The sequence below is a fragment of the Dermacentor variabilis genome, chromosome 8 (assembly GCF_050947875.1).
Source record: "Dermacentor variabilis isolate Ectoservices chromosome 8, ASM5094787v1, whole genome shotgun sequence".
Classification (NCBI taxonomy): domain Eukaryota; kingdom Metazoa; phylum Arthropoda; class Arachnida; order Ixodida; family Ixodidae; genus Dermacentor; species Dermacentor variabilis.
The window spans coordinates 64,720,007-64,792,095 of record NC_134575.1 but is presented as its reverse complement, the minus strand read 5'-3'; the positions used below and the strand labels follow the sequence as shown (position 1 = coordinate 64,792,095).

At 45.0% G+C, this 72,089-nt stretch overlaps 2 protein-coding genes and 1 long non-coding RNA gene across 3 annotated transcripts in view; all 3 read right to left on the bottom strand.

Annotated features, from left to right (window-relative positions):
- LOC142590286 (uncharacterized) overlaps positions 1-5,296 on the bottom strand; it is an 8,366-nt gene extending 3,070 nt beyond the window's left edge. Inside the window, exons 1-2 of the long non-coding RNA XR_012830067.1 lie at positions 4,959-5,296; positions 3,318-3,454 (exon numbers count right to left, since the gene is read on the bottom strand). This is a non-coding gene — a long non-coding RNA (uncharacterized LOC142590286). The remainder of the gene's footprint in view (positions 1-3,317; positions 3,455-4,958) is intronic.
- Positions 5,297-37,766: 32,470 nt separating this feature from the next.
- LOC142591066 (uncharacterized) lies at positions 37,767-44,127 on the bottom strand. Its single transcript, XM_075703434.1, has 3 exons — positions 43,799-44,127; positions 41,586-41,801; positions 37,767-38,184 (listed from the first exon to the last, which is right to left on the bottom strand). Exons 1-3 carry the CDS (start codon positions 44,027-44,029, stop codon positions 37,990-37,992), a joined length of 642 nt encoding a protein of 213 aa, XP_075559549.1. The 5' UTR covers positions 44,030-44,127; the 3' UTR covers positions 37,767-37,989.
- A 2,927-nt stretch (positions 44,128-47,054) lies between these two features.
- On the bottom strand, positions 47,055-61,665 carry LOC142591421 (uncharacterized). The gene is made up of 6 exons (XM_075703749.1): positions 61,571-61,665; positions 59,906-60,509; positions 58,464-58,622; positions 49,880-50,064; positions 47,111-47,435; positions 47,055-47,063 (listed from the first exon to the last, which is right to left on the bottom strand). Exons 1-6 carry the CDS (start codon positions 61,663-61,665, stop codon positions 47,055-47,057), a joined length of 1,377 nt encoding a protein of 458 aa, XP_075559864.1.
- Between the last annotated feature and the right edge of the window lie 10,424 nt (positions 61,666-72,089).

The window sequence follows — 72,089 nt, the reverse complement described above, 5'->3', positions numbered from 1 at the left end:
AGATTGCGCTGAAATTTACGACAATAAGATTTATATAGCGTATAATATACGAAGCCACAAGAACGTCTGAATTCACAAGCGCGAATATCAGACAAATCCATGTGCTTCCCATCATTCCCATGGTGGTACGAATGCAGCGCCAGAGTTCCCTCTAGTAATTACTGTAAGAAACTCTATGGCAGAAATAACCGAAGTGCCTCGCATTTTGTTCTGGAGTAATAAACGAAGTTTTGCTGGTCCCATAAATCTTACTGGTCATTAATTCCAAGTTTTAGTGCAGTCACATGTCTAGTAGGCAATTGTGGTATTTTGCATAAACATTGCAAAGCCAACTGTGATGAATGTTCACTCTGGTAAATTGTTTATGATCGAGTAGCATAGACTACTGAAGCAACCCCTGGAAGGCAAGTGAATAAATTTTCTTATTGGCAGCCTTTAAACAGCATTCGAGCATATGACACATGCACCTCAGATATGCAGATATTTCCTTGACTCAGCAAGAAGCGATGCTTCATGTTCCACGAGGCTACTTCTATCAAAGCAGTATTGGTGCTCTCTAAAAAGAATTCCAATGCAGATGATCCAAATATTTTTCAGGGGCAACAGTTATACCTGAAATCATGCTAGATTAGTTTTTTTAAACACATGCTCAGACCATGTTAGAAGTGCTTCTTAATATCCTCCTATTTATTAGACTAGTCCTATATCTGTACACAAAGGCTACTAATTAGGTCCCATGCTATATCATCATCTTAACAAAAACTTCACTTAGTAATACACATGCTGTGATAAGATTTGAGACCACATTGGGATGCTGAACAAGGTGAATTCATTATTTTTAAAATGAAGTTCCTGTTCTTCCAAACGAGAAGAAAGGATACTGAGGGTCAAAATTTTTCTGAATCACAGCTGGAAGATGCCAGGGAAGGCACGTGGAAACTTATTTGTAATTTTCTATTTAAATGTAGAAATGATAAAGGGAAATGAGAATGGTAAAAAAAAACAACCAGGCATGGGGGGTGAACGAACCTGCAGCCTTTGCATTAGGCGTGCGATGCACTAACCACTATGCCACCGAGGCAGCATTCAACCGTCCACTATGGCCCCTCAGATTGTCGAAGCTCGAACACGGCCGTAGTACCACAGTGGTTAGTATATCACATGCGTAATGTGAAGGTTATGGGTCCGTTCCCCACCCACAGCTGGATATCTTTTAATCCACTTTCACTTACCTAGAATTTATCACTTCTATACTTCATATAAAAAACTTAAAACATGTTCCTGTATGCTTTCCTTGGCCTCATTATCTGCTGGCTTCTTCCAGTTCTGTTACTTCCAACACTTATACATATTCTAATCTGGTAAGTAAACAGTTTTGCATGATGCTGGAATGCAATATAATACATTATTGCGGGGCCGTTTTATGTAGAATGCCTTACATTGCCCAGGCAAGGTGTATTAATGTCAATCTGCAAAAAAAAAAAAAAAACAATTCCCACTCCAGGCAGAAATGCTGTGTACTGCTGTGTGCAACAGGGTTTAACGAAAACAACTTGTTCAGAAACAAAGCCACCAAACAACGAGGAAATACGAAAACTAGATGAAAATTTGTGCAGATGCATGTTAAAAATTTAGCACAGCAACAGATGAAGACATAATGAAGGAAGCGCGAGGATGGTTTATTTTGGACACACGAGGCAACATACTTGAAAGATGCATATGAGCTTACACGTGGAGAAATATTGTTTATGTAGCAGCTAAACTACGAACAGGCCTAGAACACACTGATACAAGGTGTCGAGCATGTAAATCTTATCATGCCCTTAAGTCAAAGAAACATGGCTGTTTCTCATGATTCGCTACACATGGCTGGCTCACACAACTTAGCCACTTCTATATATGCCTTGTAATTACCAGGTGGTCTGTATGACATGTTCAAGCTTTAAATATGTACAAGTGCCACGTAGCTGGACAGCACCAAGGTAATGTCGTTTGCCATCGTTTTGAGGAAGTGAAGCCAATTCTTGCATTTTTCCTAATTAGGTAATTAGTTATTAACTATTATTTAACTGCTCAAATATTTTATTCAAAGCAAAAGTGTCAGTTCCAAAATTGTAGAGCATCCTGAAAAATTCCCAATCCAGCTTTCTACTGCTCAATAGATGCAACAAAATTTTTTTTTCAAGCTTGAAAGAAGCCAGTGAACACATGCAAGAAGTGCCGTGCAACTAACCGCTCGTGCACCTGAACACCATTTGGCTCCTCCTTTCATGCTTGAAAAAAACTTTTTGAAAAGAATGTTTTAGAAATTGATTAATTATTGTTGACTATGTTTTAGGCAAAATGCATGAAATAGTGTGACTGCCACTTCCATTTTCGGCGACACGAATTGACTCCATTTTCATGTCCAAATCCAGCTATACATGGTGCGTGTTTTGAGCTGGTTCTGTAATTTAGGCTGGTTTTGACTAATTGAAGCTTCGCACCCTAATAATGGAGTCAGCCTAAAAAGAAATTGGTACATAAACGGTCGCTGTCAGTACTTCATACTCCTTTAACTTAGTGCAAAGTGCTTGTGAGCCAAGAAGTTGGTAGTTCTAAGCAGTATTTCTCATTTTGACCTGGTGTTATAGCCCACTTACAATGATGCCATGCTGCTCAGTCATGCTGGTCCCAGCTTCAATCTAGACCAAGGCAGCTGCCCTCCGATGAGGGTAAAATGCAATAACGCTTATGCACTTAGATTCAGGTGTACATTAAAGAAGTACAGGTTCCCAAAACTTTAGGTTTTGGAATGTAAAAGCCCATAATTTAATTTTAAAAGCTAAAGGTGCTTTATTAGGAGCAGGGGCATCATTTTGAGCTTTTACTGCACTGCCATGGCACCAAGAAGCTCCAAGTAAATAAAAACAGTTCCTTAGACAATGTACATATCTTGCAAACATTTACAAACACTTCTCCGCATGCACCTCTGTTGCTGTTATATTTAGATCCGTATGCTAAGGCGGGTTATGATGTTAGAACATGTTTCAAACTTTTTTTTTACCGCTTTAAAGTTGTTGGTTATTTTGCATCTCACTATGTGTCGAATGCACATTTCAGTGCATCAATTTCTTCAGAAAGTGCACTCCTCTTTATTTTTTGTGCATGCAAAAAGGGTTCAGAAGAACTGCTTTCTGAAGGTCTGTATAACAAGCAAAAAACGATTCTATGTAGGCTGCACAAAGAGAAAGGGTTGGTTTGTAAATATGTTATTTAGTTCTTAAAAAGAAAAGGCAGCTGTCAGTACTCTGTTCCAAAGTAAAAATTGCCCCTACCTGGCTCTGCTTCATTTTCCGATGTTGATGGTCCATTCGGGGGCAATCAACTGATAGGCTGCACTTTGGCGATGTCGGGTGCGCTGTCACCAGGCCCAAGGTCGATCGACATCCTCACGAAAAGTCGAGTCCAAACGCTATAAAAGAAATATCTCATCATTTTGCTATCAGTTTTGTCATCTTGCGTGTTTCACACACGGCCGTCAGTAAAATATTTCGTCACTTGGATACTGAAAAAAATTCAAGCGTTTTCTGGCAACCAAGCTGATGATGATGATGTGTGGTGTTTTACGGCGCAAGGGCCAGGTTTGGCCAGAGAGCGCCATGACAAGTGGTAATGTTGACGATGTATTATGGAAGATGCGACTTGGCTGTAAACTGGCCTAAAATTGTCGCTGTAGAGTGCGTAAAATCTACGTGCTATAAGATTATGGCGATGACTAATGACGAATACTATGAACATTAAAATCCATCGTGGAAGAATGATGCAAAATAGAAGATATATAGGATGGTAAAATTACTTGGAGCACTGCTGCCTCGCCAGAGCCCTTGAAACACAAGGGCCTAGAGGCATGTGCTATACGAAAGAGCTATCACAGCGGCATCCTCTGAAGAGAGGACGGCAGCCAAGCTGAATACACAGTAAATGGAGAACATTAAAGAGCAAATGCAGTTGTCACATTAGATTGATCAAGTACAGCAGAAATGGAAAATAAATGAGTGATACTGTGTCTGTTGGCTTTGAATGCAAGAAACGTAAAAACAGGAACTTGCAGCCACGCCACTTCGAATTTCCCGAGTTTGCTACACCTCACAAGTTTGGCATCGTCCGGTACTCGGGGATAGTAACCGCTTAAAATCAAGATGAACGAGCGTCGGCATAAATTAACAGGATACTTAACCGGGTAATATTGGCGCATAAAACAACTCACGTAGCGAAGCTACTGTCAATTACCCGATGACGCATCTGCGGGCGGTGCGGCTTGGGCGAACAATTCAAAAAGGAATGAGAGTTTCACTTGTTTCACGCCTACTAAGCTAAGACAGAATTTGAGTTTCTTATTAAACTATAGTAGATATTTACGCTCCGAATAAAACTCTGGAAATTTTGTTACGTCACATTGCATACGTATGAGTGAGGAAATTGCTTTTATTGTGTTCTGCCCAGACGGCATGCAGCAGCTACCACTCTCATGCAACAAAAGCATAAAAGTGGTACTCGTGACACCGAAAATAAACATATACAGCGCCAACGTTACGCCCCTTGGAGTTGGAACTAAGCACGATTAAGCCAGTTAGTTTTCTAGCTTTCATAACGCCATGAACACGACTAAACATCGAGCGAAACAACTCTCTGCTTTCGAAAATTATTACCGCTTCCATTTATATACCTATCGCTGCCACAAGCAAAAGTCAATGGGCTAGCTGTCCACAAGCCGCAGATTAGACTGACAGCAACATATTACGGTAACGTAAAACAATCTCCACGCTGACTTAGCAGCCGCGGTGTGCTCTAAGTGCCAAAGTTCTCGTTTGCCGCTCGAAATTCACACCATGATGACGGGCACTGCATCTTTCACATGAAATATTGTACGCTTTGCTCCGGAGCTCAATAGGAGGGCGAAACGCATTTGCACGTACCTCAAATCCGCATGCCGGAAACCCGTCGACGCTTCCGAGAACGGGGCGCACAGCCATACACCCGTACGGCGGCTAGACTTGGACGTGAGGCACTTCTATCAAACATTTCACATGCGACATGTTTCACACCGATTGCGCGAACACCACAAAATGACGCAGGCCGCATTGCGACACCGAGCAGATGTGAGCCACCGATGAGCTGTGTGCGCGGATTGCAGAGAACAAAACCATACAAAACGTTAGGCGCGAGAAGATGGCGGCTCTCGTTGCGGAGACGAAGCGGACGAAGCAATGACGCGCGAATAAATGTTGCCAACTGTTGGTTCCGCGTTATGCCGGCGGTGGTGGCTTTAGTGGCGTGCGTTGCGGCTGTCTAATTTTTTTTATTTCTTTTCCCCAAACAGTATAGCTAAGATCAGTTCTTTGTTTGAATTTTTAACTGTGTCGTTTGGCATTATCTTTGTCTTTTTATGCTATTAAGCGGCCAATTATGTCCTCTCAGGTTCGCGCGCGCCAGCTTCGCGCGCAAATCTCAGAGGCCATAAGACAGCTCGTTACTAAATGCCGTTATTGTCGTTGTTAACGTTTCATCATCCTTTCTTCAACTGAGATAGAGAGGTAGTGTCCCTTTTCCCGGGGTTGGGAGGGGGCGATCAAGACAGCATCGCTAAGCGGGGGGCGGGGGACAAGGTTGGTGTTGGTTCTTATCGCGAAATTCGCGAAACCTGCGATTTTTTTTTTTGTATAACGTAAGCATTTCTATATTTCCCCAACAAGAAAAACCATCCGTCCGTCAGTCCGTACCGCACGATATCCTTTAAAATAGAACCCGCAGCAGCGAGTGAATTCACCTTCGTGCTAGCTCTCGCTTCAACGCGACCGAAGCGGCGAGAACACTGCGCTCACGAAGCTTTCAGCTTATGCCGCACTATGCGCTTTTCGCAGATCACTTTCAAGATAGGTGTACGCGCGTCTGTTTTCAAAGCGAAGTAAACGGTGAGAACACAGCGCGTGAAGTTTTCAGCAGTGGGCACACTCTGTCCACAATGCAGTTCGCTTTCAAGATACGGTTCGCGCGGCCGTGCCACAAACAGCCGCCGCCGGAGAACGGTTGATAATGGTTCGTCGCGGATGAGGAGGGCTAAAGAGCGATAACGGCTCAAAACGAACGGAACGTCACCAGCGCGCCTGGCCCCGCCACCTGTAGTACTTTGCTTGCGCCGCCGACCAGAGCAGTTCGTGTCGCCGCAGCACTGTCGCTTATACTTGTCGGATCAAGCCTCATAACATTGATAACGACATGGACTGTGTGTAGATGAGGAAGAGTCACAATGCTTACGCACACTTAGACAAATCCGAGAGGAGTTCCTGTGTGGTTTTTTTTTTTTACCGGAAATGTGCAGTGAGCGGTAGGACCCAGAGTTGACAATGCCTGTAAGAGGGGTGCCAAGCTTTCTTTTTTTCTTTTTGTGAGAGTCTTGCCCAGCTCCCAAAGACCTGCTCATGCTAAGACTTGCTGATGGCTGTATGTGTTTTGTTTTATTGTCGCATGCCCTCGAACCACCACAATCCTACAGTGCAATGGCATTAGAGCAGTATTCACGTCCAAAGGGAAATGCAGCCGGTAATTGGGCTGCCTAAGGTTTGCGGCCCGGCGGCAGCTGCGCTCCCGTCCCCCGTTTCCGTTGACAAGTTAGGGGGAGGGGTCTAGAGCAATCTTACACCCCCCTCCCCACAGTGGCGTAACCAGCAAATTTTTTGGTGTGAGGGGGGGTCCCAATTGACCCCCCCCCCCAGCGGGGCCATTGCCATAGCAGCAAAAATTTTACTGTTAGTGAGCGGTACAAGTGCCCGGCGTGCCCCACTTGGCTACGCCGCTACTAGCCGCCCCCCCCCCCCCCCGCAATCGACGCAAATCGAGCTATCAGAACGTACATGACACGCATGCATGACATAACATAAATGACATGCCGCGAAGCTAGCATGGATGTCGTCACATCATCATCATCAGCTTATTTTGATGTCCATCGCAGGACGAAAGCTTCTCCAGCGATCTCCAATACCCCTGTCTTCTGCTAACTGGTTCCACGTGTCGTCAAGTTTCCCAATTCCATCACGTCCACCTTATTCTCTGCCGTCCTCGACTGTGCTTCCCTTCCCTTAGCACCCATTCTGCAACTCCAATAGACCAGCAGTTCTCTCCCTTACGCATTGCAATGTCTGCCCAGCACGACTTCTTCCTCTTAATGTCAACCAGAATATCAGCTGTCCCCGTTCGCTCTCTAATCCACATCGCTGTCTTCCAGTCTATTAACGTCATGGCTAATAATTTTTATTCCATCGCTCGTTGCGCGGTCCTCAACGTCTTCCCAAGCTTCTTTGGTAACTTCCAAGTTTCGGCCCCATACTTTAGTAACGGTAGAAAACAATGGTTAGCAGTAGGCTACCTGGTCATGATTTAGTAATGCCTGCCGTAAGCTCTCCAGCTAATTTTTTATTTTTGTTAATTTCCTTGATTAGAGGCCCCTGCGAGTAGTTAACCTCAATAAACGTATTTCTGCGCAGGTTCTAGAGGCTGACTGCCGACCATGACATTCGTTCTCTAGCCAGGCTGCGGAACATTACTTTTCTCTTGTGCATACTAACTCTCAATCAGACTCTTACACTTTCTTCGACAAGGTCCTCAAACGTTTGTTGCAAATAGTCTGCAGCGTTGCTAAGTATGCCAATGTCATCTACAAACCGTAAGTTGGTGAGCTATTTACCGTTAGCCCTCACTCCTAACCATTCCCAGTCTAACTGGTTGCACACCTTTAAGTATTCAGTAATAGCATTGTAAATATTTTGCCATTGATCATATGAAGCGTTTTGCAGATATCTGGCTATGCAAAGTCTGCGCGTTAGTGTCATCCGTTCGATATCAACATTCGTGGGAAACTTCATTTTTGACCACTGTTCGGAGCCAGTGCGCTGCTGCCTAGATGCCCCGATCTTATCATTCCAGCTACCTGATTCAAGCGCAGGTAGCGCGCGTTTCATGTATAGCCAATATCAACGCCTTAACTGGCAATGTTCATTTATCATATACTGTAAGCTTGTTCACTTACTCCCTTATAATTAGGGTGTAAATTAGATAGACTGGGGTGTTCCAAGGGTGTTTTCTTGTTGAACACCCTTTTCCGTTAAAAAAGGGCGTTTCAGGGGTGTTTACAAGGGTGAAAAGATTAATACACCCGCATTACACCCATAAGGGTGTGAAAATTTTAAGAGTGTATGCTTTCAGTATATATTGACGTTGACACACAGTAAAAATTTATTAGTCCACACCGTGTCTCCTCTCGTCAACTTACGGTTTTTAGCGCTGTTTCATTAGAGGTAATGAAAACAGAGGGGTGGCGTTGAAAATCCGACTGCAAGAGTCTCCTCGTATATGATCGAGAGCTCTAGTCTCCTAGCCCCTTGATCGGCTGCATGGACGCCAGCACTATTTTCGCGGATTTCTGCTGCTGACATCTATCTATTCTTAACAGAATCGGGCGCTCAGGCTCTCAAGCAGAGATACCAGGGCTGTTCCGAGAAGGATGGCCTATCCTAGAAGAAATGAAGAAGGCTGTGTGGGATGTACCGTACACAGCCTCCTTCAATTGTACCCCGGGCAAAGTACTTGACCTTGTGGAAGCGGGATATGGACTCCAGGTACATATGTGGTGCTGGCGTCTTTTTTCTGACAGGTTCTCTAGTAGTTGACGGCATTAATAGTAAACCAACACCATAATCTCGTCTTATGCAAGCTTACTTGTCACGACCACGAAACAGCTGCTTCTTTCGAGGTATTTTCGATGTGTCAAATTTTTTCTTGAGATGGCCCTATAAGCTTGGATTGGTAGAAATACATCCGTGGGCTAGTAAATTGTCTCCATAGCCAAAATACGTACAATTTGCCATCATTGCCAGCTGCTTGATGCGTTGGCCAGTTCCGAATCGAATAGTCGCTGTTCCAAATAAGAATTACTCCCCTCCCCATCATCGATTTGAATAAGAGTTGCAACTTTAGAGCCATTCCGTTGTATTATTAAGCAAAGAAGGTGGTCCACAAACACTTCTCGTATCGACGCTAACAACGGCTCTTGGGTTTGCCGTTCCCTGAGCAAACGTCCAATACTACAAATTCTTAACTGACCTTCTGTCTAAAATCCAGCCTCATGGAATGCTCTTTTTCTCTGCCAAAATAGTTCCGTGTTAGTTTTATTCCATCTCGCTCCACGAGATTGTTATCATCAAAATTTAAATTAAATTTAGCTCTTTTAGATGTCAAAATCATGACATAAGTTTGAAGCGCGCTGTTTATACTGGAGCACCTCCGCATAATTTGTACCCCCTGGGGCTTTTTAACATGCACCCAATTCTCGATACTCGCACGTTTTTTTTTTTTCATTTCACCCTCAAATCCGCACAGGATTTGACGCCGCGCCATCGGGCATATCAGTGCAATGCCAAAGCCATTACACCCAACGGCAAGTCATTAGTTAGATAGCTTAGCAGCGAAACGCCATAGCCAGTGCGCCATCTCGGCAGGTTATCAGTGAATGCAGAAAAAAAAAAGCTCGGGTTTGTTATTATATTTCTTCTATGGTGCGAGAACGCGCTCGCAAAATTATATAAGGTATTACACTGGAACGCAGTGGTATGGTATAGTACTAGCACTTGCCAAAATGTGGGCCGGTCGCACATCAGTTTGTCAGCGTCCTATTACGCGACTGCGGCGCGTGGAAAATATTTCTCATTGCCATAAGGGCGTCTGACAGCTTCCATGACGCCAACGTGCAGGTCAAAGAACCTTGCGCGGTCTAAATGAGTTCGGAGCTCTGCACAACTGTGTCCCTTAGAGCGCATTGTTGTCCATATTGGGCAGGACCATTGAACCCGCTATTTTTACCACCGCAGCCAAGCTGCATTGTAGTTTAGAGGGCAGATGTTGCCTTTACAAACTGTTCACAGTTTACTCCGTTTTTTTGCCTGCCTACCATCCAGAGCTATGAAGAGTTTATACTCGCTCTTTTCGTGGGAACATGGTTAACTCACGTGTTTGTGCTTTCTTCTGCGTGTATGCTTACTTGGAGATTTTGCTGACTATACCGCTCAGCTCCTTTATCCGCATTTCTTTTTTATTTCTTTTCCGTTAATATTTTTTTGCAGTTTCGAACCCCCCTTGTGCACCGTCATCAGGGTTACCAGCTGTTCATCGACACTGTGGGAAATGAGTGGAAGTTGCCCCTGGGGGGGGGGGAGCAGATTTGGTCGCGAGTTCAGCCATGGGGGGCAAAATGCGTAAGCACTCGTGTACTTCGACTTATATGCCTTTAAGAGAATTCGAGGTGGGAAAAACTAATTCGGAGTCCCTCATTACGGCGTTTCCCTCATTCATAGCGTGATTTCGGCACTAAAAACAAGGAGTTATGTTCAAATAAACAAAACGCGAGTATATCAATGTGCTTTTTACAATATAGCTCACATCTGATCTCGACTGAACAATTTGTTTTTATTTTGTTTTTCCTGGAAAGTACAGCAAGAAAAGGAAGACAAAAATATATGTCACTTTTACAGCAGTGCAAAATGATAAGCGAAATTCCGCGCCTTTGACTTCAACATTAGTGCCATAGAAGAAATGACGACTGTCCTTCACACACTGCTTTACTCGCATTGTAATTGTGAGCTCTTACTGAGCACCAATAGACGTTAGTGCTTTAATCTCATCTGACTTTAGCTGGATAGCGCACGTAGAAGTCCTGCCGATCATTAAGTGATTTCTCTTTAATTGAACGTCCCACAATTCCAACTGAAACGAAGCATTTATTATACACCGCAGTAATCAGACCAATGCCATGTGAACGTTTTGTAGCTTTACTTAAGAAAAGACAGTATTTCTATCATTTAGGGCGTACATCACCAAAGCAATGGGGTTGATCTTTTATTAAGATGAAAAAGTGGGCCAGTTGGTATTGCAACAAGGTTATAGCGCTTGAACCTATGTGTCTCCTTTGTGCATATGCCTTAGTCGGCGCTGCTATGACCTTATCTTTTGTTTCTAATCGCTCTACAATTCACCTACCGAGAATGGCTCGATACTGGCTGCGCATTTTTGAGATACATCGTTGCAACTTATCTTCATCAGTTGCAGAGAGGGTACTTCAAGAGGAATACTGTAGCCACCGATGATGCAAAAGTACAAGGTCGAAGTGCGCTAGAACCGTGATTTCGTGTTGAAAGAATATATTTGTAAGAGCGCTATATTTCACTTTGATTATTCCCCCCCCCCCGCCCAAATGATTCGGGAAATGATCATGCTCTGTAAATTATCCTTGTACAGCGAACAACAAAAAGAAAGCATACAGAACGAGGATCTAACTGTCTTTGTGAGCGTAAAGAGCCAAGGTTATACGTAGACGAGACAAGTGAGGAGGCCAAGCGCCAGTCCTTGCCGCTTGCGCTTGTCCATGTCACTAGTCTCGTCCCCGTTTATCCTTTGCCCGGTGCATTCATTCTTATAGATCACCAACTTAACCAGTAAGCCACCTTGACAGGTATTTTGCCGCTGATCCTAAGAAAGTTATGAGAATTTTAAATGTGCACCGGTTCAATTGTGCGTTTCTTTCTTTCTTCCTGTTCTTTTTTTTACTTTTGTCTTCTCGCTTGTATATCATGTGCGTTGTTATGTACACGAATATAATCTTGTATTATATCTAGACTCCTGTAATGAGCCTGCAACTGGAACTGAGAGTATATCTAAATAAATAAATAAATAAATAAATAAATAAATAAATAAATAAATAAATAAATAAATGAAGAACCAAAGAACCAAATGGTTGTATTGAGCTACGCGACCGCAAGTTAATATGAGCGTACCTGAAGCACAAATGCTTGCGAACCATCCCCAGTGACATTGTGCTTCCTCGTGAAGGACACTGGAACATCTACGCCATAATCTAGTGACAGCTCCATCATCCGGGTCAACGGGTACTCTTTGCTGTCTTCCACCATGTTGCGAAATTCCAGGTTGAAGTACGATAGGAACAGCTGTACGTCTTCCACGCCCTCTTTTCGCTGCATTGCGTAGTGAAAGCACGACTGGAGCAGTTGGTTGCTGTCTTGTGGCTGCTTCTTGCTTTGCGATTTGACGGCCTCAGCATTGGCTACGGCCTTGATACCTTCGGTGCTTGTGAGTTTTCCATTGAGGGCAGGTACCTAGGGAACAATTACTGCTGTAAATATTCATAACTCCGCAAAGCCAAAAACGTCCTTCCTGACACTAGCTAGAATTAAGGTGCTGAACATCGCGAAGTGGTATGACACATTGCTCGAAAACTATTACGCTCAGCTTTGAACAAGAAATTATTCGTTAACGCGTTCACTTCATCTGACTTCCTTAGCCCGTGGTATTGGGCTAGTTAGTTTCACCTGCTAAAGGCAGCAGTTCGAGAAGGACAACGAACATACTAACGTAAAACGTGATCCCGGTACAGATGAACAAACAACTGTATTGATCAAAATCAGATAAACTATACTTATACACCGTATGCTCTCGCCTGTACATTGTATTGTGTTCCGATATGTCGTCGCCTGTTAACAAATAAAGCGGATTCGTTTCTTTAGCGCTGAGCAAGTGTATATACGTCGTGACGTTTCTTTTCCTTCTTGCTCAGCTATTTTACTACTTATTGGACACCAATTTGTACGTTATGCGGTGTCAAAGTAACCGTTATCTGGCAGGGGCTGTTCCTTAATAAACAAGAAAAATCTCAAATGTGCTTCCAAAGAAACATCCTTACTACAATACAGTCGCAGGTATACAGCAAAAAACATAATTTCTTGAGGTGAAGCTGAAAGATTAGGGTGCTTTGGCGGCAGTGAAACGAAAATATATAGTAGAGCAGACAATAATGTTATAACAACAATTTATCTTCAGTACGGAGTAATTATTCCTCCGAGAGAGGTTACAGTATTATGAATGACGCTTTTCCGTCCAAATACACTTATGTGCATCCGCAGTAGTTACTCTTATACAATGTTTTCTATTTTTCTACAGAAATTCTATAGACAATGTGCCATCTCGTTCACGATATACGTGCAGACAGTCTGCAAACCTTTTGCCGCCCTCTGTCAGCTTCCTGCAACCAACCCAAAGACATTTTTCTGCAGAAAGTCGACAGAACTTTTAGCCACAGGACACAGATGTGCGGAAAATTCTGTGGCAGTACACTGAGAAAAATATGCCAAGACGGTAGAAATTATTTTCTCCTGCAGCCAATTTCCATCCCTGTAGCTGAGTTATATTCGTGACACTGGAGCAAAATGATGGTACTATTACCCAGAGGTGTCTGTCATTGGCTGTTTTTGAGCAGACGCTCTTTCGACGCTAGCGCCACGGTATATAAATTCCACTTCCAACACAACCGTTCTTTAGCCTCGTTTTATTGACTTCCGTTACCGAAAACAAATATTTTTGCATAACTTGGTATGACACACGCTCATAAAGTAAACAAAGGCGAACAATACATGACATGTACATAATTACTAGGCAACACAAAAGTTCGCAGACAGTAAAATAACAAAAAAATATCAAACTCAAGAAAACGCGAAGGCCGTTTCCTGTACACACAAATAAAAGATTTTTATATAATGCCCTAGAGACCAAAGTAGAAGAGTTTCTCATATACTCACTGAGATATCGCACATAACTGGACGACATGTATGACATAGTCATGACAAGAAAGGGATAATTCACTGGTAAAGGCAAAAACAAAATACCTGAAGAATAGAATAAAATGCAAAGATTGTTTGATTGACAGCCATACGAAAACAAAACAAGAGCTTACTTATAAACCTGCTCAAAAGTATACGAAATGCGTGACAAGTTCATTACTCCTGAACAAAATGAAAAAGACATGGCAGAACAAAAATAACATTCTACTAAAATTGAAATACACATTATCACATTAATTATTTTGCACCTGGCCACAACTAGAATAACGGATGTAAGGGAGAACAAAAAGTAGTCAGCTTTTGCAGCAGCACATAGAGAACATTAGCAGAAAGACCTATTACTCAATCGAAGATCAGGTAAAATAAGCCAACAGCACGACTTTTCTTTCACCTCGAATGCAACGCTTAACAGTACCCGCCGTGGTTGCTCAGTGGCTATGGTGTTTGGCTGCTGAGCACGAGGTCGCGGGATCGAATCCCGGCCACGGCGGCCGCATTTCTATAAGGGCGAAATACGAAAACACCCCTGTACTTAAATTTAGGCGCACTTTACAGAACCCCAGGTGGTCGACATTTCCGGAGTCCTCCACTACGGCGTGCCTCATAACCAGGAAGTGGTTTTTGCACGTAAAACCTCATAATTTTAACGCTTAGCAGTAAAATTACGTCACTTAAGGCACTAAGACCTACCTACTGGGCACTCCTTTGCGTAAGAAACACGAACTGCAAAAATATGCATTTATGACACTCACAAAGCTCACGCTTTCCAGAAGAAAAAAAAAGCGTATCATGCCTACACATGAAGGTTGTACGCGCGGTTTCCCCGTCGGCGATTACTGAGATAATACACAAACACGAACAGTAATTTTTCAGCTGTTAGGGCGTTTGTAGAATGTGACACTAAAAGCACTGAGGGTGGAATGGAAAGTTGGGCAAGTTACTGAAGTTGCAGAACGAGAGTCGGCGCAGAAAAACAGAAGTCATAGACCAGGTGACAATGAGGAGGAATATCTATTTGTCAGCTTTCTCTACCGGTAAGAGGAACGTGTAGCCCAATCAAAGCACAACGACGTCCGCATGGAGCATCGAATCGTGGCCGCATGGAGCACACACATAGACAGGGCCGTGTTCTTGTTCATGCACCTTCTGATGTCCTTTGGTCTGCGCGCTTACCTTTTGTCTTTGGGCACCCGGAACAACGTTGTAGGGCTTGCTTTTGAGGTATTCGTGCACCACTGCACGATGCACGAGCGGTGCGTGTAGTGAAGCGGGTGAAACATCGCGGAGCGCAAGCATACAGCTATCGAGGACCACGAAACTGAGGAAACTGCCCACGCCGGTCAATATACGGCAGGGCACGCTTCCCGATAACAGCAGATAATGAAACATGAAACGTCATGCAGCGGGCTAAGCTTGCGCCGGGCGCGCGCGGAGACAGCCGAAGGTGAGAGGGTTGTGATAGAGGGCAAGCGGAGAGGAGTTGAGAGGAGGAGCGAAAGGGCGCGGCTTCCTGGATCGGCGAGCGCGGGCGCGCGCCGATCTAAGAGGTCGTACAAGGGAAACGGATTTGCTTTCCCGCCCTCCCAATAGATGGCGCCAAATACTTCTGCCGCAGGAGCGGCCGAGTTTCCTAGGCCGGGCATTACTGCGAAGGCCTGGTTTAAATTTTGAAGTGTACACACGAGACTCGACGACAGCGTCAATTGTTGTGAACAGAACCCGGGAAATAAAGTAAGCGCCCACATATTACTTTTGATAATCGTAAGCAATGAATACATCGAAAGACTTGAAAAAACGCCAAATGTACAAAATTTCTAAAGACATTCCGCACGCCACACACACACGATACAAACGACAGGGCGAACGCTATAGCTATAAATGGCAGCAATCATACGTGCCTTCAAATGACCCATTGAACGGCTGTCTTATGTTCCTAAATATGACTCGCACGCCTACGGATGTGAGTGGTAACTCGAAAGTGAGTAACTAACTCGGCCCCTAACTGCTAATTGAGGATAGCAAAGAAATCAAGATAACGGCATAATCTTGCAAATTAGTATCTCATGCTGTAGGCCAATTACAGCGATCGCTAGAATGCCTGTATGCTAAAGCCTAAGGAAGAATGCTGAATGTAGCCTACAAGGCAAGTACAATGTGTGCATAATTTGTACATACTCTGAACTCAGACAGTTTGCACGTTATAGTCTATACTGGGCAACAGCCCAAAGTGGGCGGATTGTGTGCATACGTTGACTTCCGAACGCATGCAAGATTAACTATGCAAGGAGGCGACACGATGCAAGTAGAAAACCTACAGACTTAGTAATCAGGCCGGTCAAGTCTACAAGAAGGTGTCACAATTCGTAGAGAGCCTACGGAAAGTCAACAGAGATGGCATATGCGTTTGCGTGAAAGGCAGTGCAAAGCGGCTAAACTTAAACATCTGAACAGAATCTACAACTTGTAGCCAAAACTGGAAGGTCGTATGCTTGGTAAACGTGACGCCAGCTACACGTGTTCGAAACAGGCGGAACCTGGTAAGCTGCTTTTGATTGCTTTAACGGTGCCATAGTTTTCACTTGCTTCTTTATCACGTCTCTTAATCATGAAATCAAAGGAGTGGCCCTTGAAATACACGATGCGTGAGACATGCCAGGGCTTTCAAAATTTTTCAGATGGGAAAGGAGTCGTCCGACTACACACATGTAACGGAAGCGAGTATACGCCGAAAGCTATGTAGAGTAACCAATTGAGCACTGACCTTATTAACTGATGGTCCAAAAGGGGGCAAACTATTTGAGGCGCCGCAGATAAATCTGTTCCTTTTTCGGCAAGGATTGGCTTGAGAAACCACTGTTGACACGAACCACTTGCGAAGGGCACGGCAGACTGGTGTGTTACACTCGGACGAAGCGGTCTCCGTTGCCAGCAGACGCGGCGCGAAGTGCTCGCCCGTGTACTTCTCCGTTCTCTCGGTGATCGTGGTCGGCAGTGGCTCGACCTTTGCCCTAGCCTGCGGAATTATTTCTCCCTGTTCTCCTGTCTGCGTTGAAGAAAAAATCAAAAAGGCGAACACATTTGTTAATTAACTAGTCAGTAAAATGCTCTTCACACCACACAAAAAACCTCAGTGGCATAAATTTTGTTCACGTGGTTCTCACTGCCGAGTGGGATGTTTCTTTAGAGAATCACAGTTAGTATTGAAGGTAGCTGGTGCCCGAGAACAATGTAAACACTTTGACATGGTAAGACATCGACATGGACAAAATAACCGTCTGCGGTATTTGTAGTCATAACTTAAGATATAAAGACCGAATATTGTACCGTTGGTTGGAATGCTCATGCAGCATACTTGAGTTTGATGTGTTTTCACGGTAATCTAAGCACAGTTCAAGGGTTCTTTTTGTCATGTGTGCCGACTAAATGGTATGGACCTAATCAGTATCATTTTCTCGCGCGCCAACGCCAAGGATATAACTATGATACTTCCACAGAGCTCCATGGCCGCTTGAGGCTTTATGTCCAGGAATGAAATTTTAGATTAGTATTGGCGAGTTAAGAATATTGGATGAAAAGCATTGCGCATTTTAATCTTCGTGGTGTCTCATGAAGGTATACTAATTCAATATACAACACAGCCATGCCCCATGAGCAAAATAAAAAATTACAATATGTGCGAATACTTCGATTTTGTTTGCCATTCGCGCCATGCCACGCGGATGCACTTAACAACGTCAAGACCCAATGTCCCTTCCGGTGACGCGCATTTTTACAATTCATTCGGCCATCAAATACGAACTCGCAACCATCCAATTTCGGCAGTTACGGCCGAATATGAAGCACAAATTTCTGGCGCGATATTGTACGTAAAATATTTATAATAATGTTATTATCGATATTTATTCAACTTTAGAAGTTTTATTATACAACTATAACATATTGCTATAGGCGAAAATGCCCACTAAAGTCAGTGCGGGCATCGTTATTGCGACATAAATGCACAATAAAATAATGTGTAGCAGCAAATTTGGCAATACAATTTCATGTCATTAAGAAATTTGAGCTAGTAGACTATTAACGGCCTTACCTTCTCACGAAACATTACTATATATCTTTCTGAACGAAAGAAAACTAATGACTGGTTGCTTTCGAGCGACTGCTCTCCTGCTCTCCTGCTGCAGTTTGTGCTGGGCTGGCTGAACACGTTCGCCGGGTTCATTCAGAGCTCCCTGCTCCGGCTCAGAGCGCTCGTAGGCGCTCCCATCTTCAACCGGTGAACGCGACCAAGGTCTGACAGAAACTCGATCACCTAGATACTACGATTGCGCTGGGAGCCACATGGCACGATCGGCTGTGGCAGGCTTTCTCCGGCTGCAATCTCGACAGGGCCCCCCGTCGCTACCAACCGTGTCGGAGCACGATAGGAAGCACTCGAATGTACCATAAATATGACAGTGTCAGCAGCCTTGAGCTAAACAGCTCCACTGAAAACTACTGTGTCATATGACTGAGCAGGTCCTCTCGCAGAAGTGAAAGAATGTTTGCGTAAGCAATGCTCGAGGTGGTTCAGAGGCAGGGCTTGAGATTGTTCTCAGTTTGTACGAGCGAAATTATGCTATGCTTCATTTTCGTTTCGGGGGCTGGGAGCGTGATTTTGCATGGAGTCATGATCTCACAAGCATAGGTGATGTTACGATACATTGTGATGAAACAGGGATGTTCAATTATCTAGCTCGTAATTAAATTAGCTAGCTCGTAACAGCCCGATGCAATAAGAAACCGGGTAGGCTGTCTTAAGGACGAAGCGCAGTGGAGTACGTGAAACGTCTTGTGCGGTGTGTACAGTAGAGTACAGAAATGAAGTATTCAAATGAAAAGTTACATTTACTCACCATTTAGAAAGGTTACAAGCCTAACTTGCGTTACAGCTACAGTTATATTTACCCGAAAACAACCGTATTCCACCTTGAGGTATTTGTTTCACAATAAGCACTTCACTCACACGTCTTCGTACAAGAACCTCGGCATGCCTGTAACGTGAAGCCTTTCATCCATCTGCCCATATTGAAATAATAACAGCTAATGCCTCCCGTGCTCTCGTTTCTGAAAATGCGAAGCGAAAACCTTGTAGCGCTACTTCTTACGAGAAAGCATGCATACAGAACAGAAAGAAATTAATAAATAAACTTCAAACTTCAAACTCTATTGCGACTTCAACTAAAATTCTCGGCTCCTATATGGTAACCTTGACAAAACCATCTAATCCACTTTCTCTAGCAGATCGAGAACCGTGCTGCGCGTTTGAAAGCGAAATGTTATAAACTATTATCGAGCGTAACTAACAAGTTGTCATAATCGCTATAAATAATCGGAATTGCCTAGGAATATAGCACTGCTTTTTCTGCTACACAAAATAATGCATATTGTGCACCCTTGCCAGTCGTTCGTCCATCCGTCTCATCTAGGCGTTTGCACAATCTCCGCGGCCGCACCAATGCATTGCACTCCTCTACTCCACCACGTTCCATGGAACACTGCACCGGTCACAATAATTTCGCTGACAATAAGGACCCAGTAACCTTCAGACAAGAACTCTGTGCACTGTTTGGCTTACTTGTTCATTATATCGCGCAACCATGGTGTTAACTGTCCAAATTTGCTGTCTACTAAAATGGTTTCAGCTTACAAGTGTGTGATTTCTGTTCCTCTCTGTAAATTTCTTTGTTCAGCTATTTCATGTTCTGTTGAAATTTTTACCATGGCAAAACTTGTTTTTCGGGCATTATTTGTTAAATCTTCCCCCTCTCCTTAAATAAATAAATAAATGTTACAATTCATCGTAAAAGAAGGGCCCTACAAGCGATCATGCGTGTGCATCTACCACGGAACAGACATAGAAAAAGAACCCTAAGCGTAGACGCACGTGTAAAAACTGATTGCTAGGAGACGGTACCAAACCGGATCGAGTCCAAAATAGGCGCTTTCCTGACGTAAGTCAGTTCAATTTTGCAGAAAATTTCGCTCTATTCCGTATATACGGTTCTACAAGGTCGCCGACTCACATTTAAAAAATTCAGGCAGTGCTGATCACCGAAAACGTCCAGCTACCCTGTGGGAAAGCTTGGCAGCGGAGTTCTCCTGCCGACATCACACGCGAGAGTGCGCCATTAAAAAACGTCTCAGCGAACAGCGAATCTGCTGTGGGCACTTATGAGACTCGTCAGCATAGTTTCGCTTTCCTCAATTTCCAGTTGTGTGTAGTGATGCTGCGCTGTCGTGCCTCTCATGCGATGGCGACTGATGTGAAGAGACTATTGGAGCTGTGACGGATATGACACTCGACGACACAGCAGTGGCAGTGGCGATGGGAGTGGTTACGGTGGTGCCTCCTCGAAACGGATAGTAGCGAAGCCGACATCTAGTAGTGGTCAACGGCGCGTAAACCACGAGGCAAGACAATCCGCTATGCATTTGTGCTCAGTCGTGCGTACTCCTCGTGTCTAGCGTTTGCTTCCTTTCTCCTCAACTAGCGACACGATATCGCGTAACTTTTTGGGCGGCTCTTAAGAGGAAGCTTTAGCTCGGGCCCAACTCCGATGCCGCCTATTGAAATACACGTAAAACGCAGATACAGTTTTCTGAGAATAAAACTGGACAGAGTTCAATGTAATTTGTTGAATTTAAGAGAAAAGGATGTGTTCTATTTACTAGGAAAAGGGATTGTGATTTATGGGGCGAATTTTTAAAAAAATCAGAAATCGGTGAATTCAAAATAAATATAAAACATCGAAGAAGGAAGCTCACAAATTTGCACCTCTACACCAAGAATAGATATCGAAAGTTCTGTAGGCTGTAACTATTAAACAATGCAAAGCGGCCAATTCTGACATATCACTCAATATATATTACGTGATTTTGTGGCATCGTTTCAAAGGGTTTTGCCGAAGTCATACTCACATATTAATGGTTTACTTGAGAGCCATGCATAATACATTGTATAATAATTTTGCGCCCTTTAGATGCACTGTTAAATGCAACTCACTGTATTGTGACACTTTGTCATGGCTGAGAAAGCTGTAAGCTATATAGTGTCCTTTCTGAAGTTTTGCAATATTCGACAAGCTTTTTAAAAATTGACAGCCTAAATAAAAAGTGCGCTACAAGCCGTCACCACGTTTCATCTTTTTTAAAAAAAATTCATGAAATCTCATCAGGTTCCCTTAAGTGGTTCCCGAGAAAAGCAACTCTTCCTTTCCCATGTATTCAGACACTTAAAAATATTCGTTACTCAGAAACAAACAGCGTAAACCCTTTCGCTCCAAATTTTATATAAGGAATTTTAGCTGTACTGAAAAATTACGCAATCATCGTAGTGTTCAATATTGTTTTATGTGGAAAGACACAGATGAAAGATGCTATTTACACGGCATCAGCGGTAGTGGGTTCATGGCGGGTGGCATATGGTACAGAAGGTCCAAAGGTGCGGGAATAAGTGGCGGCGTAAGTCCGTGGAGGTGGTGGCCATCGGTTTCGGCAGTGACGGGTGATGTGGCCGATGCGACAGCAGTGGAAGCAGATTGGTCTGTCATCAGGGGTGCGCCATTCGGACGGGTTGCGGCGAGATGGGCCAGCAAAGGACTGCCGGGGACGAGGAGGGCCGCTAGATAACCGGACAACGCTGGAACGAGACGTGGGACACACGGTGTTCAGACCCATGTTTTCAAATTCCTGTCTGACGACGGCCTGAATCATCGCAATGGTGGTTGCTGGCGGATCTGGAGGCGTCGTGGGGAAGGCTGGCGAAAGGCGGTCTCGAGTTCGCGGTGAACAATACGGGTGATGTCGTCGCAAGTGGTGGTCTGACGCGGTCGACCCTCATATGTCGACGTAGTTGCAGTTTTGGGTAGCCGCGCAATGTGGTGTGAGATACGGCGGCTCTTCGCCTGTTCAAGGCGACGGCATTCTTTTATAATGGCGCCGATAGTCGAGACATTGGCGAAAACGAGCAAATTGAAAGCGTCGTCGGCGATGCCTTTTAGCACATGCGCCACTTTATCTGCTTGGGACATATTATCGTCAACTTTACGGCATAGAGCCAAGACGTCGAGGTTGTAGGAAACGTATGGCTCTGTAGATGACTGAACACGAGACGCAAGAGCCTTTCTCGCGGCAGCCTTGGGCGCAATGGGGTCACCAAACAGTTCCCGTAGCTTTTATTTGAGACTGTCCCAACTGGTTATTTCGTCATCATGCGTTTGGTGCCACACGCGTGGGGTGCCCCGAGATAAAAGATGATATTGGCGAGCATAATCGTTGGGTCCCACCTGTTATTAGCACTGGCGTGTTCATACACCTTGATCTAGTCATCGACATCCTCTCCCTCCAGGCCAGAGAACACACCTGGGTCACGGTGTGGGGCAACTGTGACATTTAGAGCAGTCGGACAAGCCGCAGCCGTTGCAGAGGCGGGCTCGTCACCGGGAGGCATGGTGACAAGCTCGGTATGCCGACCACTTCGGAGTTACGTGGTGAGGACGGGGATCGCTGACCTCCACCAGAAATGTTACGTGTGGAAAGACACAGACGAAAGATGCTATTTACACGCTATTTACACTGGCGCCAGGCAGCCAGGCTGACACTCGCTCGTGCCAACGGCACCGACCAACTTCTTCGTCGTTCTCGCGGCGGCTCGTCTCTTGAGCATCGCTCGATGATATCGTAATAATATAAAAGAGGTTCCAATACATATGTTTAAATGATCTTCAATGCGAACGCAGTTATCACTAACTTATGAACTCTAGATATTGCACTTGCAACAGTAAAATAATTATTTTGCTAGATTTCGTACGGCCGCCATGATTATTCCGAAGGTAGCGAAAATATTTCATGTGTGAAAATATGAAGGTATAACTCAGCTTTGTATTTAATTCACACATTGCAGGTTCATACATTGGAGGGGGAATGCAGTTCAGAAGTTGCCGGTGACAACAACTTCTTGCGCCTAAAACGCGACTACATTTGGCGGGGGCAAACAGCGCCTCAGGAAAATAACTTGTTCATTCTTTCGCTCATGGAGACATATGTTCACTTACAGCGTCTTTAGAAGAACAATTTCAAGTAATGCGCAATACGTGTATATACACAAAAAATTATCGTGTCCTAAATCGTGTTGTCTTTCCGCAGATGGCGTTACTCGCGATAGGTGCTTAGATATGTAGAAACTGTAGTAGCCTCTTTTACCCTGCCGTGCGACGAGAAGTCTGATAGGCATAGTCATAAAACATTCGTGCAGTGTACAGGATGAGCCAACTATCATGCACCTAGATTTTAAAATATGCAAGTGCCACGCAGCTAGGCAGAACCAAGGTAATGTCGTTTGCCGTCGCTTGGAAATACTGAATTCTTTAAGTTCTACCTAGATAGATAATTAGTCTTAATTAATTGATCAACTTCTCAAATATTATATTCAGATGAAAAGTGTAAATGAAAAATTCTAGACTGACATGAAAAACTTCCGATACAGATTTCTGTTGCTCAATACGTGCTACATAGAAGTGTTTCTCCGAGCGTGAAAGAAGCCCGCGAATACACGCAAAGTGGCTCGAACGACCAGTCGCGTGGACGCGTGTCGACTGCTCCGCGAAGTGCCCTGTTTCACCTATGAAATCCTTCTAGCCATGCCCACTATATCAGCCGCTGTGGCAACCTATTCCATTGTCCACATCGCCAGCCTCAAGACCTAGAACCCTCCATGCGCCTTAGATATTGAACAGCGCCGCGAGGGCGCTTTTGCTGCTGGAGGCTAGTATAACGATATCATGAACAGAGGCTACACAGACAAGCCACCGCAAGGAAGACGACGAAGTGTCAGGGCTGATTGCGAGCAAGTGACTATCTTGCTCTCTGGCTGCGGTGTCAAGAGAGTGCAAATACCTTCTTTTGTCTGCGTTTTTACCCACGTAACAGTTAGAAACAATGTGCTGCAGCTCAGAAAAATTATTGAAAGGGTTGAAAATATTACAGTGTATCGTACATTCTGGTTGCTTCAACCAGAATGTACTCATGTAAAGCAACTAATGAATATTTAGGCTAGGACCAGAGTTCAAGTATTCGACTTTCTGTAAGAAGATGGTTGTCGAGATATTTCAAATTGGCGGACAGAGCTGTTTTCTCTAAACCGATCCAACGATATTTACAAAGAACGTGAACGAACTGAACACTGAATGAAACGTTGTTAGGTGCGCGAGAGATGGCATTGAGACAACAGCTTCAATGTGCAGAAAAAGTTGCCGCCTCCAAGAGATAAGAAGGCACAAGTACCAACCACTTCATTATTTGGCCCAGGACTCTCCGCACGTCCGAAGGGTCCCCTGAGCCGTTGAGGGCGGAATTCCTTGGACTTGCCCATCTGCAAAACCAAGAAGGGATCACCAAGAGCGAAGCTACGCCACAGTGCCAATCGATGGCAACTTAATTACATCGCGGTAATAAGACGATCTCCATTATAGTTAACACCATTCGTGGTGGGCAGTACCTCTCGCTTCGTCTACCGTCGCATTACAAGTACGTATAATGTTTTTAACCTCTAAATACCCTCATCAAACGGAAAAGTGGGAAAAAATATATAGATCTCTAGAAAATTTATTATCATCATCATTATCCTCATCAGCAGCACAGCAGCAACATGGCTACGCCCACTGCAGGGCAAAGGCCTTTCCGATACTTCTCTAACTACCCCGGTCATGCGCTAATTGTGGCTATGTTGTCCCTGCAACATAGCCACAATTGTCCCAGCACCGTTCATTGGAGTCGATTTTAATTTCTCTCAGCGTAACAGGCAGCCGTTTACGCTAGAGCTTCCTCCTTTTCCGCGGAACCTTCTTTATGCGCATCTTGTCCATAGCACTTCCACTGTCGTCGCAGTCTGAGCTCCCGATAAAGTGTTACGAATGTGCAGCGTGCCGTTTGAAAGAAGAGACACTCATGCTGGTTGGTCTTATTAAAATAAACTCACAGGCTTTTTGTCTTGCCGGACTGGTGTAGTTAGGCAACCTTGTATCCCGATCGTGCGGTAGGCGTTACACTTACTAGCGCAAGAGGTACGTTAAAGGAACCATGTGATCCTCGAGCTCGCAGTTTTGGATCTGCCCGCTTTGGCCAGTATGGACAGGGCTTCATTGGAAATTCGACCTTTGGCGTAATTATTTACTGCCGTTTGCGAGTGACTTAGTACGACTTCGCATTCCTGTTCTGTGAGGGCCTGCGCAATCGCTACTTCCTCCGCTATTTCCGAGTGTTTGGTGTATACAGACACCTTGAAAATTATATGAAGAGATAGCAGTGCACAGTTAAATTGAAAACGAACTAATCTTATGGAAGTAGAAACGCAAAAAAATGCAAATGATTACAGGGGGCATAGTGCACGAAAAATGAAGCTGTATAATGCGCGATTGGTGCATCTGTCGCGCTGTCAGTTAGAGAATCCAATTTTCTCTGTCAGTGGCTGTGTACCTACGCACATGCAGCATTATACATTAAGCAGACAAGGAATGCGTCAGCCCAGAGGACACGTTTGAAATACCCCTTCATTAGGGTCTAAGTAGGAAATGTATAATAAATACAATATGTTCCGAAGTCCTACATCATTTTTGTGTCATGGTAGGATCTGAACTTTTTTTAAACAGACATGGTCGAAGACACGCTTTTGTCCTGCCTAGTTTCCTTCTTTAATTACCTTTTAAATATAACCGAGCACTGCTTAGACACACAATAGCCTTTCAAGTATGTTCTTATTACTTTTCTGGTATGCTACGCGTGTGAAAATACATTTTTTCAATACCTCATTCAGTCTGAAAACAGCATCTCCCACGTACGCCGACAATATAAGCTTGTGTCATAACAAAAACCGCTTTAATTTGCCCAAAACCCTGGGCTGAAGCTGGAACATCGCCGATTTTCATGTTCCTCGAAGTACTCAAAACCCACTTCGCGAGTGATTTCGTCGTGTGTGATAACATACCGTTCTTGGCTCAACCAGGCCAAATATGTGTCAACTGCAAGAATGTGATTAGGACACTTATGCACAGTTCTTCGTACATCTAACACCACAACCGCATTAGGCATATTACGCAATCGTTTCGGTATGTATTTACTAAACGCACAAATTCGATGAACTTGATTGCGCACGAAGCACCTCGGAAAGCTGAAATCACTGGACATGTTTCGTGAGGCTCACCATCCTTTCGGTCCAGTAGGAAAGAAAAATGATGACCATCAGGAAGCAAGCGATGAGGACGAAGGATGCAAGCACAGCGTACCATTGTGACCGAGTCCGGGCACGAATCTTACGCCGCACTTGTCGGTAACCCTCGGGGTCGATTGAACTGCTGAAAGTGAGATGTAGTAGTCACGGAACGTGGCAGCGGTAGGCTTTCTTATATCATCCTGATTTTTGATCGGTACCCAGAAAATCCTCCTTTTTTAATAGGAAGCGAAGGGAGCCAGTAGGCGGCGCTTAAATGCCATTTCAACCCTTAGAACAAACCCACCACTAAAATCCGGAGGAGGGGGTTCACGGACAGCATATTCACACCAGAAAGTACGAGAAGGATGGTCAGGCTCGCCAGCATGCTTTGTCTAGCTAGCAAAGTTACATGACTTTGCTTTCGTTAGAGGAGGGATATAGAGAGAAACATTTATTTGATTACGGCCCCTCTCCGGAGTTACGGCACGACATTTCAGACACAGAGTCTTAATGAAATGGCTCTCCTTCTGTGATGTGGCGCGAGAACAGCGCGTGTATCACCTTTCACATTTGCTCTTACAGCGACTGGAATGCTGAAAACATCAAAAACAAACTTTTTGTTTCAATCCACAGCTGTGTGCTAAAAGCAGCATATGCATGTCCGTGGAGAAAGTAAGCGTCTGGTGGTAATTGTTAACGTAAAAACAGTATTTCTTTGCCTAGATACAGAGCTCAAGTTCTATAAATGTGTGGTTAGTTGCAATGTTGACGCCTAATTTTGGATCAAAATGTCATATCACGGTATTCCAAATGCACTTCACGGCTACATTTCATTGTTTGTGATGGCAGAGTGGTCTAGAGCGAAAAAGTGTGTGTTTTGTTGACAGTTCACGGCACGAGTTAGATCACGTCACTTTCATACAGTTCTAAACGCATCAGAATTTGTATCTGGGGTGAATGTATAACGTATTTGTTTGACAGTCCTTTAGAGGAAAGCTAGAAGGCAATATGCGATATTATGTACTAGGAGTCTCAAGCGGATATACCCTGGAACCAGCCTTCAGGTCCAACTTGTTTCACATCGCAAATCACAACAAATGAGCAATAGACTTTCCTACCAAAATTACCAAAGTAAACTGTGGTGCTGTTATTATTGACCAGTCACGGTAATGATGTGTACTACATGAACATGAAATATGTTGGAGTAAGTGGCTTCTTTCACTCTTACTGCTTTATTTAGAAGGCTTTATTGTCATTTCATATTTAACCTCAAGGCCCTCATGAACATTACATAGAGCCGAGGAAGGTGCAGGTACAGATCAAGTAAAAAAAGAATTAGGTAAAAAAATACTAATAGTTACAAGGTAAGTAAACGATTTAGATAGCCGTATTAGAAGGGCATAAATTAAGGAGACAAAATCAAAGTAGATACATTAAATTGAGTAGTGTGTACATAGTGTGAATTACGGGCAGTGTGAGGCACATCATCGTGAAAGTACCCTAAATATTCACCACTAGTCTTTTGTACATATTTGTCGGTCACCTAATTATTTTCGCATAATTTAGGTCTCCAGTAACGTTTTCGTTGTTAGGAACGCAGATATTTCTGCATTGAAATCTACTGCAGTCGTGAATCGCCGTACGCTAAGAAAAGACAACTCTCAGGACGTCCCTGCCTGAATAGTCTTTTAAGTGGGGAATCGTTTGCTTAAGAGTGACGCATGCCTTGGGAATTTTTTTTTAATTTTGTTTTAAACAAGGAGATAGTTTTTTTTACATATCTTTGATACTCCACAACTACTTACAGTTATTTGACAGTGGTCTTACGCTTGTTTTCATTTAGAAGCTTGCTTTTGTGTGCAAGGCTTTGAAACACGGTGCCGCCGCGCAGGGCAACATCGCAGTATATTCTTTGACTTCCTTTGAAATCAAACCGAAATTCTTGTTGCTTCATTTTCGCGCCGTTCTCCGGAATTCGCAGGTGTTGTGACTCGCTCTACAGAAGGTGCTCACGTCTTCACTCTCGCCGCTTAAGCTGTCGGAGTCACTGTGGAGCTCCAACACACGGTCATTGTCAAAGTCGTCACTCGCCTCTATAGAAGCAACGCCATTATACAGACTGTCAATCTTGTTCGCCTTTTCGAGAAATCCATGCTCGGAAGTACGGCGCAATGTTCGCCAAAATAATATGTTCCCGCTCCCCGAAATGGCGCATGTCTGGAGCTCCCCACGACGTCCTCCCCATTTTCCTCTCTACAAAAGCAAGGAGACGCCATCTCCAAAGCAAGCATGTCACCACCACTCGCAATTTTTTCCCGAGTCACGACAGTACATATTTTGCTTGATGAGACCACACGTTTCCTTTTAATCGGTTTTTTCTACACGGCCAGGGACTCGTGGCATCTATGGTTAACTGTATGGTTAACTGCATACAAGTGGCGCCATCTACAAAACAAGCTTGTGATCACGGTAAATAATTTTTAGCACTCAATAAAGCACAAGAAGGCACGCACAGGCAGCCTCAGACGGGAACCTACCCATGCCCCGCCTTCCTGCACAAAATCTTTCCGGACGCGCAACCTCACAATGCGTGTCGCTACTGTCAGGATTTAGCTAGCCTTGCTTGATGGATTGATGGATGGATCGATGTTATGAGCGTCCCCGTTGGAACGGGGTGGTGGGTTGCGCCACCAAGCTCTTGCTATTATACTGCCTAATGTCCTACGTAGGTTAAAGAGTAAAAAAACACTATGAACTCCCACAACCGAATTTTCTGATCCCCTATTACGAGCTGTGTTTTGTACGTCTCCGTTTTTTGTCGCTTCCCTACTTTTCTTCTACCAATCCTCCATTCGCCTCTTACTGATCCCTATTGCGGACATGTTTACTTTCCCAATGCTCTCGCTGAACCCAAGGGCTTCAAGGAGGCCAGTGATGCCTAAATCGACAGCTGGGTAGACATCTTTACATTTTAATAAAACATGCTCCATAGTTTCCTTAGCTTTACCACAGCAAGCACATCCTTCTTCTTTCTTCTTATACGTCGCTTTATAGGTGCGTGTCCCAAGGCATACCGAGCTCGCTTCGAAAAGCGATGAGCTTCCCTTTGAGTTATCAGAAATTGTTTCTTTCCTGATTTCGTTTTTTCTTCTTAAGTAATTACTCATGGAACGTTTCTTTTCCATTGCCGCCACCCATGAGATTATCTCAGCCTCTCTGACTTTCCGCTTGACGTTCTTTGTTGCTATGTTGCCTACTCTACAGGCCGCATACTTGCTGGTAAGCTTCCTATAGTTCCTTTCCTCCGCTGTGAATCAATGTTTTTCCTGTATAGATCACTGTACAGTCTCACAGCCCATTTACCTCCCATATTCCTCAGTCGTTCTTCATGCTGGATTTTACTGTGAGCTTCCCTCACTTCAAAACTAGTCCAGCCCATATCACCCTGTACAGCTTCATTCATTTGTAGTCTTCCCGTGAGCGCCCAGTGCGAGGCGACCCACTTACCTTTGGTTCCCCTCGAGTGCTAATTCTACCTTTGATTTAAAGCAAACAACCGCATTTCCAAAAGTAGCTCCTGGAACCATTACACATTTCCACATACCTCGGAGCACCTCGTACGTATTGTATCCCCATAGCGCTCTCTGCTTCTCATTATGGCTGCATTTCTCTTCCCTTTCACTGTTATTGCTTTTCCTGTGTCTCCATATATCGATTCCCTTCGTTTATCCACAAGCCAAGGTATTTATATTCTGTTACTCGAGGTATTTCCGGGCCCTGTATCGCCACTGTCTGTTCACTGTTTTCATTGAATACAATAACATCTCATTTTCTAACATTAAATTCCAAACCTAAATTGTTGCCTTCCTGTTCGCAGATTTTAGGCAGATGTTGCAAATCAGTTTGCTTGTTAGCTAGCAACACAATGTCGTCCGCATAAAATAAACCTGAAAGCTGCTGCTCTACTACTGTACCCGCCTGTCTTATGAGGTTAAAGCCGTTATTACTTCCTTCTAGCGCCCTCTCCATCTTAACCATGTACATCACAAACAGCCGTGGTGATAAAGGGCACGCCTGCCTGTGTCCCTTCTGGTTATGAACTTTCTCCTCGTTCCTCATCCCTTCCCATTCAACGCTAACGGTATTTTCTAGGTAAATCTCTCTCAAAGGCTGCAGACAATCGTCACCTAAGCCTGCCCGTTCCAGAATATCCCACAAAATGTTGCGGTCTATGTTGTAATAGGCTCCTGTAATGTCTAAAAAGGCCACATATAACGGTCTGCTTTCTACTTTTGATATTTTAATACACTGAGGAAGAACAAATAAGCTATCAGCTAAACACCTACCTATTCTGAAGCCATCCTGAAGTACTCCCAAAATGCCATTATATACTGCCCATGCTTGAAGCTTTAATTTGATTGCCTGCATTGCTAGCCTGTATATTACCGACGTAAAGGTCAACGCTCTATACGAGTGAATTCTATCTTCCCCCCCCCCCCCCTTGCCTTTATCAATAAATTCATTCTACTGTTCACAGGCTCTGGGGTTGCCCCCTGGCGTCGGCGGCCAGGACCCCCAAGGAAGAGTGGGACCGAGCTCTATGAAGCTCGGACCTTGAGGCACAGCTCTGGGCTCTCTATCGGGCCCGCGATGCATGGGAGGGGCATGGACTCTCTGTCCCGGCGTGGGAGCGGCCCGCTGTGCACTAATCGCGCGCCCCGATGGACCTCAAGAAAGTTATTCATCGATCCATCCATCCATCCATCCATCCATCCATCCATCCCGAGAGATGCTAGCACATATCCTCCTTCAATGAAAAAAATGCTACCAAATTTCTGAGAATTGTATACTAGCGCTTAAGAATTCTTTGGCTCGGTTGCTACATACCTAATAACAGGTCGTCTATAGGGTGTAGCTAAGAATTCTGTGTCCGATAACGCTAAACTGGAAGGATCACAAACCGATAATCTGCTGCTACCTTCTGATGTTCGTATCTGTACCTACAGTTAGTTTCGAAGCTTCCATGTCTTGCAGCTACTGCCCAACCCCACCAAAACATTTGATAATACTTTAGCTAGTCATAAGTGGCCAGACTCGCCACACCGATCCTTCACTTGCAATTTGTTTCTATATCAGAGTAGTATAGCAGTCTCACATGATTAATGTGGCTATATAAAACAAGGGAAGCCCTGCAACATAATAAACGTTCTGACATGCAAACAAATAATGTAATATGACGGTTGTTTATGCCGCCCAGATTGTAACACCTTACAGACCACAGAACATCTCATGGCTATTTTTTTTTGCGGTGATTTCGCGTAGGAGGTTGGCTCCTTATACGAAAATATTTGCTATGAAGGGGTTGCTTCGAGACTTGGCCCTCATGTGGGTGTTCGAAGTAAGACCGGCAAATGAATCACAAAATAGACGCTGCCGTTCGCACATTAAGCAAATTAACAACTGGCTTGTACATGGCGTCCCGCAAAGAAGGTTAGCTTACTGATTTACTTATCAATGGGGCCGTAAAAACAGGCGACCGGAAAATAGTGTCCCGACGCAAGCCGTGAATTACGTTTCTCTTCTAAGTCTGTGTATAGGCACTAAGGGCCATGTTATGCGTCGATAATTTTCGGGGATGTCACTTTTACATGACGCTAATTGGTTACGTCAGCAGGCAGAAGAAGAATCACTCGAACGAGGCGTCGCAAGGGACACTGTTTCGCGCAAAACCAAACGGGTTCTCCAAATTTATTGATGGAAAACGCGACAGCCAGTTGCACAAGGGAGTGCACTTAAAAGAACTGTGAATCTCGTTACATGGCAGAAACAAGATCACTCGAGACTTACCTAAGCGAAATAAAAGATGCGGACCGATAGGGGCCACTGCAAATGAATTAAATGAAATTCTTTAGGCCGTCAGTAATGCCAACAAAGGTGCTATTTATGATACTAGTTTAGGAGTGGCATGGCACTTTCTGATGTAGAAGTCTGACTGCTCTACAAGATCGATATTTTAATTGCTCATGTTGAGTGATATCGTCGCCGTCTCTAGAAAAATATGGTGCAAAAATTTGAGTGCTTCAGAAGTTGAACATTTTAATCATTCATGAGTGTCTCATTTAATTGTACATGTTGCCCAAACAAAAAAGAAACCGTCTGTTTTTATCAACAATGATATTATCATAAAATTTACAGTGCAATAAGAAAACACAAGAAAGGCTGTTTAGCCGGTGACGGGATTTTGCTGGCCGTGGCTGCATGTTTTCATTATCAATATACTTTTTTACATATGTGTTCAGGCTAAACGTCTATAATAGAAAGCAAGGTATTAATTTGACCTGGTTTGACCTTCGCTGAGCAAACAGCGAAGGAAATAAGAAAATGATGCACGTGCCTGTGTTTTCCACAGATTGCTTATTCGTGTTCACTTATCTTGCGCTTTTTCCATGACAGTTTTTTTATAGCAAACTCCTCGCGGTGTCGCTTATTGATGAGAAAAATGGTTTGCAAGGTATACTTATGCGGACTATGTATATGTTTCATAATAGGCGAATATACAACAGAGTATACATGATGCTTACCGGATGTACATATTTCTAAGAGGGAAATGAAATGTCCTGTGAAAAGGAAACGATACGAAGAACAATTGTAAAAACAAAACGCACAAGTGAGCAGGTCTAACGAAATCAAATTCCTCGTGCAACTGTTTGATATACCACAAAAGCAATGGCGCCAAACACCAGGAAAATTCGCCCTCGTAACAGTACATGTAGTGCATGATCCCAGGGAGATATACTTATTGTACTGTGTAAGAAAGGGAGAAGCGAAGAAATATATGCGTTCTTTAGTAACAAGTATTGCAGAGTGTATCGGCTAATGAGAAACGACCTGACGCTTGTATCTTACAAAAAAACAAAAAACTCCATTCCTTCTCCGGAGCGATACATTTATATGTCTGATAAACATGCCAGAGACTTCAACAGTGTGAGGTAGCAACGTGAGAACTTTGTAAATGTAGCAAATCTACGTCCTTGTAGGATGACTGTACGCTCATATTGGATGTTCGAAAAAGTTTAAATGACACGGTCATTTTACGGAATATGGCAAATGAATGCAAGAGATCAAAAAGAGCGTTTTGTATATCATTTCCCAGATAATCATGTTAACCGAGTACTGGCATCAGCATATTAGAGTGCAGATCACTGTTTCGTCAGGTAATAATTTCTGTCCCGTAATTTTAACTTTCAGACCAGGTTTCCCTAGTGTCCATGCTTGGATACAGGAGGACCACTTGGAAGGCTGTACTTTGCTGCACGCCCTAGTGCATACTGACTGCTTTGGTTGTCATAAAATTATACAGGCACGACACAAAGTCAGCAGTAACAGTGCGACCAACAACTGAATATTATTGAAGAGACAGAAAAACTTCTACAGCAAGTGCCGTAATTTTTTTGTTTTGTATTTCTGATGTTTTCTGCATCGCTATATAATTTCCTGCGCTTCTTCAGTAAAACTCAGTTGTTAGTCAGCAGTGCTATCCTTTACATTCTCTCGTCCCTATGCAACGTTGCACAGGCCGAAACCGATCTACCATACCTCTGGGGGTTAGCCCTAATGCACATATCAGTATAAATTCAGGCAATCGCAGGCAAAATAACTGGATGCGTATTCATGAACCTTCAAATAACTGCTTCCCGCAATTGGTTTTCCTGGCGTATATGGTATCCCTACAACCGCGATCACTTTCTCGAGGTAACGAAAGAGGCCCGGACCGCGGCCCTTGTTCCTTTGGGACTAATACATTTGTTTCCTCTTGCTTTCCCTGTCATCCTTGCCTCAAGCACCGCGCGGTACCCTTTTTCCAGCAAGCGAAGTTACAGTAACACGATATGGTGAGAACAACGACACACAGAAATAGCGTTCTGAGGTAAACGCTATAATCGTTGCAACACCGCTAACACTTTAGAAAAACTGCGCACCGACGCTTGAAAAGCGAACTTATAGAAAGAAATTGGTGTCAACGGCTCTGAGCCTATTATTGCGAAGTGTGCCAACAAAAATACCTGTTCGTTGAACCTTCAAAGGACGCGCGGTGGGAGAAATAGTCAGTTTGTCGATGCTAATTTACTACCATTCAACATAATCCGTAAACTGATAACGCGAAAGAATAGACTCGGAAGCAACTGCAAAGTGTTTGGTGAGCTTATTTCCTCTAATGAAATGCACAGCCCTACGGAGGCCACGGCAACACGCGTGGTCGGCGGTCGCCGAGTGGAATGACAGCCCACCGCTGTCTCGCCGATTTGATCGTCGAACCTGCGAGGAGCCGTAATTTTCGATGTTCTGTTTTATTATTTGTGCTCATCGCCCATCGCCACTGGCTCAGACATGAGTCGTGATCGCTATAGGATTGGGAACCTCGTGCGTCAAGTGACAAAAACCGAAAAATAGGACAGTCAAACGAACATTACAAGAGATAGGTCTCGAAGAGCTCGCGGAGACCAGGCACACAGCTGAACTTGTCGCTCAAGTCTGTGATTACGTTTGCAGGCACCAGAGGTGGGCGGGAGGGTCATAAGTAGGGCCCGATTCGAAACCGTTGGCATGAACTTGTATCTAGCGGGTCGATATGCTGGCGACAGCCTGCGTCGAGGGCGGAGACCAGTCTGGTTAATTGGCGCTGGCTACAAACGACCGGTCAGAGCCGCCTATTATACGAGCACCTTATATGGGTCAGGTTGGCTAAATGTGCCGGGTGCAGGCGAGTTGGCTCCGCCGTTAGCGTTTACATGAGCGCGACTGGCAACTCTCAGCTCGACAAGTAGACTAGAGGCATTTTTGTGCACGCCGTACATATGCATGCCTAGAAACTCGTACGATGGACCCGTCATGCTGGAAAGAATAACAACGTTCAAGGTTATTCCGTTACCAAATACTACGAGCTCGTTCTCACGTGACAACAGATATTTGATTACGAAGCCGTGCCGTTAAAGCGAACGACCGAAACTGTAGATGTTGTTCGCGCAGGAACATAAATACAGACAATGCACGCCAAATATTTCAAGGCCTTGGAGCACATCCCCGTGTGTGACTATCTTCGCAAAACCTAAATAAAGAAAGAGAGGCAAATCGTATTGACTGCATGGCAGATTTTTCTGGAGCCTGAAGAAGCCTAAAACATTTCTCCAATGCCTATAATTATGGATCGGAACTGTAGGCTTACGTTATTGATAAGATAAATGGCGTCCTGTAACGACTTACCCACGCAGGACAAATACTGGATGAAAGAGGCTGCGAGCTGTAGATACCAAAATGGTGACAAGCAAAGCTGTTCTAGGCTGCCGAGGCCTTTGGTGCGTTACTAGAGTTGATTGTTTACAGTTGTATTGGCACAACGCACTACAAGCGAATAGGCAAAAAATTGGATGGTAGTAGGGGGCACAGATAAAACTTCATTTTTATATGGATAATAAAATTATCGTATTATTAAATTGATCGATAAATAAACACGAGGTAGGAACATGGATAGTCATACTATTGCATTGTGAATACGAAAAAAATAAGGTAAAGGAAAAAAATTGTTTGCACCACTCCTAGAGGAGAGTGCCAAAAAGTTAAGGTTGAAGCATTTTTTATCTCGCAAAAACATGAAGCATGATGCACATATGGAGTAAAAGAACACAGGCGAAAAATCACATACACGAAAACAAAGCTCGACAACAGGGCTCTACATCTAACAGTTTTATTTGAATTTCACTTGGAGAAGGAGCACTATAATATTGACATTCGGTGTGTATGCTTATAAATGCAAACCTTTTCGATAAGATAGCTGGACTTAGAACGCTTTGGCGTCAGCCCTGACTCTGTGTCCACAATGCTTATTTTTTCGCGCTTTCACAGTACGGTACCAACAACGCCGAGAATACGTCCTCATGCATGTACGTTCCGAGGTTGTAACGAAATGTCGATGGGAAAATCATCGCCCAGGTGTCCTGGTTGTGATCTCTCGTATCATGGCTGGCACATTTCATTGAAACTTGCCCGAGAATCAGGTGGATGACGATAACTATGAAGATTATGAAGATGAAGAAGATTATTCCAACAATAAGTGGCACTTCAAAAAGGATAGGTGAAGGTTTCAGCACGCAATTCTTGGCCAATCCCCCAGTGTGGGTATGAGCCATAACATGAGGCCATCACCATCATCATCACCATCATCATCATCATCATCATCATCATCATCATCATCATCATCATCATCATCAATTCCGTCAACTCACAACAATAACTCACTCCTGAAGATAGGCGAACAAACGGTTGGTAATATGCGGATACAAGAACAAACATATGCTCAAAGATAGGTAGGAAACGATTCATAAGTGAAATCATGGCTCGTTGTGTGGGCCAGAAGTAGCTCAGAGTTTTCTGCCGTCGTATTTACGTAGCGGTAACAACTAGGTTGATATTTGGGCAAATTATTGGGATGATATCTTGGACAGAATCTAGAGCGGAATTCAATAACCTAATCAAGCAGTAATGCAAGAGCGGCCTAACTCGCCGACTAGTACATGGTGTGGTAAAAAGTTAACGCCATTCCAAGGCAGCAAAACGGCGATGTTTAGCACCTGATGTTTCGCCTTGTTAGTGTCATCAATAATCTGTAAAAGTACGTGATTAGCCCAAGCAGGCTAGGTGACTATTGTGATAGCCATGTTCCATAGGTGATGGTAATATATCGTCATCACTTGGTGATCACGCTGTGTAGTGCTTCTCTCGCACTCTCTGTATATATATATATGACGTTTCGGCCAAGGGGCGAACCTTCGTTAGGGCGGTCCGGTGAAGGCTGGTTTCGCGGAGACGTCAAAAATGATCCATTGTCTTTTTGTATTTTACCAATGTGCTTCTGAACTTTTCTCGCTCTTTGTTCTCTCTCCCTTCTTGTTATATGACTAATAAAAATTGGGCCCCTCAGTTTTTTTTTGTTACTCGTTAATTACATAGCGATATTCTCGAATCTAGCAGCTTTCATGCCTTCTGATCGCATGTGTAAGCTTATTAAACAGTTGCCTTTACCCAAAAAGTTCGCGGAGATATGACGCGTGCGGCAGAAAGGATGTTTGATACACGCCTCTAAGGCCGCGAGTGCTGGCGCTGGCTGAGCCACCCAGGGATAGTTCTAGCAGATAAACATAAATACTGCTCAATTGGTAAGAACATCGCAAGCGTAATGCGAAGGTCGGGGTTTGTATTCCACCTGCGGCCAGGAGTTTTCTTCAGCACCCCCTTTCTTGTCCATTTATTTATAATTTCTTCAATTCAACAAGTAAGTACAAGCGATTTCTCTTATGCTATGCTGTGCTTGCAGTCGCACTCTTGAAGAAGGGTGAACTCCGGCCGAAACGTCAGTACAGTTCTGTTGCTTCTTCTACGTCCTTTAATTCCTTGGAACATTTTTGCGTTGTATCCTGTAATTCTATGTTTAGCTGATTAACACACACACACACACACACACACCTACATAATGTTAATGAGTAAGTGCTTGCGTTCGAAGTTACCATACAGGAAAACAAATAATAGGTAGGCAGAAAAAGCAGACTTTAGCGCAGACTTGCCACTCGCGTAATAATGTACTGTCAACAGATTCATCAGAGAAAAAGCAGAAAATACGAAAAAAATTTCCTCTCCATCCGGCCATCCCGGCCATTGACACTTGTTGACATGAATACACGTCTAATTCTAATGATTTTTATTCGTAATGAAAGATTTTCATCACAATTTCCATATGTAGCAGGCTTCACAATTTCAAAGGATACACTTGTCATTTACATACAATAACCTATCAAGTTCAGAAATCACATATATATAACAAGTATCGGTGGACACTAGCTCCAAGTTCTGATCACATTCGGGTCATCTTGAAACACACTTGAGGCAAACAGAAGACAGCAAGTCTGTTCAAAGGAAGTTCACTGGCTTGGAAAACAACTCAGCGAGGCTATTTTAGGATCCCCCTACGGGATTCCCTCAAGCTCGAGGGCCTGTCGTCGCCATGGCAACCACCAAGGACGAAGTGCTGTGCAGACCCTCTTCGGCCTCACATTCCCCGCTGATGTCGTCTAGCTGCGAATCGAACAAGGCCACGGCACTGTCTCCCATGGCGTCGCAGAAAGCCCGCTGCATGCGGAGCTGCATTTGGTGGGGCGAGGTGTACGTCGCCAGCTGCGCAGCCGTCCGAATGACATTGCGTTTTATGCACTCGTCACGTCTGCGCACATTCGGTACGAGCTTGAATAGTTCCACATGTTTTCCGCACAATGCTTATGGAAATCTTGCGCAATGAATATGGAATCGCTATCGATTCTCTTAAAGTTTTACACCGATAATACAAAATTATTACGAAATCACATTTCCTTGAGGAATGATGCAGAACCTTGCACGTATTGTGAGCGTCACGCTAGGGAACCTGCATCGTGACTTTTCTGTGGGCCTTTCTTGAACAACTTGTCCCTAGAAGCGTTGTTTATTGTGAACTACAATATGTGAAGCTGAGCACAAGTGCAGCACACATTTCATATTATCAATACGCATTGTGTCTTTCTATCGTATGACCTATAATAGTAGCGTTTCGCATCGTTTTTCGTCACGTTATAAAGATAGCTATAGAAACTTACTCTCCGATCCTTCATCTATATCATTATATATCGACCACCGCCATAAAGGGTCCTTATGTGAACGTAAGTTTTTGTAATAACTAATAATAAATAAGACACAAGAAAGCTATAAAATTAACCTTCCTACTTGCAGAAGTCAATGTTGTGATGAGCACGGCGAATAGCAAGCTTACGCAGCAAAATTGCAACTCACCCGACAATCGTTATTCGAAAATATGCAATAGTGTTTCACAGCAGAGGCCCATAGAAAAGCGGTTAGAGGACAAGATAAAAAGTGTGGTACGTTCATAATTGAAATTACTTTTCGCAGTGCTAGTTCTAGCATGTTTGTAGGCGTGTATAGAGCCTTCAGTACATTCATCACTGCACCGCTAAATCCTTCCGTGCTATCCTATCATTCATAGATAACTGAAAATAAGATCATTGCAGCAAGCAATCAATTGAGAATTTTTGCAAAGATTTTGTTAGCCATTCAACTTTTGAAAATATTTTGCCTTTCTTCAGTGATCCAAACGTTAGTGGTTGAATGTTTAAGAAAATCCCTAAGAAATGTAATGTCCTTCTTATCAGTTCAAGTTCAGAGAGGAATACTCAACTGACATAACCCTAGTTTCTTTAACTGAGTATACTGACAAAATGAGGGTAATTTTAGCGGCTGAGTATTTCTCGATCTTCCTAAAGTATTTGACACAATTGATAATTTCACATCCTTTAAAAAGCTTGAATATTTCGGGATTTGTGGTCCTGCTTTCCTAACTTTAAAGAGTTACTTAAATAACTCAATTGAAATTGTATGCATTGTCAGCAACTTGTCAAAGCTACAGATTTAGGTGCACCTCATGGGCATACGGATGGCCCTCTTTAATTTATAAAAAAATTATGGGGTTTTACATGCCAAAACCACTTTCTGATTATGTCGCACGCCGTAGTGGAGGACTCCAGAAATTTCGACCACCTGGGGTTCTTTAACGTGCACCTAAATCTAAGTACATGTGTGTTTTCACATTTCGCCTCCATCGAAATGCGGCCGCCGCGGCCGGGATTTCCGAATTTCCATAAATAATATACGTGACTGTCTTAAATGCTCTCAATGTTCGCTATATACCGATGCCTCGATGGTACTAAAGTTATCTATTTGCATTGCAGCACTGGTAATATAAGTGAACTATGATATTGCAAGGGTTCATGAGTGACGCAATAAGATTAAACTGCAAATAAACCGTATAAAATCAAAATTTTTGATTTTCAGCTTTCGCCAACGTCTCACAAATAGTACACCTCCTGTGTAAATTGAGCAGCATGAAATTTCCGCCAGCGACTATGCTTATTTAAAAGTTAAATTAGACCGCAGTCCTCAATCCCCATCATCATGTTGCATGAGTTAAAAGCAAAATGGCTTACGGCAGGTGAGGCCTCATCCGTGCACATTCGCATTTCAACCCTTACACATTACTGTCGCTCTATTAGGCAAGTATTTCTTGCTATATAAAGTTTGCTGTAGCGTTTTGGGGAAACACATATAATACCCATATCAGCTCATGCCAAGTCATCAAAAATCAAGCCATCAGGGAATTAACTTAGAACTCTTACAGTGCTAACGCAAGAAAACTGCTCATAGCAATAACGTGCTCACCGCATCTCAATTAAACAAGCACAATTTTGGCAGCTTGTATTGTAAGCCAGTAAGCAATCAGCTCGCGGTAAAGCCTATTTCAGCATCATCTTTAATTAATCCTAAAATTACGATATTTGCATCTAAAAATTTATATTTTGTCCAAAGTGTGCCGTAATATGGGAAATGGACGTTTAATTTTCCTTAGAATTATTTAAGGAACTGTTTGCCTTTATTTCAAAGGACTGTTAGACCACATATAAATTTAAACAATAATATTAAAATGATTTTATTAATTTGTTCTTATTGCTCACTGTGCATGAAGTATTATATTGTTTTTGAGACTTTTCTTCTATGTTGGCACCCTCGCCTATTTTCATACATATATATATATATATATATATATATATATATATATATATATATATTATTCTTTTTACATTAACGTGCCTTTGTATAGAAATACATCTATGTGCTTTTTCTCGTTATGCTTTTTGTTTGTGTGTAGTTAACGTTCTATATACAGCTGTACATATTCGCACCTTTGTCTTTACTTGTTACTTTTTCTCACCATATTTGTGTATTTCCGCTCAACTTATTGTCTGACATTTGTTCGTTTTTTACCTGTACGGTAATGTCATTGTATTGCTTTATTTTGTTGCCATATAGAAATTCCTCTCACCACCTCACCTTTATCGGAGGTCTCCATACAGTCTGACTATGGGGTCACATTTTGTATTTCACATCTGTTAGAGTTTCGAAGGAATAAACTTGTGTACTTGTAAACTTATCTGTATATTCCTTAAACGACGTGGCTTACAGTTAATTGGCAAACTTAAGCAATAAACACGTAGTTGTTCGTTTTCCTCTTGGTGGTGTACCTTATGCTTGTGCGCTCATTTCGGAAATTTTCTTCTTCCCTTTGCGTTGTTTCATAACTAGTGAAATCAAACATCCTCTCGTATATCAGACACGATCCGCAATGTGCAAGTTTTTATAGCGAGCGTGTGCTGAGCAGTGTTAGTATCTTAAATGCACCGTTCGTTGTTCAATACCCTGAGTGTGGCGCTGGCCCCAAAACCACCAAGAATTAGCTTGATCGTCGATTCGGAGCATGCGCAATGAAATAGGATACCCTTTCTCACCATTTCAAAAGTATATTGCTAAATCGAATGCATCGGCAAGTTGCTGATCCAGCACAGCCAGCAAGTGCATAAGGGCTACCAAGCCGAAAGATTGGACACGGACTATGCTTTTGCATTTTAGTCCATGTGTGCCCTTGTGCATTGACTGCCTATGATGTAAAGGTGAAAGGGCGGTGATGCCAAGTCACATACTCTGTGCCATGTGACACCGTCAGAATCTTTTACGTCATCCAAGACTGCCAATGTGCACTCGTCGTCCTTGCTCTTCTGCACTTTCTTCGCACGGCAAACTTCGGTGTGGCCCAGGTACTCCGGCGACTTGTTCCATAACATGGCGCCGAATTCCAGCGGTGTCGCGTAGTTTGTGGAACCCAAGGCGGCCTTAGCCATAAAGGTGTCCACTCGAGCCTACGCCGACAGAGTGAAACGTGCATTGGTTGTTGAGCCAGCGCGTTTCGGCAGCTATTTTGACGTCAGAAAAGGGAGAGCATTCAAAGGTCATGGCCTGTGGTATCTAAGGACACTAAGGAGGAAAAGGAGTTGAGCTGTATGGTATATTACCTTCTCTACAATAGCAATAACCCACTCCTACCATGAGGTGTGGCTTCATAAGCAAGAGAAAGTGTAAAAACAAAACACACATGGCAACGCCAGCTGGAATTCGTTGCACCAGCTCACCATGATGTCATACATTTTGACAGCGTGCTAAGGCCTGGGTAATACGTAATACTTACAAGGGGAGTAAATTTGATTCTAAACGCGAGCTAAATATTGAACTAACTGTTTCTAGAACTTGCCATGCTCCGTAAGCATATAACGGTACGATTACATTCGGAAACTGCTGACTCTCCACTGACGTACGAAGGCTGAATTTCCAGCGCTAAATTAAGATAAAGCTATCGCTTTGCTTTGCTAGTTAACCTTTTAAGGGAGAATCAACGAAAATATTGTTTTGAAAAAATATATAGTTTATCAATATAACCTGACCTATTTTTCCTCTTAGTGCCCCTATATCACTTTGCATGAACGTAGATGCTCATCTAAAACTAAAATTTTGCACCTGCTGTGTCCACGCTGCGAAAACTTTAATACGATTTGCTGGTGCCGTGAAGTAAACAATGATTTCGTATAATAACTTAGGGCGATATTCACAGCCTATGTTTCAGATCAGAGGAGATTCCTCATAGCTTGAGAACTGATGGTCAGTGAGAAAGGAAGAGAGAGAGAGGAGGTGTGATAGAACTGTAGTCATGGCGTTCTCTTGCTGAGCGCCAGATGGCGAGTTCCGTTACCATAGCAGTGGCAGAAAACTAGAACGGTTGTGTACTGTGGTCAGAATTTAGTTTAATGAACTCCAGGTTATCTAAATTACATCACCACTTTGTCAGCGTGTTCATTATGAGCCGGTTGTCACACGAAATTAGAAGAAGCGATTCAGGTACAGTGCAGACACAACAGAGATGAAGTGGTATGTCTCGACTGACTCTCTTTGTTGTCGTGGCCCCGCTTGCTCTCTCCGTGCAAATAATGTAAACAAATTGCATGTCTGAATACTTCTCCTCAACAATATTATGATCTGAGGCCTAGATTCCCGGATGCAAGAGAGAGACACGAACTCAGGGCCAGAAGGCTTCGCATCAATCAGAAATAAGCAGCTTTCGTACCACCATAAACAGAGCGTGCCACTACGGCGTCCAATAAAGCCGGTGAGTTTACTTTGAACATTTCTCCGGGTGCATTCAATTTCCGTTAAATTGACCCACGAAGGAGGTCATGTTTTTGTTGAGTCAGCGAAATGGTCACTTTATGCAGCAGCAGTTTACTTAATGCACTCAGGCCTTCTTTCATAGCTTGGAGTAATATGTCGTCGTCGCCAGACAAATAAAATATGACAGTTCTGCGCGTCGTCGTTGGTAAGTGGTTCACAGGCCTCAATGCTATCGCCTTCGCTGACAAAACTCTCAAAACCGATATCGGCCATGGCACGGCGAAAGTCGTCACTGCAGAACAGGTTGCTGCCATCGCTGTCGATGCCAAGGGAAGCGGCAGAGCTTTCAGCACTTTCAAGCTTTTAGTTACCGCTGAGCGTATGGAAGGGGTTGGCCGGAGTGAGGGAGGTCGATGGGGGTCAAGTAACCCAAAGCGGCCTACCTTCGCATTCGACCTAACCGAGTTTTGTACCTATATCTCTGTATGGTTTTTTTTTCTGGGACTTACCAGTGGGCTCATTATTAAGCATAAAGCATACTTATGGCACTCGAAATCACGAGACTCCACGGTAACTTAATTTGATTTTCTGGCTTTTTGAAATTACGAATGCATATGTGAAGGCAGGTGATAAACAAAAACTGCTCAAGCATTAAAACAAGCGGCGTCTCTTAAGAGATTGTGCCGAAAACACTCACGGATATACTGTAGGCGAATTTCTGTCTGTGCCTGATGTCGTAGTCCGTTCGCACCCGAAGGAATGCGCTTGCCGCAAACTGGCGTAGCCCGCTGCAAGAAACTCTGCCATCGCAGGGTTGCAGCTTATGCGTCGTCACCAACACGTACGACAGGTTGTCAAGCAGTGAGTCTGTCAGCCCGTATTGGCGCACAAGATCCCTAACAGGTGGCACCGTCAGCATGACACCCATATTTCTGCTCTTAAGACGCCGCAGGAACAAATGCAACACCTTTATGCTCGTTACGTTGTTTGTGTCGCAACTGTCGCGTGGATAGTTCCAGTAGACGTTGACTCCCTGCAAGGTGCACAGACCGTTCAATATAGCCGATGGACGAAGAAAGATCCGTTTGTTAGATGCAAATATAGGAGATAAAGATGTTCACACTAATACATTTCTGCCATTCATGATTATTCGAACGCACAGTTTATGGCAGCGGCATCCTCATGAAATCCAGCATAGGTAAAATACTAAATTGCTAATGCTGAATTAAAGCTCATTCCAGTAATTAGTATGGCAACAGCATGCGAACAAGAGGAGCTTCAACTTAGAGCTAACGGATGGTTCAACAACAAAAACAACAACAAATATAAAATTGACCTCTCCCTTCCAGCCTTCTAGCATAATCTTTTAGGCGTACAAAGGCACCTAGGACTACTATAGTGAAGAACTGCATCGTAAGGTGGTACTCCTCACGATTGTTAAGAGCTAAGATCTTCCCGATTTACTTTACGCATGCCGCGGACAGGCACCACGCTAGCAGACATATAGAGCTGAACAACTTTTAAATAACTAATTATGGCCAGTGAGATGCATGAAATGGTTACGGAGCTCATTAGATTATCTCTACTGCTGCACCTGATGCGCTAAGCGCGCTCGTGTAATATGGCATCATAATCATCACCATCATCATCATCCCCACCACATTTTACGAACACTAGCAGAGCGAAGGTCTCTCCAAGCTATCGCCAATTACGACTGTCTAGCATTAGCTGATTCATCTCGCAGCTGCAAATTTACTAGTTTCATCCCCCTACCAAATTTGCGACCATCCTAGACTTTGCTTCCTCTTCTTTGGCACTCACTTTTTAACTGTGATGGTGCGCCCGTCATCTACCCTACGCATTGCATGGCCTGCCCTGCCGCATTATTTTCTCCTAATGTAAACTTGAATAACGGCTATCCCTGTTTGCTCTCTAATTCACAGCGCTTTCTCCTTGTTTCCTAACGTTACGTCTAACCTTTTTCATTTCATCACTCTTTACGCGGTTCTTGACTTGTTTTCGAGGTTATGTGTAAACCTTCAACTTCCTGCCCCGTCTGCTGCGCCGGTGCAATGCAACGATTGCGAACTTTTCAACGACAGCGTTAAACTTTCAGTTAGGATTTCGTAATATCAGCCGTATGCGCTTCAGCCCACTTTTATTCTTTTGTAAGTTTACTTCTCGTGATCACGGTCACCTGTGAGTAAGTGACCTAAATAAAAGCGCTCTTGCGCCAACTCCAAAGGCTCACTGGGAGATCAGGAATTCTTCCCTTGCCAGGCTTTTGAAAATTACCTTTGTCTTCTGACTAGTAGTCTACAACCCTACTCTTACACTTTCGCTGTCAATGTCCTCAATCATTCGTTGGAGTTCGTCCTCATTGTCGCTGAACAGAACCATGTCACCTGCACATCGAAGGTTATTCAGATATTCGTTGTCGATCCTTAATCTGAAGCCTTCCCAGTCTAATGGCCTGATTAGTTTTAGGCAAGCAGCGAATAACCTTGGAAAAATTGTGTCTCCTTTCCTACTGACAGGCAATTTTCTGCTTTTCTGGTGGAGGAGCAGGGAAGCTGTGGAATCTTTGTAGATATTTGCCAAGATACTTACATATGTCTCCTGTAATCATGGATTACGCAATGCCTCCTTGGCTGCTGTAATCTCTACTGAATCAAATGCCTTTTCATATTCTATGAGTCATATAGAGAGGTTGATTGTATTCCGGACATGCCTCAATTATTTTATTTATGACATACACGTCATCCGCTGTAGAATATCCGTTTCTGGAGCCAGTATGTCCTCTTTGTTGATTGAATTCAAGTGCTTCGCAGACTCCATTGGAAATTAGCTTCCTGAATATTTTATACAATACTAAGAGCAAGCTAATGCACCTTTCGTTCTTTATTTTCCTAACGTGTCCCTTCTTATGGATTAGTATAGTTTTGGCATGCTTCTAACTATCTAGCACACTGAGGCATTGCCTATAAAGTACGGCAAGCTTTTGAGGCATATCTACTCCCTGTTTGATTAAATCAGCCGTTATTCCCTTTCCAGTCGCTTTTCCTCGAGAAATGTCCTGCGATCGTCTTCTAACTTCATCGCTAGTGATAGCAGGAGCCCCTGCATCCTGTTTATTTCTACTTCGAAAGAAGGTAGCCGGGCTCTGGGTGCTGTACAGGTTAATATAGAAGTCTGCTCTTTTATTATATCATCGAAATTACAGCTGGCGTTATCCTGCTTATCTTTCGCAGCATACGTCTTGCCTTGTTCTAGGCCAAGTTTTCTTCTCACTAATTTAGGCTACGGTCATTTTGCTGCTTCTTCAATCTTTCCGACGTTATAATTTCAAATATCGCTAACTTTCTCGTTCTTTATCATCTTTGAGAGTTCAGCGAATTCTGTCTCATTTCTGGAGTTAGACGCTGCCATGCTTTGTCGTTTCTTTATTAGGTCACTTTGCTACGTGGTAGGGCTTGCGTACTGGTCGCCTTGATGCCTTGCCTCCGACTTCAATTGCTGCTTCTGAAATCAGTCTAACCTGCCGTGGTTTTTCAGTGGCTATGGTATTGGGCTGCTATGCACGATGGCGTGGTTCAAATTCCGGCCACAGCTGCCGGCTTTTGAAGGGGCGCAGTGCTAAAACACTAGTGCACATGGAGTTAAGCGCACAGCAAACAACCCCAGGTGGTCGAAGTTATCACTGAGCCCCCTCGACCACGTGGCTCATAATGAGATCGTGGGTTCTGGCACGCAAAACCAAATAATTACAGAAAAATATCCTAGTGACGGTTTCATTGAATAATTACCACTATTTTAACTTTATATTCGTGGTCTAAAGCTGCATTTCATTCGGCAAGCTATGGCAATTTGGAGTATGTAGAGCGCCTGAAGTGAATACGTCGCAGAAGAAGTGTGCTGGCGCAACCATACAGCTGCTTTCGAAGAAAGCATTGCTAGGGACCCTTCAGAGTGAGGAAGGTCAAAGGGTTTCACAAGTGGCAATACTTACGTGGAGGATGCCGTTGAATCGACGGAGCGAAACCACGACGGACACTTGCCAGCCTTCGCTATGGAGCATGCTCACGTACGCCGGGCTGTCGGAGCGCTGGCCACCGAGAGTCACATATATGAGCAGGCTGCCATTCCTCGCTGTTCGGAACTGCTTCGTGTGGTCCACCATCAGGTCGAACTTCTCCTTGTCGACTGCGAGTGTGCCCCGTCGGCCCAGCTTATGGTCTTTGGGCGTGCCAAGAGACAGGCTTTCCCACAGAACAACGGTGCAGTAGGTTACCGTGATATTCGTCATCACGTATCGCTCCCAGAGTTCCTGTGTCCTTCATAAAAATATCGCAAGAAACGCCATGAGCTTAAGGCAACTAGGAGTGATAAACAGAGTTACCAAACTGTAAGGGCAACTTTCTTTACTAGCTGAGAATTGGGCTGCGACGCACTGGCGAATTAATGGCTTGAAGCTAGATTTGTCCGTGTGGGTTTCTTTTCTTTGCACATACAGCGTGGCACCAAAGCCCACTTTGTCTAGTCAGAATTCGCGCACGCAGCCAGGGATTCGAGCCAGCAATTTGTTGCTCCGAAACAAAACCAAGCAGTGGTGTTTCACTGGTGTCGCCGCATACATTCGCTACAGAAAGCACATAAAGGAGCCATGTGAATAAAATAGTTTCCAGGAGAGAGCATATGGTTGGCTGCTTGAATCGTTGCCTAACAGCCAGGAAGCGGTGGCATCTGATTCAGCGGCGTCATCGCGTGTGTGCGTTTATTTGACATTTTGTGTATCTGCTTTTGTGGCAATTAAGCCGCTCAGCAAGACCCAAATAAGCCAAGGGCAAGTTATAATAAATACCGAAACAGTTTACAGAATCCACGTCCTTAGTAAGGCAAAAATAAAAAAATAGAAAGAGCTTGCAACAGCTTTGATGCAAGTCATTACGCCAATATCGCAAGTAGCATTTCAACCAAGAAATAAATTCCATTACGGTTGTCCAAGTCACCTCCTGGTGCTCCCAGGTGCTTCATCAGCCCGCTGCTGAAAATCTTCGGTTGCTTGGATCGAGGCCAAAGAGCATGCAGTATCACAGGCAACGTCAACGCCTTCAAACTTAGTAAACAGGAGCTCCACGCGGCTCCAATTTACGACTAATTTTCAGTTTGTGTAGATTTGTTCAATTGCATTTTCCTCTGTGCCCAACGCATCATTTACTCTCCGATGACAAGAAAATCTTTACGTCAAGTTAGTTATTCAAATTCAAATTGTTTCTTAATAGGCTTAACGAATATCGAAATATACATGCTTCGGTGCTAAAAAATCTTAATTATTTTGGGACGTTCAGATGAAAATTCCGGCCCGTATTTCGGCACGATAAGACGAAATTGCATCTACGTGTTAACCAAGTTCTTCTAAAAAGTGTCCCCTGCCTTAGTACAACTGCTTTACCTTCACTTTACTTCCACAGGTCAAAACTATTGTTGCGGCAATATGACATGAGGTGTCACAAACCATTCACTCCAAGTGCCACCACAAAACATTCAACATCAAGCTGTACGCACCGTCACTTGTAGTTCAATGCACTGGTCGATCCTATTAAAGACTCAGAACATTTGCCATTTACGGAGCCTGTTGTTTCCGAACCTAGGCATTGCGACTTACTTGAAAATTCACAATTCCCAAATTTCGCGCGTGGTACAGATAATTTGTTCCGGTACTGCGAAACAACCGAAAACATCTACTTCTCAGGGTTCGTAGAATTCCTAAAAAGGAGGCAGGTTAATCGCAAGCGATCAAAACACGGAATGTGTTATCACCTTACATTGAGGCCGCGATATGTTCAAGAGCTTAGAACGACAGGAAGGTAGACAAGTTGGCCGAGAGTGATGGTGCGCAAAAGTACAGGCGTGCAGGGCACGACCACCAGAAGATTACGAGCGGCATGTATGTCCTTTCCTTTGTGACTATGTTTTCTGTGTCTACATTTCAGTACCAAGTAGCTAATGGTTAATAAATGGTTAAGGAATCAACATGTCGCAAAATGAATTTTCAAATTTTTGCATTCAGGTGAATTTGTCCATTATTCTCCCATTCTTTGCTGCCCGTATTTTACCCACGGCATTTTTTTCTTGTTCGTGCATGTAATAAGATTCTTTCACGATTCTGGATCCAAGCAAGTCATTCCGTTGTAGTCGTAACTATATTTTGCAACTTACTATTTTAGGAAATCCAATGAGAATTTTAATCTGAGTGTTCTCTGATCGCACAATATGCGAATCTTAAAACAGATAAATAGTTATATTTAAAAATTATATTCGTTGTGCAGTTCAAGTTAATCAGAGCTCCTAGAATAAAAAAGCTTTGCTGAAGATCTTTCGCACGAAATAACTGTGTATATTACGAAAAAATATTTGGCTCATTCGTAATGTGTTTCAGAAGAATTAATTGAGTACGTGGAGGGACGGGTTACAGTTCAGTTGCAATACTGAAAAGATTTTGCGCCAAAAAAAAGAACAACACACAAAGGAAAGACGACGACACCACGGGCGCTACCTCAAGAGTTGAGGTAGCGCCTGTGGTGTCGTCGTCTTTCCTGTGTGTGTTTTTTTTTTTGGCGCAAAATCTTTTCAATATGCAAGATCACCAACTAGCCCAGCAGTTAACTCTTCTAAAGTACAGTTGCAAATACGTACGCTACTTTCTAAAATTCGGTTTGGTTGAATTCCGGTTTATCAATGTTGGCGTATATTGAAAGTGGCGCTCAAAGAATCTCACCCAAGGTTTAGGACGCAGATAACCGGTCGGACGAGGGTAGCCGGTTTCCGGTGGGTAGCTATCGGATCACGTGGCGGCAAGGGCGCGCTGTCATTCGAGGGCTGCCAGGCCTCATCTTCAATGCTCAGCACCGTTTTCGGGTACTCGTTGCACATAACTGTGTCATTCACGTCTTCAACACAAGCCTGTTCGCAAAAGTAAGAATGAAATACTGTGGTTTGGCTGAGTGAGCGCAGTAATTATCCTAGCACGACGGTTGGTAAAAATCACAGTGTGTTATACCCTACTTCTGTCTACTGCCAGATTGTCGTGCAGTGCCAAATCGAATGGCGCTCCACCAATGAGCGAGAAGACGTGATCAGCCATTGCCATAAAAAAAAGTGTTTGACCTCATCTGATCTGCCTGAAACAACAGAGGCTCATTAAAAACACTAATCGCAGAGATTGCTTGCAGCACGCGCCGTTTAGTGTTGCCCGCAAAGAGTGGCGTTTCATGGTCAGTTGCGATGTCCATAGGTGACATAATAGTTCACCAGAGATTGCGTCTGGTGTTTGGTGCCGCGGTGAGTTCTAACAACAGGTAGGCCAGTCTTGCGATCGAGGCCGGCAACTTCTGCCAGTCTGAGCATATGGTGCCTCTGAGTATCTTCACAACTGCTTTGATTGAAGCACGTATTGCGGTGTGTCATTCATAATGGCACGGTCGTGACGCACATGGCAAAAACAGCCTTAATATTGTTAAAACACGTTGGCGGGCTGTTTGGCTAGAATCCATGGTAGAGTTTATAAGTGCGACTGGACGAGGACGAAGAAAGAAACAGATATACAGACACAGCGCTTCTGTGTATCTGTTTCTTTCTTCGTCCTCTTCCAGTCGCGCTTATACACTCTACCATGGCTTAATATTGTGCTCATTTCATTGACTTTTTCGTGCATAGCTTTTGGCACTTTACACCTGCTCATTCCCAAGGTAATGTTAAAGTGAAGTGCGGAAACTTTCGTGTCACGGAAGCCAACAGTTCGCAGATGTATATGTGAACCCCTTACGGTTCACGTAAGCGCATGAAGCTCGGCCGTTTCCTGACAGACGCCGTTTCACAGAACAATGGTTCTTAATTCTATGCCAATAAAGCCTTATCCAGAAAGCGTTAGTGTGCAATTATGTGTGATTCAAGCGTGTTTTCACTCACCATTGGGGCTGTCACGTTGATCTTTAGAAGAGCAGCGACGAAATCAGAGCGCCTGTGTGATAGTATCAGTATCGCCGCAGGCACGACCAACAGCATGAACAGCGACGTGCTTAGCACCCAGACATAGTATAGCAAGCCGTGCTTTCCAATATGGCTGCTCTGTTCAACTCTTTCGTCGTCTTCATGCTGGTCGATTATGTTGCAATTGAAAGTAAATCCATTTGCATTGAGAACCACACTTGCTCACGAATGTTTACACATGTGCTTACGTGATACGATTGTAGTTTAGAGTGAGGTAAGCTATTTTGGAGGCTTTTCTTTTTCTCCTACGCAAAGGTGCAATTTTTTATAAGCGAGGACTTAATCAGTAAGTTGCAGGTAAATCAGCTTCGTTAACTAGGTGACGTGATATTATCAGAATAAAATATAAGATGATTTTTATATGCCGTGAAGATTCGGGGACCTTTAGTGACGCTTGACGTGGGACGCACACATACACACACACTGCATAGCGTGGGCAGTAGCACAATTTTGTGGTCATCGGTAACGTTTTATTTCTGTTTCTTAGATGTGATTTCATTCGCCTCAAGCTATTTATCTGGTTCCAGAATGGTTCCCACTAAAGAGTGCAACCAAATGTTTTGAAAACATTCCAGATAAGGGATATTGAATAAACAAAAAATCCGCTTACTTCGCCGACGCTTTCAATGACAGGGCTACGAAGTGAGGGTATCCGATGTGGCGGAGATTCATCGCCCTGTTCACCGGCTGGTGCTACCTGGTCGTTTAAAGAAACATAATAAATATAGAGCAATAGATTATTAAATATAGCTCTTCGTTATTGCTGTTAGTGACCGAAAGCATGGTCTGGCGCACCGATAACGGCCAAATGAGGCGCCTCCTAATAACTGACGTAAATGTTCTCGGAATATTATACCGCTTTTATTTTGTTTTCACGAGTCAGTCAGCAAACGATTACACGGTTACATATTAGGTGAATTACCTAAGGAATGCAATTCTCAGGTGCAACAGCCACTGTTAAGCAGTGAAAGAAAGAAAGTGGCATGAATTATGCAAAATAATCTAACAGGATGGAATCACTGACATAGAGCCGAGCATACTGCATCTGAAGTCTTCAAGCCAACTCAGCTGCTTCCTCGCAGGATAACGAGGCAGATGACGCTACTCCACATCAAATATTGATCAAAATCACACTTTATTCTCCTCCGAGTTTGCAGGGACGCCAGGCAAGAATCTACAGTGGGCTGCTTGACTGGGTCTGCGCTCCTGGTTATATGGCATATGAGTGCAATAGAAGACAGAAATAAGAACTGTAGAGAGTGCACTAAACATCGAAATGAAATGTTCAGACACAAGTGGAATGTAACGCATTAGATAGTATTTCCTTGCGTTCAAGCTCTACGAAGGAAATGTAAGCCCACATGTACGATATTCGGAATATAAAAAAAATTAATAAAATTCAGAGTGCCCTCATGAAACCTCCCTGATTTCAAAATGAACAAAAAAAAACTGATACCGAGAAGCCTGCGGTTTGTTGCATCATGCAAAGTAGGTGAAATTTAACAAAAAAGTTTCGAAGCGATTGTTCTTGTTTTTTGTAAGGAGCTGAATAAATTCCAAATGTGACACCTAAAGGGATAGCCTAAGGTGTGGTGTGGTATGCGGAAACGAAGTCACCCATAGCTGTTTAATAACATTTTGTGCGTGAATTTCTACGCGAACGACCATACTTTTTGAATCCATTATTATGATGCCACAAACTTCAGGTATCACTATATCACAGTTTTTTACTTAATCTTTAAATCAGGAAAGTTTCATGTGGACACCATGTACAAAGAGCTAGATACCCCTCATACACAAAAAGAAAAAAAAAATATGGTCGTGTGAGAACTCGCCTGATTAAAAAGTGCATTCGTTAGATTATAATGAAAGAAAACGAAACACGAACAATAAGTATTAATGAAATAAAGAATAGAATTTGCAATAGTAGCACATTGGTAATGGAACGTCATTGTGTATTTTCGCTTTTTCATATAATCGAGCTGCACGCTCATAGGGTTTTCTCTTTTTGTTTCCATGGTTACTATGCAGGAAGGCCCGAGTTTCACGAAGTTCGGAATCTCCGCGAGCCCTGGTGACGCCCGCGGATGAATGAGCAATACCAAGACAAAGTTCAACCCTCGGCACTCCTCCAGTGTCATTGGCTTCTCTAGATTGACTCATTGTTTATCATTACTTGGGTTTTATTACCTCATGGGGAGCCTAAAACGGATACACGTTGTCAAAGCATCGCTCCCGTCTTTCATTTCTTTATCGTTTGTTTATCCCGAAGTGCAGTTATAAAAAAAATACTTTAACGTATTCGAAAGAAAGAAAATGTTGACGTAGGAACGCACCGCGTCTGCACCATTCGCAATCGACGGTGGATACACAGATAATGCCCGAAAGAGGAGATACGCCTATGATGCGCCCCAGAAAGATCCGGCAAGCGGCTTGAACCGAATGTTTAGATAGATAGCTGGACAGTCGTGGTATTGCGATATTTTGTTGGTGACAACTAAGGGCCACATGCACATAGCATCGCCCAGTTTTCAATGTTTGAAACAAGAAAGCGGCGTGCGCAGGGTGCGCTCGTGTTCATATACGTGGTTTTATCTTTGCGTATCATTGTCTGCAGCTTTCGCGCGTTCCGAACTATCTTTGTTCGCCGACTGCCGTTGAACAAAGCCAAGCGAGCGAAAACGTTCAGACGTCCTGCATAGAACCCCCGATCGCTCAAAAGTCCTGGTAGGCAATTTTAACTGCTTGTGCACCCGCGACACTTGTTTTTGAATATGGTACCCAGTAGCTACTTTTTTTTGCACGAGGTCAGAATGGGAGCGAGGAGAATGAAAGATATATGGCTATTAGAGTAAGGCCATGATTGTTTTTCTTGTCTAGTGATTCTTGGGCAGCACTGTCAATGGGAACGCCTGCAATACGTAACGACACAATCATCACCCGTCTTTTCTTCAGTTGCTTCTTGACGCAGACCTGTGCTTCCTGCCTACTTCTTCACCCAGCAGTCTGTTCTGCTTCCATACTACTAGACAGAGTGTTGATTTGAAAGATTAGAAACCCTGTCTAGGAATTATACAGTGGCCAAATTGGCGAGGCTTATTTGCAAGAATGGTCAATCGTTAGCCAGTAAAGTGTGTAAGCAGTTGTTGGTTGGCTTGGCCAGCGCTTCTTCTCTTATAAAGCGTCCTAGCGAGCGAATTAAGTGTGGATGTGGACCCAGACCCCAGATAATGAAGTCATTTCAATGGAGCACGGAGATTGCCTTTCCGACTTTTTATTTCATATTGCTTGCGTTGAATGAAGGTCTTATAGGCATTCAAACTCTTTAATAAGCACTGACCAGCCTCGAAACACTCATAGTAATTTAAATTTCTACGAGCCTGCATTGGTTTCGTCTGCCGGTAGGCGTAGATGTCATGTCGTCGTGGCACAGATGGTGGTCATGCGGTACGTACTTAGCGACGTGCTGACACACGTTCAAGCTTGCCTGGTCTGCTTGCTTTTTTTGCTAATTCGCAACATCTCCTTCCGTATTCTCGCAGCAATTGTGAAGTGCTCGTTAGGCCGCTTTTGGTCGTTCACGGACAAAAAAAGATATTGGGACGATCGTTTGGAAGAACAACAGCATTGTGCTTTTGAGCCCCTAAGGACCACTTTTTCGGCTAATGGTGGTCAGCGAACGACATGGTTCGCATCCACCGCAAGCACCATGTTGAGCCATTACCAGCACGTTGTATTGCTCGAAAACCGTGGTGCTTGTGTTTCTGCATGTTCCGAGCAGCCCATGAATTTGAGTTTTCAATTTAAAACGCGTTAACTTTAGAATGTACACCTTTCTTTTTAATGATAATGGTAAGCTACCAGTCCGGATCTGACAATGTCTGCCGAATGCGCTCCAACCCATTTTTATTCTTCTGTAAAGTTCCTTCTCATGATCAGGGTTCCCTGTGAGTAATTGACCTAGGTAACCTACTCCTTCACACACGCTAGAGGCTGAATGGCGACACTGAACTCTTGTTACCTTGATTGGCTATTTATAATTATATTTGTCTTCTGCATGTTAATATTCGACCTTACTCTTATTTTATCGCTGTTAAGATCCTCAATCATCTGTAGTAACCCGTGTGCAGTGTTGCTGAAAGGACAATATCATTTGAAAACTGAAAGTTTCTGAGATATTTGCCGTCGATCCTTACTTCTATGACTTCCCAGTTTAATAGCTTGAATACTTCTTCCAAGCACGCAGCGAATAAGATCGGAGAGGTTGTGGCTCCTTGTCGGACCCTTTTCTTTATTGGTGTCTTCATATGTTTCTTGTGGAGGATTAAGGTAGCTGTGGAATCTTTCTTCATATTTCCTAAAATATTTATGTACGCCTCTGTACTCGTTGAATATGTAATGCCTATATCGCTGCTGGTATCTATACTGAATCAGATGCCTTTTCGTAATCTGTGAATGCCATATAGAGAGGCTGATTTCACTCTGCGGATTTCTACTGGTTCTGCATATGGGGCAGAAAGTTGAAGACTGACAAAGAAGCTCGAAAACAAATTAAGGTCCGCGCAAAGAGCGGTGGAACGAAGAATGTTAGGCGTAACTTCAAGAGGCAGGAAGAGAGCGGCGTGGATCAGAGAGCAAATAGGGATAGCCGATATTCCAATTGACATTACGAGAAAGAAATGGAGCTGCACAGGTCATGTAACGCGTACGTTAGGTAGCCGATGGACCATTATGGTTACAGAATGGGAGCCAAAAGAAGGGAAGCGCAGTCGAGGACGGCAACTAGGTGGGGGAATGAAATTAAGAAATTTGCAGGCGCTACTTCGAATCGGCAGGAGCAGGACAAAGGTAATTGGAGATCACAGGGAGAGGCCTTCATCCTGCGATGGACAAAAAATAGCCCGTTGATGATGAAACCCAGGGCATTCTTTATGTTTGTAAATTTGGAAAGGGACTACAGCTGACCTGACCAGCTGGAGATTGTAGGAAAAACCACGTAGCCTGACGCATGGGGAGCTATGACGTAAGAGTATTCCATTGTTATTTTATTCCAATCTCATGACCTCAAATTTGCGTAATCGCCGAAGTAAGCGTAGGCGGGAACCTACAACGTTTTCTGACGAGGCCCAGTCGGTCCATTTTGTTCGGTTTTCAAACGAAATAAATTTACCTAAGGGGGCAGATTTTCCTTATCGCCCTCGCTGGCGAGAGGCGAAGAGTGCTCATTAGTGGAAAGGATGTGAGCCGGGCGAAGCTAGCGGCCAAGCAAGAAGGGTTTTACCGGGGTCTCCGAGAGGTTAGAACGGCGCTAGCACCACTCCGGCGTCACGTAACGTAGGCAGGGTGGAGGGCAGTGGATACGGAACCTCCGATTAGTCTCAGTTATCTTGCTTAGCTTGCTGTTGCTCCTCGGCGATCACGGCCGTGTGCAACGAGGCGATGAAAATGCCGCCAAAATAAATCCTCACAATAGTCGGCACAGTGACGTCGTCCACGCAACAAAAAGTCTCGGCAACATTATACTGCGAGGAGGGGGTGAGAAATGGCAGCAACAACTGGATCAGAAGAGAACGTTCAGCCTTCAGCACTGTGAAACGACACCACAATTAACGGCTGTGCTAATATTTACTCCGAGAGGTACTCTTTTATTGTGGTGTGCGCGATTGGCTGTCGGTTCAGTGAGACAGTCAGCATTGATAACCTAGTAAGATAGAAACTGGCAGTGTTTATTGCTCCCCAGAAACCTTCGAATTTAATAACGGAAGCATTATACAACGAATACATGCATTATCATCAAAATACCATTATTGCCTTGACAAGCATGTCTTCAGAGGCTTGCTAGTAGATATCTTGCATTTGAACGATCCACGGGCAATTCAGCGACGTAACAAAGCTATTCGCTTATTTAGATAATCATCTTCGGTAGCAACTGCACGACTTTTCTTAGAAACGCCGTAGAGCAACTTCATTTTCGGCATAAGCAGATGAAGAAGCGTGCGCTATACTGAAAGCAGAATTGTTTTACAACCCTTCCACGTAAAAGCGGCTGGATTGCATTTGGAATTAAATTTAAGTACTTCGATTTCTAAAGCCGTAGTGACATAACTCTTGATTACGATTCAAATTTATGTCACTCAGCTTGCATAAGACAGCAGCCGCTGTACAAAACTGTGATCAGCACTACGAGTTGTGTTACCGTTACTTGCGCATACGCAGCAGTGCGAGATGAACTGAGGTATCGGACTCAGGTGTAAATTCGATAGAGGAGTATTGCATTTTCCGGGATGAAGTGAGAAACTGGGAATGGGGGTATATAACGAGGTGAGCAAACAAATTTTTACGCAACTTACGCAACTGCCATTGAGCGTTAACGTAAAGCATTTAGCTTCACTTTATTTCGCTCAGAATACACGCCGATTGTCGCTTGACATTCCGGTTCGAATTTCATTTTATCATACCCAAGTAAATACATTCTCGCCACAGCCAGAATCACAGCGATCGTCGACCAGCGATCTTCTATTCCACTCTAAACGGAGCAGTCTCCGGCAATTGAAGAAATGCATGCACTTTTGTTCGCATGGCATTGCATGTTTAGTCCGTAGACGTCCCTTGCCCGCACTGAGTTGTGGCCATCTTGTCATGTAATGTCACAGAACGGCAAGAACACATGAAATAGGCACGAATGGAAAGTTTTATCCAATAGCGGAGGCATACCGGAGAGAAATGTGTACTTTAGATTTTTTCACACGTTCCCCTAAGATAGGGAGCTTTCGTGGTTTTCGTGATGTGTGACAGACAGGTGATGTGGGCGCAGCATCAATACTTTTTTTTCACCAGTCACGGAGGGTTAATGGCGGAACATAAACAGAAACGGATTTGAATAGCTTTTGGTTATAGGGCGCCTGATCCCCAACACGGTCTGCGATAGGGCTACGTGGTGTTCCACAGAATTACGTGCACATCAGATAGCGCAACGAGACAAGGACGAGAAGGAATGACGAAAAGCGGCTATTTTGTCACCATCAGTGCTCGCCGTCTCAATTTCTTGTCCAAGATCCTGTTGACTGCTGCGTTGTGCAATATCTTGTATAATCTCATAAGGACTGTTCATGTTTACTGTTGAACAAGCGCGTGGTGCTACCATGAAGTTGGTACTCATCCCCGCCCTCTTTCTATGTGTTTGTCTCGCGTGGAACAGTATCCCAGTCTCTTTTTGCTTGTCAAAAAAGTTAGTGAAATGTTCAGTGAGTTTGGTTGCGGCTCTGGCAGCATAATAGTAATTAATAGGACCAAATGATAGTTAAAAGCAGCACCTTTCGGGAGAAAGCTTCCGGATTCGGCCCAGGTGTCACATCACTCGAGCCCATGTGTTGGCTTCGGGGGATTGAAGCCAAGCCTTGGCTGCCTTGAGCCGGCATGCTTCGTCGCTCTTTCGGCGCGTCAGGAAGAGTGGCTCGTATGCTGGTAGCGTCCTGCTCCGAGAGGAGGGAGAGGAAATGAAGCGTGGCTCGAGATAAGGGCAACGAACAAAAAGTGTACGAAACATGAAGCCAGCGAGAAAAAAATGACGAAACAACCGCAATCGCTATACAATAATTCATTTAGCAAGATTTGGGAAGTGGTTATTTGTAGCACAATGTGTGTAATTTTTACGGGTGCCGCACCCCATTCTACTACTGTGTTTTACCCATAGGTGGGAGCCAAGCAGTTAAGTCAAGCTCAAGTCTAAGTTCGCAACCCGGTGCAGTAAATTCACTAAAACCAACTCTGCTTGGCGCAGCGTCTTGAATGACGGCACCTGTTTCTTTTCGAACACAACTGTAGCATCTCAAGGACACCGCCTCAAAACGCTAGCTGTCATGTGGGAGGAATTCGAGAATGGCCCCCTTACAACCATACCACCATGCAGTACCACAAGGTGGCACTCTAACACCGGTTGTAACACAGGCACCCATCATATGACTGTATGGTGGTACTCTACTATGGGTGGTACTAGCACCTGTGGTACGGTACCGTCAGTACCGCCTGCCTTACCGCACGCAGGTACCGTAGCACCATGCAGTTTTTAGACCTAATTTTGAGCGTGCTTTCTGCGGAATCAGTCAGACACTGTTAGACATGAAAAATCATGGTCAGTTCACAAAGGAAGATATAGGCACCAATAGTGGCCATTTCCAATGATAGCAAAAAACGGAACGTAAAGAAAAAAGTGCTAAGAATGCATAGGACGAAAGCCTTGCAATATTTCATATATAGTGGAAGGAATCTCCTAGACAAAACTCAATGCAATGACGCAGAACATCCTCAAAAATTTTGCACTACACAACAAATAGCAGAAGCACAACCCTGCCGTGCGTTGTAGCCTGACCCTATACTCACCGTTTTTTTCATATTGCTAACCTAAAAGAAAGCACGAATTTCGTGATCGTGAGCATAGTTAGGCTTTATTGCGCGCGATATTGTCACTAAGAGTAGCCATGCTGCGCTGGCTATTCCTAAACATTGCGCTTCCACAGACAAGGTTGTTTTAATCCGATTTCCGTGTATAAGCAGTAAGGCTTACTATAGATACTGTAGGTATGCCAATATAGATTCGCAAGTTGGCTAATGTTGGCTATGGTGAATGGGCAAGCTATTTTGAGGTTGGACTCGTTATATAGGAACACATGCACGCACATAACCCCTCCCCCCCCTCAACACACACACTCAAGTACTCGCACTGCAGCCAATTTTATTCTGAACTCAAGACACTCACCAACAATTTTCGCCACAGAGCTTGATCGCCACGTTCTCCTCGTTGTTCAGTCTCGGGAATATCGAAATACGCCTTCTTTTTCGGAGAATCTAAGGACGTTGGAGCAGTTATATAATTTGATGTGAAGCCTTTGCTGCTCACATCACTAAATACTTCATTGTCTTGTACCTTTCGCGTCTCGTCATCGACAACGTCATAAGTCCCGCTGCTGTGAGGTCTATCAGAGAGTTGCGCTGGAGAGCTTCGTTTTGTGTTTCGTAGTCGCACCTCGGGTCCTGTAGTAGCGGGCTGCCCTCCCAGTCCATATGCAGTCGGACCTGCATCCATGTCATAACTGCCGCTGTTCGAAGGGCCATAGGCGTTTTGCGCTTCAGAGTTTAGTTCTGCATTTGATTCCTTTCGTCGAACGGCTGTAGCTTTGTGTAATCCCTCTTCATATTCAGTAAAACGGTCATCTACGTCGTAACTCCCACTGCCCCGAAGGCGGTCCACGTATGGTGCTGCAGGGCTGCGTTCTGTATCGGACCGTTGCTTTCGCAGGGGTGCAGCAGCAGGCTGTCCTCTTTGTCCATATTTAGTCAAACGGGCACCTGGTTGTGATGTCCTGCAAAAATAAATATTCGACAGGTGCCAAGGATTTAAACTCACCGCCAGTTGATTATTGAGGAACCAAGAAAATTTGTTTGATGCATGCAGAGTGTGTGTTGCAGATAAAGCAGACACTAAACTTGGGAGAGTTTGCAGACGCCGAACCACTCACGTGTGCATAATAGAGGTAAGACGATGAAGCATATTAACACGCAGAGGATGTTAACCTTGATTAGCAAAAGGGCGATTGCATTTGAAGCCATTTCTGCGTATCCGGGAAATTGAAGAAAATTGACGCAGCTGTTCTTGGTTACCAGGTATAGTGGATATTCTGTTGTGCCTAGAATGAATGACCTAAGGTAAGTCTTGTGGAAGCTAGATGAGTATGATTACGTGTTATCAAATTTACACAGAAAAAGTACTGCCACTGCTTGGAGAAGCTCCCTGTAAAATAAATACTGGTTAGTGACGACCCTGCAACCAAATTTTTTTTTCTGTTCACCATCGGCGTAAACTCAGTTCCCCAACTGCATGCTTGTGTGAACATCTTGTGGACACTTAGAGAATAACGTTGGGCTAGGTTGTCGGAATTCCAGAATTGAGATATACTTCACTAGCGCCAAGAAAGACGTAGGACGTGAAAGACTGCAAATTCGGACACGCGCCAGTGTCGAGGCCACAAGGACATTGACCATGCTCCGTGCCATTGCTGGCAATATAGCACCATGCTGCTAGCAGGAAATTCATGACCTTGCTGCCACCACACTCATTTTTTGTGGGCAGAAACAATAAAAACATTTCTCAGGGCCTGGGGCTGAAATGTGGATTCAGTCTGAGCCAGCCAGGCAGCGCTTTTTTGCTTACTAGTCAGGGTTGACTTTACTCCTTCACTTATATACGCCATCAGTCAGAGACTGAGGTGCCACTTTCCCATGGTGTCTAATACCGACCAATAATAGTGGGCCCTTCATACAGCAGGATTGACGTCTTCTGTTTCATTCAACTATTCATCAACGAGGAGGCACAGATTTCGGTATCAGAGATGACTGAACACGTATAAAAGTAGAATGCGCTTACCAGGTGCTCGGTTTGTAGACTTTCATAGGCAGATTCTCGTTACCGTCTGCCTCGGCATCAGGGGAGATTATTGTGTTTTCCTCACTTCTAGCCATCTTGCAGCGCTCACAACGTGGCAAAGGTTAGGTCGTCTTCTTCTTTAGCTTCTACCCTCAGAACTCCGAACCCATACCTTGGCCAGCATGTGAAATGCATGTGAAGGATAATTATAAACAACCAATTCTTCATAATCGACCTTATTATTAGTAACAAACATCCTTTATAGACCGTAAGTGTTTAGTTCGCGCTTCAGCTGTCGCCTTATTGGGGCCCTAAAACGTAAAACTGTTCGAATATGCTTTTATTCCAAACTCCTGACGTCAAATTTGCGTAACGGCCGATGCAAGGATCGGGCGGTCACCCACAGGGTTGTCTCAACAGACTAATCAAATGCTCTCTTCGTTCATAGGAGGTCACTTTTGTTTGCTTCAAAACGAATAACTTTGCCTGCACTGAGCGGCTTGTCTTATCTAACTGGCTGACAAGAGGCGAGGAGCACGCTCAAGTGGAGAGGGATTCGATGGGGCCGAGCGACTGCACTGAAAGTCGATAACCGGATGAAGAAGGCGGTGCCGGCGTTAGCGGTTGGTCCGCTTTGCCTTACTTAGCTCGCGCTGGCTCGTCGAAAACGGCAGCGGCATGCAACGGAAACTTAAGAACGACGCTGAAACAGATCCTACGCAAATGAAGATTTGACAGAACGAGGTTGTAAACGTGCCGAAAGTGTTCGAAAACGTTGCATGGCCACGCAAGAAGTTTTATTATACGCAAACAAGCCCATGCTTTCCAGCAGGTGCGAGTCACCAGTGTCTGAGCGATCGGTGGCAGCCATCTTTTATTCCTTTTGGAACGGGGCAGCCTTCTGCTATTCAGAAGAAAATTCAATTTTTTTCTGCATATTACTGCATCTTTATCGCGTACACGTAACTTTGAAGCGTGAGTTCTTCCGGTTTGATGACACCGCGTGGCAGGCAAGTGAAGTGGGTGCAGCCCGAAAACTTTTGACCAATAGGCGAGGGCTAATGGCGAAATGGGGTAGAATTATAAATAACCATTCTTTTTTGTTCTATCAAACCATGCATAATCAATGTGAACTTATCATATCATGTGGGGAGCTATCACGGTTTTCGTGACGTCGCGTGACAGACAAGTTAAGTGGGGATGGTCCAAAGAAGTTTTGATCAATCATGGAGGGATGATTGCAGAATTGGAATATAAAATTTTGAAATAGTTTTACGTTATAGCTCCCTTGGTCTTATATTTCGACTCTGGCGCTCCTTTATATTTAGTGAAATACCACTGCTCCCAGCAGTCTATCATTCCTAAAGGGGCTTAGGACCTGCCGTGGTTGTTCAATGGCTATGGTGTTAGGCTGTTGAGCACGAGGTCGCGGGATTGAATCCCGGCCATGGCGGCCGCATTTCGATGGAGGCGGAATGCGAAAACACCCGTGTATTTAGATTTAGGTGCACGTTAGAGATCCCCAGGTAGTCGAAATTTCCGGTGTCCTCCACTACGGCGCGCCTCATAATCAGAAAGTTGTTTTGGCACGTAAAACCCCATAATTTAATTTTTTAAAGGGGCTTAGGACCCCTTTTTTGTCGTAGTGGAGAAAGGCATTTCAAGTGAAATTAGGCTATTTCAGAAATAGTTCGCCGCAAAAAGTACATCTATGCGTTCAGCAGAAGCGCAGTTAATTGCAATCAAGCACGACATCTGCTGTGCTTCCGTTTCTTCAACGCCTTGCAGTGCTAAGGCTGCGGCGCAGTGGGGCGTACCCACAACGCTCCGCCTTCTAAATTTCACCGTGGCGCGCATTTCAAATTTCGTTTTGGATGTTAACGTAGACGTCACCACTTCCGCTTTTAGTGCCTACGACGCGCTAAACATTAAACAAGCGTGGTTGTCGTCAGCGATCCGCAGTGCGCTTTGCCAGTGGACTCGTAGCGGCACCTCGCGGCGGCCGCGGTATCTATGCCATGCACCCGACCGGCGCTCGATGTCAGCTATCGACGAATAGCAGTCGTCTAAGGGAATGACGAAATAGTGCGTCCGTTGACGAAATAGCGAGTCTGCAAGAGAATGAGGATAGGCCTTCAGTTGACAAGAGAGTGTTTGAGAGAAAACTCATTTCGCGATCCGCTTGCTAGCTGCACGTCCGGCGTACGACAGCAAAACTTGGTTGAGATGTTCACAGCAGCGTTTGCCACCCGCGGACTTTGGTATTTCACCAAGCGCGAGGGTAAGTCAGGCCTTCTTATGCATACTCCTAAAGGATGACAACAAAAAGGTGTCAGTATTAAACTATATATTCTGTCACGAGCGGACGACAAATACGCCAAAACTAACAGTATTAGTCCTAAATATATGGGGCCTTTCTTATTTCAGATAATATTCATCCTACAATAATTTTATACTGCCTGCTTCTTTTGTCCATACCATGTAGAAAGTAATGGTTTTACATTGTTAACAAGTACAAGAGATATTGACGAGGTATAATGAGAGATTGTATTTCAGTTTCTTATGAAGAGTTATTTTTATCATAACATGACAATCCCGGAAAGAAGAAAAATTTGTGTTTTCGGTTCGTGGGGGCATAAACCACCATCGAAATCGAGGTCTGTATTTATTTATATATATGTTGATTTATTATGAGCTCCTAAACTAACACAGTAGCACCATCACGCTGTCCTATCAGCTCAAATGTCTAATCTGCTCTGGGTGGATAAACATTGTCAGTTTAACCCAAAGGGCGAAGCACTGACTGCGGTAGCAAGGCTTAGCGTTGCGGTCGAGCTTCTTGGAAGCTGCTGCCCGACTGACACAGACGCGGCGTACACGGTTGCGACAAAATTTCTGGCACCCTTTGAAAGCTTTAAAACGCAGCGTACAGCTTGTAGTGACAACGCCCAGGCGCCCCTACGTTGCCCATGGCGGCCTTGTTATGTTTCGCCTACGACGCGCGGTATAGCCGGCGCGGATGCAACAGACGCTGGGGCTTCGTTCAAAGCGGCAGACATTTTGGCCCATTCGGCGCCGCTGCTACGCCTCCCCGCCAAGCGCGTCCAGGCATGTTCCAATGCCACGTGTCTTCGTGTGCGTGTGTGTGTGTGTGTGCATGTTGGTGCCCACGCTTGTCGAAGCGCGGCAGCCGGGGAGAGGAGCTCCCCCAACTGTGAAGCGAGGAGGTCTGACCAGCGCCGGCCCGGCGGATGCGTCACCTACTCTTCCCAACGTGCCCGAGCGGCGCCGGCCCGGCGGATGCGTCACCTATTCTTCCCAACGTGCCCGAGCGGCGCCGGCCCGGCGGATGCGTCACCTATTCTTCCCAACGTGCCCGAGCGGCGCCGGCCCGGCGGATGCGCCACCTACTCATCCCAACGTTCCCGAGCGGCACAGTCACGTGCGCGTCTATAGAGGCGTTCCTTCTTGCCCTCAACTGCGAGAGTATAAAAGCAGCTGCCCCCGGACGCCAAGTGAGAGGCTCCGATTTCTTCTGTTGAGTAACGCGCACTCCCGTCTATCTATTTCGGTCGACCTGACCGCCCGCTCTTATGCTATGCTTGAATAAACAAGTTGTTCTGTTACCAGTCGACTCATGCTTTGCCGGGACCTTCGAATGCTTCCAGTTGTACCCCAGGCCGCCAGGCCAACGCTACCCTTGGGGCTTGCGACCCAGGTGCAACAACGCGCGTCAGCGCTGAGGTTCCCAACAACTGTCTGCCAGCGGTGGGATCGCGACAACGGAGGCCAGCAGCGAAGATATGCAGTTGACTGTATGCTGAGCAGCACAACGACCATCCGGGAGCAGTGCAACGAGCCCTGTGTGATGACTGGTTGCCTGCAGCGGAACGACTGCGCTGAATTCTTGGCTGCGAGGTTTGGTGAGTGCGGGACTTTCTTCTTCTGAGTTTTGCCAGGCTTTTGTTAGTGTCAGAAACAGAGCTGGTAATTGTGGTTGTCGTTGCTGCCGGGTTAGTTTGCGGCAAGACAATAATAGGCAGTAGAGAAAGCAGCATTCAGAGCAGCCATGGATTTGAAGTCGTTGCGCAAACCGAAATTGCTGGAGCTTGCAAGAGAGTTGGGTCTGGATGTCTCAGACAAACTCAGAAAACCAGAACTGCTGAGGGCTATTCTTGAGTTAGAAGCTGAGGATGACGAGCTGTCGGAATGCCTTGAGACCATTGAGGAGAGGGAGACTGCAAAAAGACAGGAGCGCGAACTTAAAGAGCAAAAAGAGAAACAGGAGCGCGAACTTAAAGAACAAAAAGAGAAAGAAAAAGAAGAGCGCGACTACGCTTTGGAAATGAAGCGTCTCGAGGTAGAGTTGGAACGCGCTCGTAATGGAAGTCAGGCACACGGTGCAGGAGGAGGAGGAGGAGGGGAAACATTTATTAAAAAGAAAGGACAAGCAGGTGTCTTTCTGCTTGTGCGGGAGGCGCCCTTAGTCCAGGGCTCCTGCGGCTCTTGCTGTCTCCCGGGCCCGCCGCACCAGTTGCTGCTGGTTACGAGGGTCCGAACTGGTCAGCACGGCCTCCCACTGCTCGGGTGTGGGGTTGGGTATTTGCGGGGCCGCCTTCACGTTGGGGCACGCCCATGTGGTGTGATATAGGGAGGCGTAATCATTACAAAGGGGACATTTGTATGAATATAGTGTAGGGTGTATTGCGTGTAGTCTGCTTAGATGGGGGTATGTGTTGGTTTGTAGTTGTCGCCATGTTACGGCGTCTTCACGTGAGAGGGTCTTGTGTGGAGGCGGGTATTGTCGTCTGTTCAATCTGTGGTGTTGTAGTATGGCGTTGTATTGTAAAGGTACGGGCTCCATGGAGGCGGCCGTATCCCTCTCTTGTGGCGCCCGGGAGGCATGAGCTCGGGCTACAGCGTGCGCATGCTGATTTCCACGGAGGGACTCGTGTCCTGGAGTCCACACTATTTCAACGTCCGGCAATTGGGAGGCTTGTTTGAGGAGTCGGTGGGCTATTGAAGATATTCTGCCTCTCGCGTAGCTACGGCAAGCTGCCTGGGAGTCAGTAATGATTGTGACGTACTCGTTGGTCGGACTAGAGGTGATGGCCAAGGCGATGGCTGTCTCCTCCGCTACGAGGGCGCTGGCAGTGCGGACCGTCATCGAGACCACCTCTTGTAGGTTACAGTCGACAACGCTGGCCGTCATGGCTGCCTTTTGGGGGTACTGCGCGGCATCTGTGTATAGTGTGGTGGGGAGACTGCCATATTTTGTCTGTAGAGTTTTTGCGCGAGCTTGGTGACGATCGGCATGATGTTCCGGGTGCATGCTTCTGGGGATAGGGGCTACCTTGATGTGTTCCCGGAAGTTGGGGGCCAGATGAATTGCTTGTTCGTGGCCTTTGCCGTGTGTGGGGTAGCCTAGGCGCGCTAGGACTGTCCTTCCTGTTGGTGTGAGGGCTAGTCGTTCTCGTTGGCTTGTGAGGTGGGCGTCTATAATTTCTCTTATAGTATTATGGACTCCTAGGGCTTCAAGCTTGAGTGTCGCTGTTCCTGGTGGTAGGCCGAGCGCTTGCTTGTAGGCTTTCCGAAGAAGTACGTCTAATTGATCAAGTTCCTTGGGAGTGAGGGGCAAGTACGGGGCAGCGTAGGCAATGCGGCTGATTATCAGGGCCCGGACGAGCTGTATTATGTCGTCTTCTTTCAGTCCGTATTGTCTGGTGGTGATACGGCTGACCATTCGCATGATTTGGAAGGTGGTCTGCTTGAGACGTTGGATGGTGTATGCGCCTCCGCCGTCCTGTTGTATGTGGAGTCCTAGAATGCGGACGCGGTTTACTGTGGGTATTTCTTTGTAATGGAAGTCAGGCACACGGTGCAGGAGAACGAGTATTGTTCAAAATGACTGACCTGATGCGGCCGTTTAAGCTTGGAGAGGACATTGGTTTGTTCCTGGTTAACTTCGAGCAAACGTGCGAGAAGCAGGGGTTCTCTCGGGAAACGTGGCCACAGCGCTTGCTCACTTTGTTACCCGGCGAGGCGGCCGACGTAGTCGCTCGCTTGAATAGAGAGGAGGCAGAGGATTTCGACAAAGTGAAATCGAGTCTGCTAAAAAAATACAGGCTATCAGCGGAGGCGTTCCGTCGGAAGTTTCGGGAAAATGAGAAAGGCAAAAGTGAGTCATATACAGAGTTTGCCTACAGGCTTATGTCAAACATGCAGGAGTGGCTCAAAGAAGAGAAAGCGTTTGGTGACCACGAGAAAGTTCTGCAGTGTTTCGGGCTAGAACAGTTTTATAGTCGGTTACTTGAGAACGTGCGGTACTGGGTATTGGATAGGCCAGACGTTTGTACGGTGGCTAAAGCCGCTGAGCTAGCCGAGGAGTTTGTGACGCGTCGGGCTCGCGGAGCTAAGGACGGTCAAAAGGGTGAATTTGGCTCGAAGTTTGAGAGGCCGAAGTTCACACCCATGAGAGCAAAGGGGAACACACGTAGTGCGGATGCGAGTGAAAGCAGTGCGACCGAACCTAAGGAGACGGCGGCAGCCGAAGCCGAACGCAGAAAGCGGTTCGAGACGAGGCAAGCGCGCGTTTGTTATACGTGCCAGAAGCCGGGTCACTTTTCGGCGCAGTGTCCGGAAACAAAACCAAAAGTTGTGTTTTTGTCATTATGCAGCACTGACGAGAACATGAAGCTTCTCGAGCCTTACATGCGAGACCTCCTCGTGAACGGGAAAGAGTGCCGAGTGCTTCGCGATTCCGCAGCTACGATGGATGTAGTTCACCCCTCCTACGTAGAACCCGATATGTTCACGGGCGAGTGCGCATGGATCAATCAAGCCGTGGAAGCTCATAGCGTGTGTCTGCCCGTAGCAAAAGTGCTTATTGAAGGACCTTTCGGAGCGCTTGAGACGGAGGCCGCAGTGTCATCTATGCTGCCCCCCCAGTACCCGTACCTATTTTCGAACAGGTCCGATCACCTCCTGCGCGAGAAGGCGCTTTTGTTTGGTGAGGCTAGCGTTCAGGCCTTAACCAGATCGAAGGTTCGGGAGCTCGCTGCAAAGGCGGTAGTTGCGGCGCCGACGTTGTCGAACAATCAAAAAGGGTCAGAGGCGCAGCAAGCTGATATTCAGAGCACGCCCGAACTGAATAAAATTGAGTCTGTAACGTTAAAGGCACCAGATACTGGAGAGAAAATGCCCGACACGGGAAAATTAGAAGAGCTATCTGCAGATTTGCTCATCGCGCCTACGTCAGACGGACTTAATAGGTTGCTAAAAGTCAGCCGGTCGGCTTTGGTAGCCGAGTAAAAGAAGGATGGCAGCCTAGAAAACGTGCGCTGCAATGTCAAGGAAGGTATCGCCAGGAAAAATGCGCGTTTTGTGGAAAGAGGTGAAGTCCTGTACCGGAAGTATCTAGACCGTCAGGATCTGTTGCGCTTGTCTCACGGGGGTTCGTGGTCCGGACACCTAGGAGTTAAGAAAACTAAGGACCGTCTCTTGCAAGAGTACTATTGGCCAGGGTGTTTTCGGGACGCAGACCATTTCGTGAGGACATGTGACACCTGTCAGCGGGTGGGCAAACCAGGGGACAAATCGAGGGCGCCGTTGAGATTGGTACCTATCATTACGGAGCCTTTTAGACGGCTCGTTATTGATACAGTGGGACCTCTGCCGGTAACAGCCACGGGGTACAGACACATTTTGACTGTGATCTGCCCAGCGACAAAGTTCCCTGAAGCAGTGCCGCTTAAAGAACTCAGCTCAGTTGAGATAGTCAATGCACTACTGTCCATATTTGCGCGAGTTGGTTTTCCTGCGGAAATCCAATCAGATCAGGGCACAGTGTTTACTAGCGCTTTGACGACAACTTTTCTCGAAAGGTGTGGGGTAAAGCTGTTACACACCTCAGTGTACCACCCACAGTCGAATTCCGTTGAGAAGCTCCACTCCGTCATGAAGCGCGTGTTGAGAGCATTGTGCTTTGAACATCAAACTGACTGGGAGCTGTGTCTGCCTGGGGTGATGTTTGCATTACGGACCGCGCCGCATGCGGCTACGGGGTTTTCGCCAGCTGAGCTGGTGTACGGTCGCTCGCTGCGATCTCCGCTTCGCATGCTTCGAGAATCGTGGGAAGGTAGGGGCGACGACCCAGTCGTGGTGGAGTACGTTCTTAAGCTCCTCGAACGCTTAAGAAGGGCACAGGAGTTGTCAGGTGAAGCAATGGCAAAGGCCCAGCAGAGGGCCAAGGTTTATTATGATCGGACAGCCAGGGCCCGTCGTTTTGAGGTGGGCGATGAGGTCATGATATTGCGCACATCGCTAAAAAACAAACTCGACGTGCAGTGGGAGGGCCCAGCACGGATTGTTCAAAAACTGTCGGACGTTAACTACGTGGTGAGTCTGCCAGGAAAGCGGAAAGCACAGCAAGTTTACCACTGTAATCTGCTGAAACCCTATAGACAAAGGGAAGCAGTGGTGTGCATGATGGTAAACGTTCCCGAAGAGCTTCCGGTCGAGCTTCCGGGACTAGGCTCAGTGACGAACAGGGAAGACACCGATCAAGTCATTAGTGACTTAATCAGTAAAGCACCGCTGTCGCCTGAGCAGAAAACCGAACTACACCAGCTCTTACAAGAGTTTCAAGGTGTGTTCTCTGAGAGGCCTGGTAGCACTTCTGTCCTTACTCATGACATAGAACTTACCTCCCCAGAGCCAGTACGATCCAAGGCGTACCGGGTGTCAACCCGCCAGAGCGATATTATGGAGGCTGAGGTAAAGAAAATGCTACAGCTCGGAGTTATTGAGGCGGGTGAGAGTGATTATACCTCCCCTTTGATTTTAGTTGAGGTACCGGGCAAGGAACCTCGTCCTTGCGTCGACTACCGCAGGCTTAATTCCATCACTAAGGATCAAATTTATCCGATCCCTAACATCGAGGAGCGCCTTGAGAAAGTTAGTAGCGCTCAGTTTATTTCCACCCTAGATCTTGTCAGGGGTTATTGGCAGGTTCCACTTACAGAAGAGGCTAGTAGGTATGCGGCGTTCATTTCACCAATGGGAACATTCCGTCCTAAAGTGTTGAGTTTTGGTTTGAAGAACGCGCCATACTGTTTTTCAAGCCTCATGGATAAAGTGTTGCGGGGACAGCAAGAATTCGCTTTACCGTATTTAGACGACGTAGCGATATTCTCCGCATCCTGGTCTGAGCATATGGCACACTTGCGGGCAGTGCTAACCCGCCTGCGCGAAGCGGGCGGGTTAGCTAACTGGCACAGTCAAGGCTCCTAAGTGCCAGTTAGCACAGGCCGAGGTTGTCTACCTCGGTCACGTGATTGGTCAGGGTCGTCGCCGCCCCTCTGAAATAAAGGTGGCCGCTGTGCGAGACTTCCCGCAACCGCGCACGAAGACCGATATTCGGTCGTTCTTAGGTGTCGCCGGCTACTATCAGAGGTACATCCCCAGGTACTCTGATATCGCGGCTCCCCTGACGGATGCTCTAAGAAAGACAGAGCCGCAAACAGTCGTCGCTTTTAGCGCCCTAAAGAGTGCCCTAACAAGCCAGCCTGTGCTACGATCGCCCGACTACACAAAAGGGTTCGTTGTTCAGTGCGATGCTAGTGAGCGAGGCATGGGCGTTGTACTGTGCCAACGGGAAAATGGAGAAGTGGAACACCCCGTCCTGTATGCTAGTCGTAAGCTGACCAGTCGTGAGCAGGCGTACAGCGCCACCGAGAAAGAGTGTGCGTGTCTCGTGTGGGCCGTTCAGAAATTGTCATGCTATCTAGCCGGCTCGAGGTTTATCATTGAGACGGATCACTGCCCTCTCCAATGGCTGCAGACCATCTCTCCCAAAAATGGCCGCCTCCTGCGCTGGAGCCTCGCTTTGCAACAATATTCCTTTGAGGTGCGTTACAAAAAGGGGAGTCTCAACGGTAACGCCGATGGCTTAAGTCGAAGCCCCTAACGTAGGAATCAGCCTCAAAATTGTTTGTTACTGATGTTTTTCTTCCTGAGGCAGGATTTTTAACATATTGCTTTTGTTTAGTGTTTCAAAGTGATGACGTGCTTTCTAGTGCAATTTTCCAATTTGTGGACGCGTTCTGAGTGCTGCTAGACTACTGTAAGGAATTAGGCAGTGGTATAAAAGGGGAAAGAGCCTGGCAGGGATTAGTGAGGGTTGTGCCGTGCTTGCTGACTGAGCGGTTGAGTTTCAGCGTAGTTCTAACGCTTGCCGGGAACGAGAACAAAAATGTGAACTCTCCCGAAGTCACTTTGCAGTGTCCTGTGTGAACCTGAACGAGAGAACGAGGCCTTCTCTGTGCGCTGCGCTCAAGAAACGTCGAGGGACGCCCGACTTCGGTTATGAGCATCATCGAGCGACATCCCTCCGGACAGCGGATGCAGTCCCCTGACCATCGGGATCTCCTTCCCCCGGCGGGGCGGTCTGTTACGTTTCGCCTACGACGCGCGGTATAGCCGGCGCGGATGCAACGGACGCTGGGGCTTCGTTCAAAGC

What these genes read in the sequence shown, in the direction of transcription:
- LOC142591421 (XM_075703749.1), bottom strand. Translation starts at nt 61,665, where the DNA reads ATGGCTAGAAGTGAGGAAAACACAATAATCTCCCCTGATGCCGAGGCA. An exon ending in CTCTGTGGCGAAAATTGTTG is followed by an intron (nt 58,623 to 59,905) that starts GTGAGTGTCTTG and finishes CTCTCGGAGCAG; the next exon opens with GACGCTACCAGCATACGAGC. An exon ending in CGGAAGCTTTCTCCCGAAAG is followed by an intron (nt 50,065 to 58,463) that starts GTGCTGCTTTTA and finishes TTTTGCGAACAG; the next exon opens with GCTTGTGTTGAAGACGTGAA.
- LOC142591066 (XM_075703434.1), bottom strand. Translation starts at nt 44,029, where the DNA reads ATGGGTGTCATGCTGACGGTGCCACCTGTTAGGGATCTTGTGCGCCAA. An exon ending in AATTCGCCTACAGTATATCC is followed by an intron (nt 41,802 to 43,798) that starts GTGAGTGTTTTC and finishes CTGTCGGCGTAG; the next exon opens with GCTCGAGTGGACACCTTTAT. An exon ending in ACGGTGTCACATGGCACAGA is followed by an intron (nt 38,185 to 41,585) that starts GTATGTGACTTG and finishes ACGGCTGCGCAG; the next exon opens with CTGGCGACGTACACCTCGCC.